The 72,089-nt window shown below is 40.5% G+C and overlaps 1 long non-coding RNA gene across 1 annotated transcript; it reads right to left on the bottom strand.

Moving 5' to 3' along the window:
• Positions 1-13,474: 13,474 nt before the first annotated feature.
• Positions 13,475-52,812, bottom strand: LOC137096614 (uncharacterized). The gene is made up of 3 exons (XR_010909544.1): positions 52,726-52,812; positions 47,479-47,566; positions 13,475-13,605 (listed from the first exon to the last, which is right to left on the bottom strand). It is a non-coding gene; the product is annotated as an uncharacterized lncRNA (long non-coding RNA).
• Between the last annotated feature and the right edge of the window lie 19,277 nt (positions 52,813-72,089).

Here is a 72,089-nt window from a genome sequence, read left to right as displayed (position 1 = left end):
CTCTTGTATGTAAAAATATAAATAATAAAAGATATATCAATATAATATTGTTTTTAAGCAACAAATCCTGCTGTGGTCATTTTCATATGGTTCTTTACATGTTTGAGTTTTTGAGCCATATCACTTTATTGCACAAACCCATTATTCCACTACAGATTCACTATTTATTTATGTATTTATTGCATTTATAACCCGCCCTTCTCATCCGGGGGAGGGGTGTGTGTGTGATAAGGGCATGGTTTACAACATACTAATGTCAAAAATTCAATGCCAACATACATGTGGACAGAAAAAAATCATAATGAAACACTAATATATAACTATACATTAAATAATTAAAACCATTAAACATGAGACATAAACCACATTTAAGCATTTGAAAAGCATTAAAAACATCCTAGTATAGATATTAAAATCACATAATCAAAAAATCATACACTGTGGGCATTCTGATTGCCATTGCACATCTTTCCTAATCATTCACTACATTAATTTACTGGCCAAAGGCTGGGTCCCACAACCATGTCTTTGTTGTGGGACCCAGCCTGGAGGGAGGGTGCTGATCTAATTTCACTGGGGTGAGAACTCCATAGCTGAGGATCCACCACTGAGAAGACCCTGTCTCTCATCCTCACCAACAACACTTTTGACAAAGGCAAGGCCGAGAGCATAGTCTCCCAAAAGATCTTAACCTCCATGATGGTTCATAGAGGGAGACATGTTCAGACAGGTAAGCTGGGCTGGAACCATTTAGGGCTTTATAGGCTAAAGCCAACACTTTGAATTGTTCTTGGTAGTAAACTGGCAGCCCGTGGAGCTGACATATTGTATTTCTGCCTTCCTTGGGTGATCCCTCATTGTCTGAGATCCAACCAGTCCATATTTCAGGAAATAAAGTCCGACTGCTCATTGGAGGGGAGGATATTAGAGGCATTTTTGCCTCATAATGAGAAGACAAGAAAGCTTAGTGAAGACAATTATGCTGGGGAAAACGAAAGGAAAAAGGAAGAGGGGGGCCGATCAAGGGCAAGATAGATGGATGTTATCCTTGAAGTGACTGGCTTGACCTTGAGTGAGCTGGGGGTGGTAACAGCCAACAGGGAGCTCTTGTGTGGGTTGGTCCATGAGGTCACGAAGAGGCGGAAGCGACTGAACAAATGAACAACAATACAAAGGAAATGGGCATCTTAGGAATAGCAGGGGAAGTAGAGGAAAATCCCATCCTCTGGCATCACTTCACTGCTGGTATGCCAGTACAGAAACAAAAGGACCCATCACATCAAGGTAGGTACCAGGAAGGCTATGGTATTGGAGCTATAGATGAGTTTTACCCACCAATTGATAAGAATGAGAGAATCAGGGAGGAGACAGACTGGCAGCAGGAAAGGTGACAGTCCAGCTGCATTTTCAGTTTGCCTCATGTGATGAAGTCCAATGATAGTTGGTGAGCATGAACATGATTCCTGTCTTCTGACAACTTAATTGGTTTGACGTTATTTAAGTGCTGTAGATTTGGGTGTACACACACACACAATCAAATTCATTTAAAAGTACCAAGTCTATCTATAGCAAAAGTAGGTGGGTGCTTATAAATAGACAGACATGCTGTTCATTATTATATACAGTTGATTGTTCCTTGCAAGGGAGCAAACTGTGAACATATTTGCCCTTGGTAATCTCTGCCCTTTGATATCTCAGGCACCATAATCCCTTTCTTCCGACATCTCATGGATTAACTCTACTCCTACAGCGTGACAGACTTTAAATAACCTAATGAGTAGGTGTCTGCAAAATCCTTTTTCTTATATTATAAATATTACGTGACTGTTTTTGAATACTTAGAATGTAAATCAGCTTTGCTCTTGCCTTTTAGAACATCAGGGGAAAAACCACAATTGATTTATAGCCTTATGTTCAACCAGGCACCATGAAATTGGCGGGTAATATCAATATATATAGCCACTCGTCATACCTTTAAAGCATCACAACTAGGAGTGACTGTAAAATGTCTTCCATCTCCCAAACTATCATTTGCATTTGGTTTATAATACTTGTAAATGGCTTCTGAAATAAAAGAAAATCTGTAGCTGGTATCCATTACATAACCACAATCTGTAACACTTGTGTAAGGCATTTTCCTGAATGTTGTGTATAGGCAGCAGGAAAACTATTGCCATTACCAAGGAAAGCTCCCCCGATTCTATGATCAAATATTCATTTTTTGGAATATAATAATAATGAAATATTATTATATTTTATAATATAGTTTGTATTCATGACTTGCTACAGCCACCGATTGATTTAGAATATAAGTAGGCCATCCACTTTAGCAGGGATTGGGGCTTAGGACTCCCACAAAAGTGAATAAACCACAAATAAAAAGTGCTTTATTTAACTTGAGAAAACTCCTCTATCTATCTCTAAGTTCTCCAGCATGATTCTATAGTCAGCTTCTGACAGAAGTTGACCGTAGAGTTGTGCAGGAGGACCTAGAAATTCCCACAGAGAGCATATAAATCAAATCCATGAATAATCAAACCCACAAAGGTTAAATCAACAAATGTGGAGAGCTGGCTGCATGTCTTTACTTTTAACATAAAACTCAATTACTCTTTTACATTTTCATCACAATGCTAAATCTAAGGTTTTAGGGTAGGTAGGTAGGTATAATATAGGAGATTTATCCGGGAACAAAATCCCACAAGCTGCAAACCAAATTTAATGGATGGAGGCTTTATTTGGGTTGTATAAATCCCCAAACATTGAACACCACTTGAATGTGGCTTCTGGCAATTATAAATCAAAAGCAAAAGCTGTGATATTGCTGGAACTTTCTTCTGGCTGAAAAATCTTTTGAAAACTCTCTGGCACCCACCAAACTTAAAAGCAGTTGTAAGATCTTGGCTTACAGAGGCATCTTTAGCTAGAATGTGCTGGACTTGCACTCAGACCTGTGCTCTGAGGTAACACTGGAGAGATTTCTCCTTTAGACTGTACGCAGCCACCATTAAACCTTTACTTCTTCAGTAAATTGCTTTTAAAACTTCCTACACAGAGGCACACATGAGGCAGGTGTTGTGAACAATAAAACAATGATGTTTATTTAATTGGAACAAAATATGCATTAAGCTTAATTGGTTTAAAAGATTGTTTTAAAAGCGTGTGGTTTCTTTAAACAGTTCAGAACTTAGTTACAAATACAACTCCTTTCTCCCTGCAGAGATTACTGACAGGATTTCTTCTCTGAAAGTAACCCCAAACTCCACACAGTCTTTTTCTTTTGGGATCTGAGCCTCCACTCCCCAGCTATCTTCCCTAATCGCTGTAATCTTCCCACTAGCTAACTCTGCTAGCTAACTAACCACTTCAGGCCTCTCTCACTACTCTTCTCCACTCCAAACTCCTAGCTCCTTCCCACATACAATCTCAGCTGACAGGGTTTTAAAATATCCCCTTAAAGTCATTTTTGCCTTTTCTGAGTTAACCTCCACCCACTCTCTCCCAGCCAATCACTAACTCCTCTTATTTCCCTCCAAATTCCTAAGCACTCCCACTTCAGGAAATGAGTTTTAAAATGGATGCCCCCGGCAGCCTTTCCAAAATGGCTTCTGAACTTCCTGGGTCTATATTTCTAGGCTTTTCCTAGACTAACAGGTAGGGAATTCACTACAGTAGGTCATACACCCAGACCTATACTTTTAGAATTTTGCAATTGGGTATAATTGGCTGCAGATCCTGGAATGGGGTGCAGGATTTAAGCACTAGAGCAGTGGTTCTCAATCTTCCTAATGTTGCGACACCTTAACACAGTTTCTTATGTTGTGGTGACTCCCAGCCATCAAATTATTTTCATTGCTACTTCATAATTTTGATACTGTTATGGATTGTAATGTAAATTTCCGATATGCAGGATGTATTTTCATTCACTGGAGCAAATTTGGCACAAATACTTGATACGCCCAAATTTGAATACTGGTGGGTTGGGGGGGGGGGTTAATTTTGTCATTTGAGAGTTGTAATTGCTAGGATTTATAGTTAACCCACAATCAAAGAGCATTCTGAACTCCACCAATGATGAAATTGAACCGATCTTGGCACATAGAACTCCCATGACCAACAGAATATACCTGAAGGGTTTGGAGGGCATTGACCTTGAGTTTTGGAGTTGTAGTTCACCTACATCTAGAGAGCACTGTGGACTCAAACAATGATGGATCTGGACCAAACTTGGCTCGAATACTCAATATGCCCAAATGTACTGGTGGAGTTTGAGGAAAATAGACCTTGACCATTGGGAATTGTCATTGCTAGAATTTATAGTTCACCTACAATCAAAGAGCATTCTGAACCCCTCAAACGATAGAATTGGGCCAAACTTCCCATAGAGAACCCCCATGACCAACAGAAAATATTGTGTTTTCTGATGGTCTTCAGCTATCCCTCTGACACCCCTTCACGACTCCCCCAGGGATCCCAACTCCCAGATTGAGAAACACTGCACTAGAGGATAAAGCTATGTACATTCCCATAAATGAGAATCCTGCTTTCAGGTGCTTTGATATACTGATAATATTAACGTAAAATTTGATTGTCGTGATAGTTAGTTTCTGGACAGAAATTGAGGAAGGGCACCTCCTCTCTCTCTCCTGGCTTCCCTCCCTGCAACCACTGATTTTATTTGGACACACAACATGTCAGGACTGACTGGCAAAGCAATGGACTGTCCTGTTTTGTGATAGATGACTTTTTGATCCTTCCCCTTTTCACTTTGTTTGTTTGTTTTAATTTTGATATTTGACAGTTACGCTCCTTAGTGTTTATGTGAAGGTTTTCTCTCAGACAGGCTGACATTTCTCTTTCCCCTAACAGAAATAAGACTACAGATATTCTGAACATTTTGTTCTGAGAAAAAACTGGAGAGGCAAAACACACTGTGATAATCTGTGCTGGAGGCTTTATTGCCACAAGTGCAACACAATGCTTATGATGCAGCCAATGTATACAATCACTGATTGTTGATTCTGTTAAGATGTGTCTATGGACTTTATTGTATTACGTTGTTATCCCACAGCAGTCATACTATCATGGATAGTGGCAACATACTGGGATGAACATCTTTGCTATCACAGCTTTTGGCATTTATGGAACTGTGCTGATTTGCCAATCTGTGGTCCTCCATCTGTACTTTTGCTTAGCCTCATAATTTCATCCACCCACAATTCCACTGCTCTATAATATTGTTTACATAATTTTAGAAAAGCAATCTTGCAATTATAGCTAAAGTTAGAATTATTTTTAAAAAGCTAATACTTTAAATCAATGAATTACTGGCTTAGGAAAAGTAAGGAGGAGTGGGGATAGTGGGAGTGGAGGAGAATTCCACCCCCTGATATCACTTTGGTACCAACATGGATTGGAATGGGTTCTTCACACCAGATAAGTGACAGGAATGTGACTTGATCTGCAGCTATTGACAGGGTTTCCCATTAATAGTAGGAGATGGATTCATCATGGAGAGGTGGCAGACCTGCAATGGTGTCGACGTGGTGTTCTGCAGTAGAGCCCATCACAAATATGACAGGCGTGCTTCAGTGCAAGTTTGCCAATTTTCTGTGATGAGGTCCTTTATGGTCATATTTCATTTTGATTATAATATGTATGTTATAGTTATGCAATCATCTTTGTATTTGTATTTTCATTTGGTTTCATGTCAACATTTTTATTTTAAAACATGTTTAACAACAGTTCTTAAGTGAGCTTGCACTGGTCCTGAAGTGGTGCCTGTCATCAGTAATGGACTGGATGAGTGCTAACAAGCTGAAACTAAATCCAGACAAGACAGAGGTACTCCTGATCAGTCATAAGGCGGATCAGGGTGTGGGATTTCAACCTGTGTTGGATGGGGTCTCACTCCCCCCAAAGACACAGATTTGCAGTCTGCGGGTGATCCTGGACTCATCGCTGACCCTGGAACCCCAGGTATCGGCAGTGACCAGGAGTATCTTGGTACAGTTGAAACTTGCGTGTCAGCTGCACCTGTACCTTGAGACGCCAGACTTGGCCATGGTAGTCCATGCCTTAGTCACATCCCATTTGGACTACTGCAAAGCTCTCTACGTGGGTCTGCCTTTGAGGATAGTTCGGAAGCTGCAATTAGTGCAGAGATCGGCAGGTAGATTGCTAACTGGAGTGTCGTATCATGAAAAGATGACTCCCATGCTGCTGCAACTCCACTGGCTGCTGGTCTGCTTCCGAGCTAAATACAAAGTGCTGGTTGTTTCCTCTAAAGCCCTAAACAGTTCAGGTCCTGGATATTTGTCGAATCGCATCTCCCTATACAGACCATCCCGTGCACTGCGGTCAATGGAAGAGGCCCTCCTCTTGGTCCCACCTCCCTCATCTCTGTGATAGTTCCTCATCTTTGTAACTCCTTCCCTAAAGAAGTAAAAATGACCCCCATCCTCCTCACCTTTAAGAAACTTCTAAAAATGCACCTATGAACTTTAGCGTACGGAGAGGAGGAAGATTAAGAAAGATACCTTAACTATTTGGAATGCTGGCTATTCTCACTTGTACTATATGACTGCCATGTTACATTTCAAATAAACACCAGCGCCAGCAATTTTTAATATAACTGTATTTTAAATTGCTTTTAGGGTATTTGTTGTAATGTTTACTTACGTTTTAGTTAACAATGTCTTATTGGATTGTTTTGTTTTATTTTTCATCACAATGCTTAATAATTCATCGTAAGCTCACTGTTATTACTGTTGCTTTATTGTGTATCATTTTGATATGTTTGTACTCACTTGAGGCATTGAATGCTTGCCTTTTGTGTGTGTGAACCCCCCTGAGTCCCTTTGGGGAGAGAGGGAGGTCTAGAAATAAAGTATTACTACTACTACTACTACTACTACTGTGGACTCAACACTGTAGCATTCCAATGCATTTGTGTTGCTAGACTTATATGATTAATAACCCCTCTGAATGTTCCAAATTTCTCTCAATATGTAAATTGTTGGCTAGAGTAATCTGAGATCTGCAGTCCAAAGAAGCCACTTTTTCCAGGTTCTTGAAAGATCTCAGAATTTCTTAGATTTTCCTTGCATCTTGAACTTTATAAAGAACATGTAAAGAAGGAGAGATGTCCTCTGTGCCTTTATGAATTCCTCATGGGTGAACTCAAACTTCTCAATCATTAAAATGCTATCTATCATTCATTCAGCATATTTTTCAGTCTGTAGAGTTAGCAGGGGTCCCTTTGTTCCTTTCCTGCTCATCCCCTTTTCTTTCTACAGCCACCCATGGGCCCTTTTTACACTAGCCCCCTCCAAACCAAGAATGGATGTGATAACTGGGAAAGACCTTAAGAAAAAGAATTGTTGTTCTGTCTCCTGTTTGGAGGGATTCTTAGCACCTTTGATCATCACAATTCATGAGTGTTAAATACAATGAAAATTTGATGAGCTATAAAACATTTCCCACCTTAGAATAAAGAGTTAAACTGCTCCCTGTTCACTCATACACCCATGCACCAAGTAAAACCTGGCAACATGCGATAACAGACTGTCATGGTGACTTGTGATTTTGCATAATTAAAACACCCATAACGAAACTGCTAAACATAATGACATATTGCTAGTGGGATCTTCTTCTGTATATTTTCCTACCATACCAGAGAGCATCTCTTGTGCTGCAAAGAAGCATGAGAAAATAATTAGCAACAGATTTGCATCACTGAGTTCATTTCAGCAATGTCCCTTGCCCTCATTTGTATGTGAGCTGTTGAGGCCTCAGGAGGAAGCGAGCCTCTCAGACACGTCTACTGTTGAACCACTCTTACTTTTTTCTTCATTTATCACTGGAAGCTACAGAAATTGCTAGAAGGTTGGTTGTCCAATGTGTGGGAAAAGTTTGCGTTATAAGAGCCTCTGAGAAAGCTGATGGAGAAAAGCAGCTGTGATCAGAGCTGGGACCTAGGACCTCATCATAAGCAGTTAAAATCTGTGGCATATGCCCATCTAGCCCCGGTCACCCATGGAGCTGGCTGGCTCCCATCAGACAATGTCGTGCCGGCTCCATGGGTAAAAGAGGGTGGAACAGGCGTACCACTGCTTCCTGTGTTGCCATTAAGTTTATGGTGGGAAGTCACATGCACCATGTGCACTCGCACTTTCCCCCATGTGATTGCCCTTCCATGGATCTTGGAGATGCAAGGCGTGGGGCACCGGATTTGCCATACCCTACGGCAAAATGGAGCACCATCTCCTCCTGCCACTACCCATCTGATGAGGCAGTTAATCGCATGAGGCAGGCAAATTTGCATTGCAGCTGGACCATCATTATGGTGATGGTCCCTATCACACAATGACATATGTGTCACACTGTCAAACTGCCTCTCCATCTTGGTGATTCTCCCATCTCTAGCTATTAACAGGTAAAACCCATCTATAATTCCCAATCATGCAATGTTCCCATCACCTACCTTGGTGCAATTGGTCCCGTCTGCTTCTGTGCTGGCATGTCAGTGGTAATGTGATATCAGGAGTGGTGGTTATTCCTCTTTTCCCCCCCTCTCTGTCCTCTCCCTTGCTATTCCCAAGCTGGCTGTTTTCCTTTTATTTTATATTTTACATTTATATTTGGAATTGTGCAGCCCATGAACCATCCTAGAGGCTAAGATTGTCAGGGGAGGCCCTGCTCTCAGTCCCACCTACTTTGCAGGTGCGACTGGAGGGGACGAGAGACAGGGCCTTCTCAGTGGTGGCCCCTAGTTTATGGAACACCCTCCCCAACAAAATTAGATCAGTGCCCTCCCTCTTGGCCTTCAGAAAAAAAGCCTAAACAATTTAAAGACGGAAGATAACAGTCTTATATCAGAATTCTTCCTCTTGCATATACCTCTGTGGGAGGTATCTATAATCATACATCCTTCCTCTTTATTTATTTCATTTCTTTAATATTTTATTTTCACTCCTTTCACTCCACCTGCCACTACTTTCCTGTAGCTGATCATGGCATATGTTCTGTATCAGAAACTAGAGCTGATGTGATCTATCCAATGCAATTTTCTGAATCAGCACCCCCAAACCGAATCTAAAGTTGACCAAAAAACTGATTCATAACCCTTTTGGTATTAATGGTGGAGAGTGGTCCCTGGTAAAAGTGGTCCCTGGTCAAATAGTCCCTGGAGAAGTGGTCCCTGATCGAGTGGTCCCTGGTCATAAAAAGGTTGGGAACCACTGACTCAGTAAGCATGGAGGATCTGATTCTGATCACAACCCTTGTATGGGTGGTAGAGGAAGATGTATAGCCTCCACCACACACAGTGCTTTTAATGTGAATTGAGAGCACTGCATCTGCAATTTATGTTAAAAAATAGCAATTGATGGATAAATGTAAACAGCAAGGAGCAAAGTGTTAAAGCTCCTATGTACCTTTCCCAGTCTGGGTTGGGTTCCAGTATTTAATCTAGATAAAATGGGGGGGGGGGGGGGACAGGGACAAGGAAATAGCTGTTAGCTAGCAGTTCAAGCCTAACTAAAAGATATGCTAGCTGTAGTGAGATGGAGATATGCAGAAACTGTTTCTGCCCACTGAACTGGCCTTCTGTTGACCGAACTGACCTGATGCCAGCACAACCCTCTTTGGCTTGCTGAGCTGAAAGATGGGCCAATAGAGCATACTAGTGCCCAGAATATCATAAATGCATTCCCTGTCACAGTTGCCTCCTTACATGTGAATTTTTTTGTATCAGGAGTAACCCCAACAAAACATATTTATATTTAATAGTATTCAGTCATTTTGTGAGAGTGTGTGTTCTGTGTGGATGAGCATATTTCTTTTGGCAAGCTAGTTTGTCCTTTGAAAATAACACAATAACACAAAAGGTTAGTAATTTCAGAGATTTCATACATTTAGGAAAGCTTTAGGTGTATAGCTCTTTACTACAGTGAATTCTTAAAATGAAAGATGGCAGCTGAAACTTTTTATGCAGCTTCTCTCCGCAGTGTGGCTGCATAAAAATTAGGGTAATGAAATTTAGCCTTAAGCATGTATTATACATGAAGGATACTAAGAAGGACTACATCATACTAATTCCCATAACTGCTATATGATTTGTATATAAGCAGATATACCAGTAGGGTAATGAATTCTGGGCAAATGAATTTTAGTGTGTGACAAGTTCAGGTGTAATTATTTTTATTTTGTATTTTCTCATGTATTTTAGACTCAAATGAAAAAGGCTATCTGCAAAATGAAATCCAGCATCATAAACAGGCAATAACCAAGATTTACCAGGGGCAGAATGGTACATTGTCAAACCATAAAATGACTGTTAATGCAACAAAAGAAGGGAGTAATCATACTTTCTGAAAAATAAGAAGGTCAAGAAACAGCTGCTCCCTTTTCAGGATGTCCTTGTAATGAACCACCACGAGTGCTAGAGCATGTCTGTATGAAGAAACCGCTTCCATCAGCAGACCTTTCAGAGACCTAACAACCTCATCAGATGGAGCAGATTCAATGGCAAACACCAATCTAGCCCCTGTCGCCCTTAGAGCTGGCTGGCTCTGTTCACGCAATGTTGTGCCAACTCCGTGGGTGCAGAGGGGCAGAATCGGTGTGTTGCTGCCTAGGCAACACGGGAGGCATCCTATGTTGCTAAATCTAAGGAGGGAAGCCACGTGCACCACACGTGCTCTAGGCTTCCCCCATGTGATTGGCCTCTCGGTGGACGAGGCAAGACAAGGCATGAGTTGCCGGATTCGCCATGCCCCACAGCGAAAAGGCTGCCCCCAGCCACCACTGGACATGTGAAGAGGCTCTTAGACAGTGACTGCTAATAAGCTGTTAATGAGCTAGATGGACAAAGAAATGGTATCTCAAATGAAAGAATGTTTCATTCCAGTCCTCTTTCTTTCTAATATCGAGATGGGTAATTTCTACTCCAAGGATCAAATGTGACCTACAATGTTGGGCTCAATTGCCTGCATAATTTTGTCTCTTCTCTGATCCTGTGCTCCTTTGAAAGAGCTGGGGGAGAGGGGAGTGGTTGTAGCCGTATGGATCAGTTGCCTTGCTCAATGCAAACAAAATGAAGATCTGGCTGCAGAAGTAGCAGACAGTCCAAGGCACCATTGAAAACCTGGTCTTAGAACTAATTTAGTTCCTTAAAACAATATGGAGTTTTCATCGTCCTTTCCTTTTCTCTCCATGGTGGGATGGAGGAGTCAAAGAGGGAGTGAAGCTTCCATGATAAAAGTGTTGACTAGAGGAGTCCCAGAGAGAGCTTCACTCAGGGCCTCAACCATTTCAGAGAGTGAAGCCACATCCTGATGTGTCATCTGGCCATGTGGCCCCAGACTTCCCAAGCTTCCCACTCAGACTAAAATTAAACAGCATACTGAAATATTATGCTATCTCTTTGCAGGTTGTCAATATACTTGGGGCATTCCATCCTACACTATGCCCCTTCAATGATCTTTGCACATTCTATATAGATGTATCATTTGGATTATTTTAGACTTTTCTATTTATTTATTTATTTACGGTATTTTTATCCCGCCTTTCTCAGCCCGAAGGCGACTCAAGGCGGCTTACAAATTGGCAACAATTTGATGCCACGACATATATACATACATACCAATAAAAAAAATTCATATAACATAATAAAATCCATATAAAAACATTAAAATTATAATCATCAGTGTCTTCCAGTTAGCATTGTTTAAGCCATTCCGTGTTCGTTATTTCATCGTACCGTGTATATCTGTTATGCTGCATTTCCAAAAGCTTGTTCGAAGAGCCAGGGTTTTACTCTTTTCGGAAAAGTCAAGAGGGAGGGGGCCAATCTGATATACCTAGGAAGGGAGTTGCACAGCCGAGGGGCCACCTTTGAGAAGGCCCTGTCTCTCGTCCCCACCAAATGTGATATTCTATGCTGATTTCACCCTGTATTTTTCTCATACAGGAAGTATGAGAACACTCTGCATAGAAAGAAGACTTGATGTTCTGGCTTTTTACATTAGGTTCATGACTACTGTGAATCTGAAGCAGTTACTAAAACTCTGAAGGCATCAATCAACACATCTGTGATATGGCCTGCAGCCATGATCCCATTGATCAACACACATTCAGAATATATAATGGGGTGGTCCATCCTTTGGGGTTGTCCCCTGAAACTCACAAGGGTGATACCCTTCTACTGTTGCTATGTCTGCCACCTTAAACAGGGACAGAAAGTTTCTGCTGAAGTGGATACAAAAAGGTAGGGGATCAGGTGCTCCATGGGTTATGGACTGTTCATCCCTGGCATACTCCTTGAACAGTTACAAATGGGGGGTTCATACGTCTGTTGTAAAGTAGCAGTTTTCAAGGGTTCATTTCCTTACAGCAAGGGCATACTGAAGACAAATGAGAAACTGTTTGTATCTGTAAAAGAGCAAGCTAAGCATATTAGAAGTTATCAGATTTATAAGAGCAAATACAAGTATCCCAACCCTGCATCGGATTCTCACAAAAAACCACCCTCCTATTCTTACCACATATCCAGCTAAATCTCCCAGTTCTCTTACTATTTCTCTTCCTAAATTGCTTCTCTTTGTGCCACACATGAACCCATAAATACTCATGACCACTGCATGCACACACAACCAGAGAATATTGCTCACTGAGAAAACATCCTCTGATATTATCTTCTGGTAACAAAAGACCAAACAACAACCCTTGACCACTCCGAAGCAAACAAGGAAACAAAAGATAATCACTCAGTTGTCCTTATAGTTTAGTCACTACTAATGGCCTTAAAATGGAAAGATAAGGAACTAAAACTAATGCAGTCCCAGAGTTATTGTCTGATCTCTATAGCACTGGAATACAACATGTGCTTGTGAACCATTTTCCAAATGAGAATATTCTTCAAGCAGTGCTGGCGACTAGTATTAGTTTGATTTTTCATTATGGATTTCAATGTTGTCAGCATTTTTAAGAAACTCTATCAAACAATGCATGTTTTTCTTTTAATGAGTGAAATTACTTTGATGGCTAGATGAATTCCTAGATCCATTAATTAAGATTCAGTTGTGACTTTGTAATACTTAGATGACAACACAAGGCCAACCCAAGAATTTGGCTAGCACCTTTCCACACTGTAGTGTGTACTATGAAACACCTACTTAAAAGATTTGGCCTGAGCCTACTGGGAAGGACAAGATTTTATCCCTTCCCTCCACATAAACTCATGATATAGATGCATTATTTGGATTCCCTTATATTTTTCTGTGTGGACTGAACACTATATTTTAACCAGACAGGGGAAATATGTCTGTATGGAAAGAAGAACTTATACTCTTGATTGCTCTATGAAGGTTATTTCATCATCTTCATTGTAGTGACATATGTGAGCTTAAGACAGTTACCAAAAAAATGAAGGCATCAAACAATACATCTGTACTGTGGCCTGCAACCATGATCCCATTACCTCTTATGCACATTCAAGGTATACAACATGGATGGATCACTCTTTCAGGTTGTCCCCTGGAACTCACTAGGACCACACCTTTCTACGGATGCTGTGTCTGCCACCTTAACTGGAAACAGCATCTATGATGAAGTGGATACAAAAAAGATAGTGAGTCCAAGTGTCTCATGGCCATTTAGGGACCACAGGGACCGAATGGTTCAGGAATAACAGTTTTATTTTTCATGTCAGGAGAAACTTCAGAAACTTCAAGTTGCTTCTGGTGTGAGAGAATTGGCTGTCTGCAAGGACGTTGCCCAGGGGACACTCGGATGTTTTAGATGTTTTACCATCCTTGTTGCAAGCTTCTCTCATGTCCCCATATGGGGAGCCGGATCTGACAGAAGGAGCTCATCCGTGCTCTCCCTAGATTCAATTTTCTGACCTTTTGGTCTTCAGTACTGCAAGCACAAGGGTTAACCCATTGCACCATAGTAATAATAGTAGTAGTAATAATAAAACTTTATTTATACCCCACCCCATCTCTCAAAAAAGGATTCAAAGTGGCTTATAATCATAACATAAAACACAGTCAATAATATAAACAAGATAGATAACATATCAAATTAAAATAAAACAAAAAATAACATGAAACAATCAAAACATCAGTAAACAATTATACACACACACACACATACAGTTTAAACAACATTAAAAGTCCCAGCCATTGCTCTGGTAAAGATAAAACTCCTCAGTGCACTGTAATGTGTCTTTTTTATGCCCTTAAACATGGAAAGACCAGTTACATTGCAGTTTCTCAAGTCACTCCTAACACACATACACACACACAACCAGCCACAGTAAGATTGGGTGATGGCTCTTGCATGGAACCAAATTCAACTGGACTACATTTATATTAGCAAATCTACCAGCAGTCAGTGTGCCTAGAAGGGTTGGGGTCATCCAAACACTATAGAATGAGGCTATTAACCACTATTGCTCAGAAGATATATAGATTTCTGGCTGATTTCAGAAGTGAAACCTCCTCCTCTTTTAGTATTGTTAAATCATAAGAGAAAAGAATATTCACATCCCTCTATTCTTGCATCCCAAACCCACTCCTTTGTTGCATTTGAGGCTTGGATTGCTTTCATCTGCAGTACTGGCTGCTATTTGTGAGGGCGATTTGTGTGCCTCATATGAAACATTAGGACGAAAAATGATCCACTTTGAAACCCAATTTCTGCTTTTATCTGTTGTGGAATTACCTAACAGTTTTTATAACACTGTGACTGACTCAGTCAGCAAGGCCCAGGTGCCTTTATAGAATCCATAATCATGATAATTATATGTGTGTGTCAGGCACACAGTACTGCAGCTTCAGCAAGGCAGAGCCAGACAGATCTGTGAACAGAAGGCGATTATAGGATACAGGAACCGAGAGAATTTAGAAGACAAAAGTATTGCTTAGCAGAGGTATGAGGGGGGGCTTTGGTGTTGGAGATGTTCAGACCTACCGTTCCCATCATCCTGATTCGACATGGTCAATGGCAACTGGCAGAGAGAGTGATAGGGCAAAGTATTTTGGGATCAGAAGTTTCCCACCACTAGCACCTTCTTTAGATGGCACTAAAATCCCTTGTAGAAAAATAAGAGAAATATGATTGGCTCTTTTCCACCCCAAACTTCCTGGAAAGAAAGTTACCATATATTTCGGCATATAAGACGACTGGGCGTATAAGACGACCCCAACTTTTCCAGTTTGGGATATATTTGCCATATAAGACTACCCTTCTTCCAATGCACACCATTTTTTTAAAAAAAGCATCAAATTTGATTTCAATATAGTAATTTTCCTATTACTGTACCTCCTTCTCTGCCTCTCAGATCTCACACATGTGCACCTGCACCGCTTCACTGCAGTCCTCAGGAGCGAGATCTGAGAGGCAGAGGAGGATGTCAGACAGGTAAAAGAGGTATGTTTGTCTGGGCCCAGAGCCACTCTATCTCTTTTTTCCATGCCCCAGGTGCCCCGAACGCCTGCAGCTTGCTCCGCCCTCCACCTTCCCGGTGAGGTGCCCCTTCACCTCACCATCGGGACCGCATTAAGTCCACGAATCCTGATGAATGGATTTTCTTCTACCATACTTGTACAGCGTCACCCTTAATGCTTTCATACAGTCGCTGCATACGGCAGTGACACGGCCACTGCCATTTTTGAGCTCCCCCCCCCCCCCACCATATGCGGCACCACAGATTCTCCAATCTGATTGGAAGTTTTAGCACCTGCTCTATAAGACTACTCCAGCGTATAAGACTACTCCAGCATATAAGACAACTCCTGTGTATAAGACTACTCCCGTGTATAAGACTATTCCCATGTATAAGACTACTCCAGCGTATAAGACAACTCCCATGTATAAGACTACTCCTGCATATAAGACTACTCCAGCATATAAGACAACTCCCATGTACAAGACTACTCCTGCATATAAGACTACTCCTGCATATAAGACGACCCCTGAATTTTCAGAAGATTTTCTTGGGTTAAAAAGTAGTCTTATACGCCAGAATATACGGTAATTGTTGTTGTAGCATGCCTTCAAGTCAGTTGCTCATTGCCTTCCTTTCAGAATGAGAGAGTGAAACTTGCCCCAGAAGACCCAGTGTGCTTCCATGGTTGATCAGAGATTTAAACCCTGGTCTCTTGGAGTTCCAGCCTAACAAACTACTATGGCTTACTAGCTCTACAAGAACGGCGAATGTATGGACTTTCACCTGTTGTTGGAATGCTTCTCACAACATGCCGGTCAGGTGAGACACACTTTGCCCAATTCCAGCCTAATTAATTCTGCCAGATTCTGTCTACTGCTTTGAAAAGGTCGAAAATCCCACTTCTCTTCTTCACTGCCCGAAGTGTACAGCAATGGTGTCACTGGGGAATTGTGTGGGTATTTGTGGGTTGTGTGTGTGTGGACAAGCTCCACTCCTTTCTCACCTATTTATTTACCATATTTATATCTTGCCCTTCTCACCCCAAAGGTTTGAGTTTTGGACTAGAAGTCTTTGGAGTTTGCATTCTCGCTCAACCATTGAAAACCTACTGAGTGACCTTGGGCAAATCACATGCTCTCAACCTCAGTGGAAGGCAATGGTAAATGTCTTCTAAATAAATCTTGCCAAGAAAACCCTGTGATAGGTATATCTTAGGGCCATGATGTGTTGGAAATAACTTGAAGGCACACTACAAGATTTTTATATATTATATTCAAGATGGCTTATATAAAAGTGACTAATGTGCAATACAAAAAGTCCCAGAAACAATTCATCTGAATATATTGGCCATAGTCTAGTTGGCCACCATAGCTATTCTTTTATGATTGCAAAAGCATAGCTGGCAGAATGTGGGTGTCATAGAATTACTGTGGGCAATGTGATTGTATTAGCATGGCAGTGAAAATCAGCTGTATGTGCGTAGATAGAAAGCTGCCCTGTTGGAGCTAAATGGTAGCTTTCTCTGCTGTTGGAGATGCCTTTTTTGTGCCATCCTCACATTGCCATTATGTGTGTGTCTCAACAAATGTTACACTGGCATAATGTATCATTGCACTGACATACACTATTAAAATGATTCAAGCCACTGTTTAGGTCATAAGAAAATATCAAAATATATCAAAGTAAATTATCAAAATAAGTAAGGAAGTAAACTATCAAAATATTAAATAATTAAAGTCCCTTAAATAATTAATCAAAATATAGCTAAGCATAAGATCAATAAAAACAATCATGTATGTCAATTCCGTTTCTGGGTCATAACATCAAACAAATGGTTGTTTAAGGCTGGTTGTTATCCATTTGCAGTTGACAGTCAATGCTTGTGATACCTTTGATTCAGATGAATTGGCAGGAGTGGGACATTGTGAGCTGGTGCCTCATCTGTTGGTTGGTGATTCATATATTTACTGTAGTAGCATTCAGTGTTTATCAGATTGTAACGCATGCTCACCAAAGCAGAGATGTAAAAATACTTTTAATTTTAGTTTAGCCTGATGTCCAAATTGAGAAGTTTGTTGGTGAGCTTAAAAATCATGCCTTATAACATCCCTCCAACTCAAAGATTGGAAATCTGGGGTGTCTAGAAGAGTTGAAGACCATAAAAACAGCTTTTGGGGGGGGGGGGGGAGGGAGGATGTATAAGCTAAGCATGATGTGAGATTGAGCAAGTCACACTTGGACAAGTCACACTCTGTCTGTCATCCTCAGAGTTAGACAAATCCCCCCTTTCCCCCCAGGACCCCCCTGAAGTGATTTTACTCCACACAACAATAACAATGCCCCCAAGGCCACACTTTGCTCATCCCTGCGTGAAGGAAGGTCTGAATGAAACTGATATCAACAAAGAGTATCTTTGAAAGATTAAAAGAAGGTTAGAAAAGATCAGACTAGATAAAGGACAATCTAGGGAACCTGAGCCTTGTTGCTTCTCCTCATGTTTAATTTGCACCATGGATGTAAGTTTATATTTCCACAATAGAAGAGGCAAAATTAGTTAAAGCTATCAACAGACTCTCTCCCTTCCCTGGCGGAGACCAATGTTTCATTCATTCGAGAATAATAAGTCTGCATATTATTTTAAAATGCAGCAGGAAAAGGGGGTCTATTGCCTTCCTAAAATGATTGTTCTTTATCTTCAGTTTTTAAATAACATTAGAATTGCTTAATGCATAATTTTACATTTCACATCCTTGGGTTGAAAAGAATATCTCTGATAGAGAAGAGCGATTAAAAACATGTTAGCTACGATTAGGTATTCAGCTGTGTACAATAGAGCTGGCAGACAAATATATCAGAGGCACAGAAAATTGTGGGATAAAAACAGAAAAAAATAAATCCACATTATGCATTATCATTATCATTTAAAACGTCCTGGGGCCATATTCAGCCCTGTATAAATTGAAAGCAGTGTTCTCTGTGGGCTGAATTTGGTTAAGCTTCGGTATGCAATTACAAATTGAAAATATAAATTAAATTTGCTACTTAAATTTCAAAGTCAAGGGTTCAAACTTGAGGAAATGACGCTCTGACAGAACATGTATAAATTCAAAAGCAGAAGAGAAGAGACAGAATGGCTGAAGTTCCACATCTTTGAAATATCAGTGTCCATTTCACCCAATCTAAAAAAAAATCTGTCTCAGCAACTCTGGAGATTCTATTGATTGGATTCATCTCTAACCATGTCAACAACCTGAATACTATTTCTACCATCTTTATATGTGTACCTCTTGACTTAGACCAGAGACCACATGCAGCGCTCCAACACATTAGGAATCCCCAAGTCCACCTTTTTGTAGTCAACAAAGGAAAGTAAATTTCTGCTTTTAGAATTTTCCATGTGCAATCGTTACCTTTAAAATAAATTAGGGTTCAGACAAAGCTGCGGGACTCTAGGTCACATCATCCTAATCATATCAATTGGATATAGTTAAATTTAGATAATATATTTCTTACCCCTCTAAGAATTTCAATAACAGATTAGGTAAAAAGCTGAAATAAGAAGAAATCTTGTAATTATGAACTCAAATATTACTTCCCTTGAGTGCCTTATAAGCTGAACCAAAACTCTGATTTATGACTGATGACTACAGTATCATTATGCCCTTTATCTTAAAAGTGACCAGATATATTTCCTAACACAAGGCCTCTCTGCAAGGTCTCCATTTGTCACAGGTGTCTGGAACACTCAACTGGCAACATCCCAGCTGACAGAAACTATAATGATTTTCCAGATTGCTCAAGCACCTCCAGGCTGCCCTAAAAAATATCCACCCTAAGGCTTCATGCCTGTGGAATAGTGTTGTATAAATGCACAGCTGTGCCCTGTCCCTACCTTGGCACAACTTCTCTATTCCACAACCAATGCTCTTCCTGCAACCAAAAACAAATAAGTTAAAAATAAAGTATATGTGGGAGTGGAAAATCCTGGCAAACAAGAAAGCAAAATGGTAAAAAAAAAAAGTTTCTCAAGCAACCTTAACAAGAATAATCTTGGAATGATGAACATTCTCATATTCCAGGTCTTTCTGACCCAAAGTGAACCTATCACAAGATTTTCTTGGCATGGTTAGTTTTGCTTTCCTCAGAGGCTGGGAGAGTATGGCTTGCCCAAGATGTCTGCTTCAAGGAAGAGCAAGGATTTGAGCCCTGGTCTCCAGAGTTATATTTCAGTATTCAAACCACTCTTCTTAGGCAATCCCTCGCTTTCTGAGGATGATTGTCTTCCAATATTCTTGTGGGTCCGTATGTGTCTGTGGAGCCCTATTCTTGCTCTGCATCTTCTTCCGCAGTGAGGGCATTGGTTTCCAGGTGGAAGGCGGTCTCGGCCGGGGTTGGCTTGACACGCCTTCCTCTTGGCACGTTTCTCTTTTTCACCCTCCACTCGTGCCTCCTCAAATTCTGCAGCACTGCTGGTCACAGCTGACCTCCAGCTGGAGCGGTCAAGTGCCAGGGCTTCCCAGTTCTCACTGTCTATGCCAGAGTTTTTAAGGTTGGCTTTGAGCCCATCTTTAAATCTCTTTTCCTGTCCTCCAACATTCCGTTTTCCATTCTTGAGTTCGGAGTAGAGCAGCTGCTTTGGGAGACGGTGGTCGGGCATCCGGACAACATGGCCGGTCCAGCGGAGTTGGTGGCGGAGGACCATCGCTTCAATGCTGGTGGTCTTTGCTTCTTCCAGCACGCTGACGTTTGTCCGCTTGTCTTCCCAAGAGATTTGCAGGATTTTCCGCTGATGGAATCGTTCCAGGAGTTGCATGTGACGTCTGTAGACAGTCCACGTCTCACAGGCATAGAGCAGGGTTGGGAGGAAATAGCTTTATAAACAAGCACCTTGGTATCCCTACGGATGTCCCGGGACATCAAACCACTATACCACACTGGTTCTCAGATTAGTGCTTAATCAGTGAAAAATTAATGCATTGTTAAAATTATTTTTTGCACAAAAACTACATTTTCTGGATAGGAAATTACATTTTCTGCATAGAAATATTGTTTTATATCAGAAGATAGTGTTATCTGCACAAAAGTGCAAACTTTGTATACAGTAAGTCAGCAACTACATTTTTTCACAGGAAGGAGCATTTTGATGGTTTCTGTGCAAAAATACTGTGAGGAAATTTTGCACAGAATACGTCACAAACTGCAAGTGTTTGAATATTTTCCTACAGTGAGAAGAAAATTGCAAACATTATTCACAGTTTCAATAAAATTAGCAACCCTCTCCCCCTCACTACATCCTTAACACACCTCAAATTCACATGACCTATCTTTTCTCATTTGATTCTGGATCAGCCAGGCCTACTATGGAAAGTTGATGCAAAACACTATCCAGACAGCTATATCTGCTAAGAATAATTTTCATAATAAATAAATCCTGCTTTACACCATCTCCTGCAGAGCAAGTGCTAAATCCCCTGCTGATCAGGAGACAAATGCATAGGTTCCCACTTCATTTCACTGGTAGTTACTTACAAGAAGTGGGGAAAATATGGTGTGACCCCCATACCCACAGCAGATTTATTCCTGAATTTACTATAAAAATGTGGATCATTGTGAAACAAAGTGAAATGAACAACTTTAGCTAGAAGTAATCATAGTTATGCTGGAGGATCTAAAAAATTGCTAGAAAGGAAATTCTGGGAATTTTCTAGGGCTTCACAGGCAATTCTATGGTATCTTCCAGCAGAAACATACCATAGAATTGCCTGGAGGACTTCAAAAATTCCTAAAGAGGACATGGTTTGTTGAATGCAAGCAGCTAAAACTACTGGTGCTGATCCCACAGGGTACAGATTTTGTACTGCATATTTAGATCACATTGTGCACTTTTGTTTACAGATTACCAGACAAATATGCGGATGAAATGACATTTTTCCACTTTTAGCAGCCTACAGGGATGTGTTCCAGTGACATCTATTTCCAGATTTAAGGCAGGCATCAGCCTCCTACAATAACTTGTTCACAAGGCAGTAATATGTGAGGCCCCATTCAGATCTTACACTTTTTTTTTGGCTTCCCATTTATGTTTCTTTGGTCATGATATTAAACTCTTTGTTATGGTTCATTACTTCTCCTAAGGGCAACTGTGCTTTTAGGGTGAAAATAGAAAGGCAGTGTCCTTCCTTTCTTTTTCTCTTTCAGAGCGAGAATGAATCGTTCCCCACTGCTATCTTTTTGCATGCAGCTGAAGTCACTGGGCAGGCGTGTTGCCACTGGAGATAACTATTAGCAGAAGTCCAGACAGAATGATATTTTCTTGAGGGAATTGAAAGACATATTATTCTACAAGAGGTCTGATCTGTATCTTGTTACAATTTTTGTCTTTAAGCCTTGAGTTCATGAAAATGTAAATGGGAAAGAAAGAAGAGGTGAGTTAGCAGTAGCTCTATGAAGAAAAAGCTGTATTATCATCACCTCTTGTGAAGAAAGAATAAGGATGAAACTTGTCAAGACTCTTATCAATCTGCCATCATGGAGACAATGCATTATTTTTAGCCAGAACTCAGGAGTGGCACAGAATATTTTGCTGCCTGAGGCAAAGGATGTGGAGTCTCTCCTCCTCTAGTCTACAAATGGAAAGAAATTGGACTTGCAGCTGAATCTTATTTCAACAGAGGCAAAATGTGACAGTGTCATGAATATAACTCTATCCTTCAAAGCAGGGAACTGCCTAAGATACTCAATGATTACGCCTCATAGGTAGTACATAATATTTCCCCTCTGTTTCCTTTTCGGTTCCCAATCTCACCTACCTGGGTGATTCCCATATCAGTGAGAGTTGGTGAATCTGCTCTGAATTCTAGTGTGAATTTTAAAGGAGCTCTCCAAGGTATTGAAGCAATATCAGGTGTGTGGTGCAACCCCTCAAATAATTATTTTAAAGTTCAGATTAAATCTGATATAAAGGCCACTGACATCCACTGGCTGGGGGATTGCTAGTCTTGCCTGAGAGCATGTTTTTCCCGCTCTAGGCCTGCGAACATCTGTGATCACAGCACCACACAAGAGTCCAGAATATAAACAAACAGTTTATTGTAGAAACACTTTAAAAGTATAGGCAAAAATCAGGAATAAAGAAAGCAGAGGAATAATCCAAAAAGGTTTAAGAATAGATGATAATCCAAACAGTAATCCAAATGTCTCATGCAGACTCCAACATAACACAATCCAAAAATAACCAAAATGTCACAAGTACAGCATAAGTCCACAAGCAAAAGCTACATTTAGTAAAACTTGAGCAGGAATATAAAGACCAGAACATAGACAACTTCCAGGAAACTTAAATCCAAAACCAAGGCTTCACTTGAAACAAGAACCAGAGAACTCACTTGAAACACTATGTTGCCCGAACTCATTCTTAGGTAAACAACTTGCTAATTAATAGGCACCCATGAAGTCATGTCCCCCCCCCCCCCCCCATGAAATCTCTCCACTATTTTCCCACTTATGTGCTCGGACCTACGATGCCTATTGTCTGCTCTGATCTGTAAACAAATATCTTTGTTGATCTCCATGCCCTAGGTGTTTTCTCCCGAGAGCCTTCTGTATCACTTGACTCTTCGCCTGACTACTTCTCTGATGTTGCAGTTTCTGGCTCCTCTGACTGACCTTGAAGCCCTGCATTTTCTAAGTCAGATTTCTCACAGAGAGAGGCATCTTTCCCCTGATTTGAATCTTCATCACTACAAGCCCCAGGCAACCCCATCATCCTTTCTAAATCATCAGTGAACCCATCAGCCTAGGGAGTCCCAGGCTGATTTCCAACAATCTTATGTATGAGGCAAATATTTCCTTCTGCCTAATGTTTTGGCTTGTCTTTTTTGAGCCAATGGGCAAGATTCTGACCCATCCCCATATCCCATGCAGAAATTAACAGTTCCTACTTCTTGAAGCTTATTTCAACACCAATAAAGGAGTAACAGCTTTCAGTACACTAGGATGAAAAGTAATGCACGGGAGTCTAAGATAAATGCACAGGCAAGTCTATCCAAAGAATTTGCTACCGTTCTTCTCCATCCCAGCACCAGCCATCTGAAACAGTCATTTCACTTTATCTAATGGTAAAATCTGGGTTTGATTTCCTAAGTACCTCTGGATTGAAACAGTCTGGAATATATGCTTTTCTTGTCATACCTATTAAAGTGATATATTTGATTCAATGAGACATTTCCCAAAATTGCATTTTGTTTTTGGCCACTGGGTGTGGGAGTTCTAGCTTAGCTCTGAGCTAAACCCACCTCAAGTATGTATAAAGTGGCTTGCCAGAAAGATGACCATCCTTGAACTTATTATTATTATTATTATTATTATTATTATTATTATTATGCAATTTTCTCTTTTCTGTTAGGACAAAGCACCCACACACTGTGTTATACTACATGTTAGAAGAAAGAGGAAGAAGCACAAAGCAGCTGCATTTCCATACCTATCATTATATCTATGAATTATGAATTAGGAACTAGGTTGAAGGGTGGACCCCATGCACTTAGATGTATTTTAAGTGATAACTAATCTTCTGAGAATAGGGTGGAACAACTGAAACATACATGAATGAAGTCCTTACTTGAAAATTTTCATTCTCATTACTGTATGTTGAAGTCACATGCCAGCTTCCACCATTTGGCATTTTAGATTAATGTTATTTGCTGGGATTCTTGGCATTATACATGATAGTACTGCTGTGGAGAGTTTATTGAATCTCCCCATGCAATTATTTTGGAAAGTTCTCCAAATGTGGCTCTGCATTACAAAAGCATTTGTGGGAAGGGGCGTGCTGTGTGATAATGCTAGAATTCTACTTAACACAGTACCTGCAGCTGTTTGAAAGTCATACACAAAGGGAATATTTCCTTAGCTATATTTTTTCTCTACCTGTATTCTTGACATCCTCTAATCAATGACTAATTCTTTTAACAGTATTTGCAGCATGAACAAGGGTGGCAAATGCTAGTGAGCATTTGCCAAGGAATTACAGAATTTAATGTCTCTCTGCATAGGGTGTTTATTATACCTAATGCATTGCATCATGTTATGGTTTCAGGTTCAATTAGAGAGATGAAGGAGCAATTTTGAGAATCACCAAGGACAAATAATTGCTGCAGCAGTCATTTTGCCCCTTTTACTGGAGCAATGTCATAGAAACATGTATTAGTGCATTTTATTATGAACATTTACAATTCACAGCAATGAAAATTAAGGGAAAAGGTTAACGTTGGATTACAAATTGCTTAGCAAATATTTACATATTTTGTTTCATGATTTTTATCATTTTAATGAAACATGATTTCCTGGCTGGAATGCATAGACACTTATTTTCATTTAATATGAAAAGCTCTGTAAGCCCCAAAAGCTTGCACCTTGCATGTTAACCCAAAATGACTTTGTGAAATACATAACATGAACTGCCTGTCATCAAAACAAGTCGCTAACATATCTGACAAGACCCTAATTAGGACAATTTTAGAAATGGAAGGCTTTAAATGAATAGTTGTGAAGAACATAATCTCTTCAAAGCTCTGTTAATTATGAGTAGTGTTTATTTATTTATGTATACCATATTGAATCAATCTGAATAAAACAGAGGACTAAATAATGTGTCAGGATGACAACTACGTTGAAATAGATCAAAGAATAATAGAATCTTAGAGTTGAAAAAGACCCAAAGAGCCATTGTGGGCCTCATCACCATGAGGTCCTTGATGCAGGGGAACAGCGGGACAAGTCATGGGGCAGCAGAGCAAATCCAAGAGCAATGGGACAAATCCATTGCCCAGTTCCCCACATTGCCCACATTGCTTGCTTGCCCATCATATGCCAAAAAGCATATATTTCCGGCATGTGCCTGCACTGTCCCCATGATTTTCTATCTGAACACGGGTAGTCTCCTATGTTCAGAATTCCCCCTCTTACCACACTTCATCGATGCAGCCACCACAGAGCCCAGCCGGCTGCATGGGTAAAGTGTTCTAGGACAGGGAATTTTCCCCGTGTGATGAGGTTCTTAGCCTACACAACTGCCTTGCAGGGATACACAACAAATACTTCCTTCACAACTTCTATTCAAAGACTTCCAAAGATGGAGAGTCCATTACCCACCAAGGCAGTCTATTCCAGTGTTTAAAAGCTCTTATAATAAAGGGGTTCTTCCTAATGTTTTGGTGGAATCTCTTGTCTTTGAATCCACTGCATTATGTCCTAGCCTCTGGAGCTGCAGAAGACAAGGTGGCTCCATATTCCACATAGCATCCTTTTAGTTTTTTCAAGATAGCTGCCATATCACCTTTCAGCCTTCTCTTCTCTAAGGTAAACATATCCAATTCCCTGAGGAATTTTCCACAAGGTTTGTAAGACAGGATAGGCAAAACAGAAACATGATCTTCAAAATGGTTTTTGTACATTTAATGGATGCAAACATTGACTGTTCCCTTGAAGTCACAAACGTAACTAGCTGATGAAAGATGTCCAGAGAAGAGTGACCAAAATGATAAAAAGTATCTAGAACTCAAGTCCTTTAAGGAGTGGATTAGGGAGCTGGGTATGTTGATCCTGATGGGTAACAGGGGACTTTTTGAGAGAGTAGACAGTCACATTTTGCTACAGAATTCTCACAGACCTATATATACACCATAGAAATTCTGTGGGGTGCTTAATTGAAGCAATGTAAAAAGAAGGAGGAGCAGAAAATACATACAATAATTTTACATCTTAACCCAGACCTTAGATCTAACTGTAACCCTCAAAAGGCTGGAATTATCACTCACATGGTATAAGTTGTTCTTTTTAAAATCCTTACACCCAAGCATTTAGAGTATAAAGCTAGAAAACCAAGTCTATGGAGCACTTCTGTCAGGCACCTCACCACATCAGAAAATAATAATAAAAAGGAGAAGACATGGGAAGGAACTTTATAAGAGAGTCTTACTGTCAAAGGCTTTCACAGCCAGAATCACTGTGGTGTTGTGATTATCTGAACCTCTGAAGATGCCAGCAACAGGTGCAGGTGAAATGTCAGGAGAAAATGCTGCTGGAACAGTGTCACACAGTCCAGAAATCACACAACACCCAAGAATGGTACTGTTTGTTCTCCAGGTGGGTATTCTCGAGAAAGTCACGAAGTCATATGAGCTCCAACCATGAAACATGGGACATGGGGGGGGGGGGGGGGCAGGGCTTTGAAAAACTTTCAAGTTTTGTGTAAATGTTTTTTTTTTACTTTTTGTGGGCATGTAATGTATCAAAGGGTTACAATTTATTGAAGAGTAATCACTTTTATTCTGTAGTATATTTCCATCCTAAGTATTTGGCCTCTACCTCTCCTGAAGGGTAGATTTTAACCTAACCAATTTCTAACCCTCCCCATGAAGCTAGCATGAAACTAAACTGCACTGGGATTTTTTTTTTTTTTTTGCAAATATCCCACCCCTAAATTTAAGATGCATGAGGAAAAAGCAAATCAATAGTCATGGTTCCTTCACCAATTCTAGTGCTTTAAAAAATAATAGCTATAAACATTTGTTCCCCTCTTCTGTGCTATCTTTATAGCATCATCCTCTTTGTCTTCCTTCTTCTTCCCATTGTGTTGGACTAGTGTGGCAGTAAAGCTCCAAGCAAAAATTTAAGCAAGCGAGAAAATGTGGAGGTGCAATGTGAATAAAATGGGCAAAACAGTTAAACAGTAATGGACTCTATATACAATGTGGGCATACTGATCAATAGTTTTAATTATAAAGCGCTAGCTCTGCTTTCAGCTGGAAGGAGACAAGCAAACCAGCACAAAGCCAGTTTGCGCAGGCAGATCAAAGCCATAAATTTTGTTTTAGGCACAGGCTATTTCCCACATCTCCTGGCAGCCTTTTAATATAAGCAAGTAGTTGCACTGGGGCAAACATTTAGACTGGGAATTGTGATCTTGCTAAGAGTGATCATGCCTCATGTGTGAGAGCGAGCATTCATTCTGCTTTACAGAGGACTGGTTTTTGTTTGACAAGCACCCCTATCATTTCATAATACTCTTTATTTGAAGTATTGTCCAGTTCAAAGATCACAGTGATAGTGATAGAAGAGACCATAAGGACTATCCTGTCCAACTCCCTGCCATGCAGGAACACACAATTAAAGCAACCCCAACAGATAGCCATCTAGCCCTTGCTTAAAACCCCACAGAAAAGGAGACTTCACTATGCGCATCTCACCACATATCACCACGCTAAAACAGTGGATGTGGCTCTTAATGAGACATGCCGCATTATCACGGGGTGTTTGCGCTCTACACTACTGGAGAAATTACACTGTCTGGGCGGTATCGTTCCACCTGACATCCGCCAGGAAGTAGCAGCCAATAGTGAAAGGACCAAGGCAGTGACATCTCCAGCCCATCCCTTGTTTGGGTATCAGCCAGCACGTCAATGACTTAAATCATGAAATAGTTTTCTAAGATCTAGAGACACTCGCTGGAACACCCCAGCAAGCGAGAGTCCAAAAGTGGCAGGCTCAAACCCAGAACCTCAATCAATGGCTGATACCAAATGAGAGACTTCCCCCTGGGCACACAGAAGACTGGGCAACTTGGAAGGTGCTGAACAGACTGCTCTCTGGTACCACGAGATGCAGAGCCAACCTTCGGAAATGGGGCTACAAAGTGGAATCCATGACATGCGAGTGTGGAGGAGAGCAAACTACAGACCACCTGCTGCAATGCAACCTGAGCCCTGCTACATGCACAATGGAGGACCTCCTTGCGGCAACACCAGAGGCACTCCAAGTGGCCAGATACTGGTCAAAGGACATTTAATCAACTACCAAGCTTGCAAATTCTGTGTTTTGTCTGTTTGTTTGTTTTTGTGAAAAATGTAATACAAATGTCTGGTTGCTGATGACATGATAAATAAATACTATGCGCCAAAGAAGCAACATATTTCACTGTCGAGCACCTTTTATTGTCAGGAAGTTTAGGTGGAATCTTTCTCCTGCAATTTTTGATGTGTTAATTGGCCATCCAGTCTGAAAAAACAACATGGTGAGCAGGGCCCAGCAACATTAACATCTGCTCAGCTGTGTGAACAAGCATACAGGTGACACAGGGTTCATTAACAGAATTAATACAGTCTGACACCACTTTAACTACCATGCTATGGAATCATAGAATCATTGAGTTGAAAAGATTTCATGGGCCATCCGGTCCAAACCCTTGTCAAGGAGCAGGAAATCAAGGCAGAAAATCCACAATATCTGCTTTGAACTTGGTAATCTGAGTCCTCACTGCCATATAACCCAGTTCAAAGCAGATAATGTAGGATTTGTATTGTCAAAGGCTTCCATGGCTGGAATCACTGGGTTGTTGTAGGTTTTTCAGGCTATATGGCCATGTTCTAGAAGTATTCTCTCCTGACGTTTCACTTGCATTTATGGGAGACATCTTCAGAAGTTGTAAGGTCAACTTCTGAGGATGCCTGCCATAGACACAGATGAAACATCAGGAGAGAATACTTCTAGAACATGGTCATATAGCCCAAAAAACCTACAACAACCCAATGTGGGATTTTAAACAGCTGTGTGGAAGGGCCTCAAGGGTGATTCCAGACAGCACCAAATTGTGCGCTTTAATTAGGGGGGAGGGGACCCAAGCAGGTCCACACACAGAACTGTTGGTTCTGGGATGTCTGACTCCGATGTCTGTCACCGCAGGACATCCGGCCGGAACCGACCAATCAGGAACAGACATTTGAAACCCAAGAAGAAAGCAAGATGAAAAATTCTGTGCTTTCCAAATGCAGGGACAGACAGGCAGTCGAAGATGTGGATTTCTGGCTCAGAACCAGGATATTCCAGCACCTGCAAATGGTTTTTTTTTACAGAGAGTGCTTCCACATTTTGAGGGAACTGCATTTGGCTACTCTCCTGTTTGCTGCCGGAGCTCCTGGAATAAATATCTGGAAGGGCTCCAAGAGTAGTGCTAGAAAACCCAGAACAGTTTAGCTTGCCTCAGGTTCTCAAACCATTCAGCTTCGGAGCCCTTTTTGAAGCAAAAGTTTCTCGTGAAGCCCCAAGAAATGTTTATATATTATATAATATATTATACAATATATAATGTATATAATCAGAGATGAACTAGGCCAGTGGCAGATGGATGGAGAGTGTTTGTGTGAACTAATTCACACAGTGGAAAAAATAGGAAAGAAAGAATACAATATTTTAAAAAGAAGAACAATTTTAACCAACATAAACTTAACAGTACTTCAGTGGAAAACCCCAGGGGCCATCCAGTTCAACCCCCTTCTGCCATAAAAGAAAAACACAAGCAAAGCACCTCCAACGTATGGTCATCCAGCCTTTGCAATAATACTGCTACTGTTACTACCAACACTACTAATAATAGCAGAAACCCCAGAGGCCATCCAGCTCAACCCCTCCTGTCGTGTAGGAAACAAACACAATCAAAGAAAGGGGGGTGGCAAGGAAAAGAGGTAGAGGGTCTGTGCTTCTGCTGTTGTTTCCAGCAGCTTAAAATTTTAATTTCCCATCTTAGAAATTTTCAAGAGGGATCTGAAAACCTGGTTTTTCCGGTACGCTTTTGGAGAGTAGCCATATTATCATACACAGTTGCTCCCCCTCAATGGTTTTTGTCCCCAGAGTATATTTCCCCACCTGTATGAAGGCCTATATTTATGAACCCGTTCCTTTATGAGTTTCTCCCCACAAACAATCTGCTCCATCCCCATCTCATCCTGATTTAGTATTTTTAGTATCTTAGTTTTTATCTTGCACATGCGGCCTGCTCATTGTTATGTTATTTTATTGTGTATGATTTTGCTTTATCGCTTTTGTATTCATATGTTGTATGTATTTTATTGTGTTGTTATTGTGTTTTGGTTTTACTTTATTGTAAAATATTGTTGGGCTTGGCCTCATGTAAGCCGCCCTGAGTCCTCATTAGGAAGATGGTGGCGGGGTATTAAATAAAGATGATGATGATTATTATTATTTCTCAGGAGGAGGGAAGAGGAGGAGGCAGAAAGCAGCATGGTGCCGCGGAGCCCCTCAGTATCACTCATGGAGCCTTAAGGGATCCTACACCTTAACCCCAGTGAATGTGGAGGACTGACTGTAAATAATTATTAGTTACTATAATATCTACATTAAATTGTGTAAACAAATACAACACAGTTCCACTTAGAGGTGTTTATGGCATGTGATAATACTGGTGAGGCAGGAGAAGAATGGAAAGAAAATAGAACCAATAGTTAAAGAAAATGGAAGCCATCTTCCTACTGAGCGATCATGTTGATTGTGTGACTTGCTTCTTGCAGAAAGTAAGTGAGGGTTATTCCCAGGGCCCAGACCACTTCATGCTTTCCATGTACTCTCCTCAAATGAAGTAATCTGGAGTGCCTAAGTGGGAATAGCTGTGAGAGCAACTGTTGAATCTTAATGGCATCTATTTATCCTCACCTCATCTCTTGGTTTTATTTTGCAGGCGTGAGATTCCTTTTGCTATCTGAATAGTTTCTAGAAGCTGTTGTATTCCCACATGCCCTCCATTCCTCAGGTGTTTCTGGGACTGAAAAAATCTCAGGCTGTCCATGGATCTCTTAAAATATAAGAATACTCACAAACTCTGTTTTTTTCTATTAGTAAAAAACCCAAATCAGCGACATATTAAAAGAAGGAGCCAAGGAGCACAATTTTTTTGTGGCCGTATGGCCATGTTTTCACTTCTCCATCTTTAGCTTATCTGGTTGGAATGGAGGATATGGATGCATATCAGATTGTACATCCTAATTAAAGTAATGGATTGAGATATTTGTATCCAGATGCAGATGTTGCCAATTTGCACTGCCATTTAGATGTGTATTTGAATACTCATCCCCAACCATTTCCTGTAAATAATAATAATAATAATAATAATAATAATAATAATAATAATAGTTTTATTTCTTACCTGCCTATCCTCATGGGTTGAGGCAAGTTACAAAATAATTAAAACACATAAACATTGTAAAAATACCACAAATACACATGCTGAAATGTATATAAGTTAAAACGTATTTCTAGAAAACAACAAGATTTCTGTAACTACATACAACTGAAGCATGAAGCAATTGTGCTGTACAGGATTAGTAGGCAATGAAGCAGTTTCAGAAAGTGCACTGAGGAAAGACAGCCAAGGCAATAAGGGTGTGTACCATGAGAACAATGGGAGAGCATTCTTTGTCTTTAAAAATTACATTAGCTAGTATTTCATATTTATCTCTGTTCTGCCTCATGTAGTACGTTAATAAATCAGCAAGGGAAGTGGATTTGAAATGGTGAATTGTTCCCAACTCTACCTCTGCAATCAATCGGCTTGCCTGTTATCACTGTTATTGTTATTATATTTATTTATAGAAATATTCCACATTTCTCCAAAAAATGGAAGTCAAGAAAGTTTACAATCTAAAAACAAGAAGAAAGTTCTGTGTGGATCTTTGGAACTGTTCTGGACCACCTAAACTGACTGTTTTCCCTCCCATTTGGTGTAAATATATCCCAACACTACCATTGAATTAAGATTTGCTGGAGTTAGCAAATTTAGTGTGCATATACTCAGTAAGTGCTAGTTTATATGTCTTTAAGAGTTTAGGTAGATTTTTTTTAGTGTTAGCCACTTTGGGTCTCTTTTTAGAGAGATAAAGCAGGATATTAAGGAGGAGGAGGAGGAGGAGGAGGAGGAGGTGGAAGAAGAAGAAGAAGAAGAAGAAGAAGAAGAAGAAGAAGAAGAAGAAGAAGAAGAAATAATTGTTCATGTTTGTTGGTCTACTCCAGAGGTTCCCAACATTTTTTTGAGAAGTGACCACTTGACCAGGGACCACTTTGACCAGGGACCACTCTCCAACGTTAGTACCAAAAGGGTTACAAATCAGTTTTTCGTCAACCTTAAATTCGGTTTGGTTATTTGGGGTGCTGATTCAGAAAATTGCATTGGATAGACCACATTAGCTCTAGCTTCTGATACAGAACATATTTCATCCAGTAGATGCCAACTGCTCACCCACAGAAAACCATATTTAATAATATAGAGCTGATGTGGTAGTAGTAATCTTTTGTGGGTTGTCAGCCTCTCCCCTTGTGACATCCTCATAGCTTCGTCACCATAAAACAATTTCACAGAACCAGTCACTCTTTTTGCCACATGGTTTTGAGGCAACGACATACTAATGGTGAGGCCACAGGCCATATTTTCATTCTTGCGGACCACTGGTGGTCCATGGACCACAAGTTGGGAACCACAGGTCTAGTCTTTCATTCATCTTTTGTTATGTAGTCCACAGTTCTCTTTCTCTTCCATTTTTCAAAAAAAGAAAAAGAAAAAAAGAGAGATATTATGAATCCTTCAATTTTTGTATGTAAATCTACTTCATAAATTATTAACAAGAAGACTAAACCTGTTTTATTACTCTAATCCAGGGTTCCTCAAACTAAGGCCCGGGGGCCAGATACGGCTCTCCAAGATCATTTAGCCGGCCCTCACTCAGAGTAAACCGAAGTCTGAAATGACTTGAAAGTACACAACTACAACAATCCTCTCTCATCAGCCAAAAGCAAGCCCACACTTCCGATTGAAATACTAATTGTTTATATTTGTTAAAATTGTTCTTCATTTTAGTTATTGTATTGTTTTAAAGTGTTTTTGCACTACAAATAAGATATGTACTGTGTGCAGAGGAATTCGTTCATGCTGGGGTTTTTTTCAAATTATAATCCGGCCCTCCAACAGTTTGAGGGACTGTAACCTGGCCCTCTGTTTAAAAAGTTTGAGGACCTATGCTCTAATCTATGTGATGTGGCAAGTATTTCTGTTTGCAAATACAAATTAATCTGTTTGTGAGGTACACTACTATCTCTTATATTCCCCAACAATGGTGGTGCTGAATCAGTCTTCTGTAATGGAATGAGGATGGAGTACTATCTTTCCTTCACTTTAGGCTTTAGAAGCTCATGGGCTAGCCAGTTAAGTCGACCAATCATATACTTTGCTTACCCTTGCTGCATTCTTGTACCATGTTTTTGAGAACTTATGTTATTTTCCTGTGGTTTGACAATTCCTGCTGTGAAATAGAGGGACCCAACAATGTATACGGAGTTTTCTAGTAGTGTTGACTCAGGTACAATCACTTTGTTTGACCAATTATAAAAGTGGTTCAAGAATGTCCTGTATAATGGGCAAGCAACAACGACAGGTCAGAACCAGAGAATACTGCTGGGATTACCCAGCCTGTACTTCACATTAATTTTCTCTGACAAGAGTTGCTGAGAGATATCTTGCCTTCTATTTACTGCCAACGATGTGAGCCCCAACAATTTGAGAGGGCAAAGTGATGACTGCCAAGTAACTACAGCATGGCAAATTAGGGACTAATGAGGAAAGAGAAGTTGACTTTGTTAGTGGGACTGGGATAACTGTTTTTGTGTTGTCTGGCAAGCTGCCTCTCTGTCATAGAGAAGGGAACTTTTGATTGTAATTGGGACAAATAAATTACAGAGAGTTGGAAAGTAAATTGTGAAATAAAGAAAGGCATGTTGTTAGCAGCAGCAAGGACCACAGGCAGGGAAACTGTCTGCCATGACCTCCCAACAAGTAGCAAGTGAAGAGAGGTGGGAGTGGGCCAGCAATCATTCGAACAACAAAGAAGGGATTCAGAGCCACATGAAACAAGCACAGTGATTGTTAAAAGAAGCAAAGTTGAACTTCCAAACTGGACAACTGTGAGAATCGCAGATTAGAAAAATATAGTCTTTTGGATTACAGCTCTCAGAATCTCCTAAACAAGCAAGGATCAGAATGCAGAATTTCACAGTCTTCATACTGGAAGCTGACATTACAGAAGACTTGTCATTGTCATTAAAAATCATAGCAATGCAATAGTCTGGTTTTGGTTACAAGTAATTAGTAGCATCATTTAGCTACTAATTGAAGAAGAGTGGCAGCATTTTATTGACTTTTCAAAAAGAGAGAAGAAAATGAAAACATTGGGGTTTACATAATAATAAAATGTAATCACTACTACAAAGATGTAAGATTAGCAAGAAAAGGAAAAAGGGGGTTAGCTCCAAGAATAGCAGACTCCCTAATGATATCCAAGGAATTCTGAAAAGTTAATGTGCCAGAAGTAAGAAGATGGAAGACCAAAAAAAAGACAGATATTTTGAATTTGAAAAAGGTAGCAGAGTTAGGGCAAGAAGTGTTAGACAGAGCTTTCTGTTTTCTATTTCTTAACTTTCCTATCTTCTATGTTTCTAAATAATAATAATAATAATAATAATAATAATAATAATAATAATAATTTATTTATATCCCGCCCTCTCTCCCCAGGGGCGGCCTACAACATAAATAATACAATAAAGTGCAGTATAGTAAAATACATAAAACGAAATAAACAATTAATGACACATTCAATAATTGTAACATATAAAATACAGCATAACCAAATAACAAAATAAGATTATAAGCATTAGATTAAAACACAGTAATTCCTATGAGCTAAAAGAGCATTGCCATTGAGGTAGATACTCTATGCCTACCTTTCTATTCTTTTTGTTTTAGACAAGGTAAGAATTTTTTTCTTTTTTCTTCTTCTCCTTTTTAAAAACATCATAGTTATGTCACCATGAGATGCAGAGCCAATTTTAAGAAATGGGGCCACAAAGTGGAGTCCATGACATGTGAGTGTGGAGAAGAGCAAACCACAGACCACCTATTACAATGCAGTCTGAGACCTGCCACATGCACAAAGGAGGGCCTTTCTTATAGCATTGTGGATAGCTACTGCTCATATGACATTTAATATAATGCCAAGTTTCTAAACTTTGTGTTTTTTAAATACATTACAACTGTACCCTTGGTTCACTCCTGATGCGATAAATAAATATCCTCTTCCTCTCTGATATGCAAAATCCACTGGGTGAATATTTTTTCTGCCCCATAAGTAACAACCAGTGAAGCAGTGAACTGGAGGTGGTACAAACTGGTGTGTGATGTTGTCATTTGTGAGGCACTTTGTGTGCCAAGATGAGATGTGCAGCTTTTATTGTCAATTACATCCATATATCTTGATGTCTAGTTCTGAATCCAGAATTCTAATGACATTTCACTAGATTGGAAACATGCTGAGAGATCAGTCATCCTTTCTAATATCGACAATATTTTGTTCTATTCATAGCTGGCTCATGAGAGATGCTTTAATTTCCAAGGTAAATATTGAAAATAAAGAAGCAGTCATACTTGCTGGTCTTTGATCAATGAAACTATAGTAATCGTTCAAATAATAGATACTGACAGACTCAAGGATGGCCTTTGGAGGGGGGGTGCTGGTGGTGGAGGAGGAAATCATTTACTCAAAACAGTGTTTGTAGCCTTGAAATGGCTGGAAAAGAAAATGAATTGCTGCAGGAATAATAATAATAATATCTGGTCTTTCTTTCGAAAAGGAAGATGAAAAATAAGAAATAAACAGTAAGTTTAACCCCTGTCCTTCTCTGCTGTGCAATGTCTTAAGCCAGGGGTGAGAAGCATGTGATCCCTTACATACTGAGCTGATCCAGACTGATGACTCACCCTGATTTGTGCCACCTGATTAAATGTCACAGCATGCTGTTTTGGAGTGAGCCTTGCTTTTCCAAATATTGTTCTTTTTTTTTTAAAGTACAATCTGTGGATTGCAAAAAAATAAAACCCAAAACAAAACAGTAAATGAGGTGAGGGGACTGAATGTACCCACACTGAATGTCACGGGTCATTTGCTGCCTACAAATAGACTAGAAGGTACTGGCCTTGAAAAAAAATATTCATTCTGTTACTAGGCATAAAAAGAGTGAGAAAAGGAGATGGGGAAAATGGAAAACATCATGTAATTAGCAAAACATCATTTGAATTGAGTGGGGGTGGGGGGAGTAGAAAATAGAGCAGTAAAAACTGCCACTTCCAGACATATTTGACCAGTCTGAATGGTCCCATTGTTGGACTTTAACTCACAGCAGCCGTAGCCAGCAGAGCCAATGGTAAAACAATGCTATGAGGTGTAATCCAGTTCTACATTATTCCCATCTCTGTCTGCACCTGAACTATCCCAGATCTCTAGGGGTTATCAGCACTTCTTGAAAATCCTGGAACCATGGGTTAGGATCACATTGTACAATTACAATGCTATAATTCCACTTTGGTTGACACGGCTGCATCCTATGGAATTCTGAGGTTTTTATTTTGGTGAGACATTGGAGTTCACTCTCTTGGGGCCCTTCCACACAGCCCTATGTCCCAGAATATCAAGGCAGGACATCCTACTTTATCTGAGTGTGGACTCAGACAACCCAGTTCAAAGCAGATAATGAGGGATTTTCTGCCTTGGTATTCTCGGATATAGGGCTGTGTGGAAGGGCCCTGGGATTTTTCTCTCCCAAAATTGCAAATCCCAGGATCTTCAGATGGGAATAAGGGCAGTTAAAATGGAATCATAGTGCTATAGTTGTATAGTATGAATGGGCACCAATGGAAAGAATGTATAAAGAAACCTGAAGTGTCACAGTCTCTCACTGCTCTGTCAGAAATATCAAGTAGCAAAAATATAACAAAATTTTAAAAAATTACAATGATGGAACAGCACTGAGCTTTATATCTTGTATATATCTCACTATGCTGTTCATGTTTGAAAGCATCTCAGTTTTAAGCAGGGTATCATGGAAGATCTCTCTATGTAGAAGAACTACCAAAATTATTTGAAGCATAAAAAACACTATTTGCCTCCAACAGAGTTACTATGTCATATGGGGCTTGTTTTACACAGTATTACTTTCTTGCCTCAGTTGGTCTTGTTCATTGGGCCCTTCATTTGGGAAAATGAGAATCAGTACATTTAAGTCTCAATAGAAAAGCCAGACAGACATATCTATGGCTAATGCCCCTTGTCTAGATATCTCTTATTTTTCACAGAAAAAGATATTTCTGCAAAATATCCTGAACAAGACAAATGATGTGCCTCATATTTTGTGAGGACTATTTTTCATTTGCCAGACACCCATATGACACTTTTAAATAAAGTAACTTTTATGCCTAGGTCTATAACAGAGGGCTAAGACAGGAATGGGCAAATTTTCTAACTTGGGGGCCACATGGTGGGTCAGAGTGGGGTGGGCGGGATGGGAGGGGGATCTCCCCAAGCCTCCTCCCTGCCCTTTCCTCCTCTTTCTCTTCTCTTTCTGTTCTCTTTTGGAGGCAGAAAGTGAAGGAAAAACAGGAAATATTTGGATCCCAAAAGGGTTGGCCTTGGTCAGGATGAGATGGTGGATGAGAGAGAAAACGTTTATTTATGACTATGGGCCCGTCCAGACAGCCCCTTTATTGTGGAAACTTCCACAATAAAAAGGAGGCTGTCCAGACAACGTCCTGGGCAGTCCCACATTAATCCGGTAGAAACCAGGTGTGTAGAAATGATGCACCAGGAGAGCTAGTCCCAAGAGAAAGTCTGAACATCCACCCCAGAAAGTGCACTCTTTCTGGGGTGGGTGTGGACAGGCCCCCGGGAAAATCCACATTTTTCAGATGCAGGTTCTCCTGAGATTAGGGCCTGTCTGGATGCAGCCTCAGTATTGCCTACTCCTGATATATAATCCTAGAATCCTAGAGCTGTATCCCCAAGGGCCATCCAATCCAACCCCCTGTCATGGAAGGCACAATCAAAGCACTCCTAATAGACATCCTCTGCTGAAAAGCCTCCATCACACTCCGAGGCAGCTTATGCCATTCTCCAACAGCTCATACTCTCAGGTTTTCTTCCTAATCTTTTCAGTCAAATCCCTTTCCCTGCCATTTGAAACCATTGCTCCCTTTGCCCTGGTCTCTAGAGCAGCAAAAAGTCAGTCCCCCACCCCCTTCCTCGATGGGACACCTTTTAAATCTTGGAACAGGGAGGAAAGAGGGAAGGAAGGATGAAAGAGTGGAAGGGAAGGAAGGAGAGAGGGAGAAAGAGGGAGCTAAGGGAGGGAGGGAGAGAAGGAGGAGGGAAAGAGAGAAAGAAGAAATAATAGGATGGTGAGAGACAGGAGGGCCTGAGAAAAGAGCCCAAGGAGCTACACCTGGCCCCCAGGCCTGAGTTTGCCCATAACTGGGCTAAGAAATCCAGTTACTGAATTGCAAAGCTGTGTAATGAGACATTAGCAAAGGTTCCTGATGTGCCCATTGAGACTGATACAATACACATCAGGATCATTGCAATGCACAGCAATCTCATTGTACATCAGCCCCATTGGGCATGGGTCACTGAGAACCCAACACACATCAGGAACTTTGTTGGTTCTGTTATGAGGTAATGCCAGAGTATGCTGCTAGAGCTATCTAACCTAACCCGCTGCCACACAAGGATACACAGCTACAACACTCCTGAAATATACCTATCCAGCCTCTGTTTGAAGGCTTTACCCTATCCAAGAGTATTACACTGCTGAACATGGTTGCATTAAGATTCTTTCTAATGTTTAAGTAGATTCTTCTTGATGTTTGAATCTATTGGTTCATGCTTCTAGTCTCTGGAGCAGCAGAAAACAAGCTTGGTCCATCTTTTAAAGAACATTTCTTCAGATATTCAGAAATGGCTATCATGTCTCTTCTCAGTCATCTCTTCTTCAAGCTGAACATATCCAACACTTAAGCAATTCTTTATAAGACTTAATTTCCAGACTTGTTTGCCCTTCTCTTTATACATTCAAGTTTGACTATATCCTTCCTCATCCTCCTCCTCATCATCATCATCATCACTTTATTTCTTAATTAGTCGCTCTCCACCAAGGTGCTCTGCCATGAGGTGCCCAGAATTCTGTCAGATAAGTCACATTAAAAGAAACCTCAAAGGTACTATAACAATATTGCATCCCAATTAAACAGCATAACAACAAGGAATGGTGGAGTTGTATCTATTGGTGGCTTATGCCCCAAGCAGTGCTGGGGTGGTATAAAACCTCTATGGCACTTGGATTGTCCTCCACCTTCACAGCTTTAGCTTTCAAAGGCAAGCACCCACTTTATCATCTCCCTGGAGTGGACACTATTGATACAAGAGCCAAGTAACTGAAATCAAGCTGAAATAATCACATGAGTCAATGAGCTCAATAATAGCACCAGACACTTCCATTTCTTGCATAATGCTATTGGATAAAGCCACCAGGGAAATTATTACTGACAGAACCTCATATTCTTCTTTTGAAGAGCACTGACAAATGCTGATGTGTAATTCAGCAGTCTCACACAGTCTCTCCCACTCAAGGATCTTTCACCTTAAGTTAGATAGCATTCCCCTTGAGGCTGAAATACTTGACCGTTACTTCCTGTGCACTGTCTTTTGTATATGTTTTTGTCTTTATGTAGAACCCTGCCTTGTGATTAGCTAAAGTTTCTGGCATTTTGTATGGGGTTAGAGAGTAAAAATGATGACTCCATTCAGGACTCTGATGCGGCTGATTTTCTTCATGTCACATAGGTGCTAAAGATATACAAAAGAGCTGGCAATACTATAGGCAGTTTGTTTCAAAGAGGGATCTGACTCACAAATACCCAAGGGACTGAGTAATGCCTATACACATTGATTATTCGCTTGGTATTTCATTAACAATGGGTTCATCTTTATGACTACGCCATGTCAATTGTACTTTACTTTACTTACTTAGGCGATCCCTCATTGTCTGAGTAGGATAGTTCTCCAAGATCAGTGTACTGGCGGTGGGGCCGTAGGTGACAGTGGAGCCCTATTCTTGATCTGCATCTTCTCCCGCAGTAAGGGCATTGGTTTCCAGGTGGAAGCCGGTCTCGGTCAAAGTTGGCTTGACATGCCTTCCTCTTGGCACATTTCTCTCTTTCATCCTCCATTCGTGCTTCTTCAAATTCTACAGCATTGCTGGTCACAGCTGACCTCCAGCTGGAGCACTCAAGGGCCAGGGCTTCCCATTTCTCAGTGTCTATGCCAGAGTTTTAAACGTTGGCTTTGAGAACATCTTTAAATCTCTTTTCCTGCCCAGCAACATTCTGTTTTTCATTCTTGATTTCGGAGTAGAGCAACTGCTTTGGGAGACGGTGGTCGGGCATCCGGACAACGTGGCCGGTCCAGTGGAGTTGATGGCGGAGGACCATCACTTCATTGCTGGTGGTCTTTGCTTCTTCCAGCACACTGACATTTGTCCGCTTGTCTTCCCAAGAGATTTGCAGGATTTTCCGGAGGCAGCACTGATGGAATCGTTCCAGGAGTTGCATGTGACATCTGTAGACAGTCCACGTCTTGCAGGCATATAGCAGGATTGGGAGGACGATAGCTTTACAAACAAGCACCTTGGAATCCTTATGGATGTCCCGGTCCTCAAACACTCTTCATTCAGAAAAAGCAGCACTTGCAGAGCTCAGGCAGTGTTGTATTTCAGTGTCAATGTTGACTTTTGTGGAGAGGTTGCTTCCACACAACGCTTTATCCCAGGAGATCCGCATTTAAAAATGTGGATGTTTCTGGGTCCCTATCCACATACACCCCAGAAAGCACACACTTTCTGGGGTGGGTGTCGAGATGTTCTTCTGGGACTGGCCCGGGAGAACTCCTGGAGATTCAACTCACCTTCCCCAAAGCCCTAAAACCCCTTTTAAAAGTAAGGAAAAGTTACCCAGCCTCCAGTAAAGTGTTGCCAGAGCTCGCCCAGCACATAGAAATGATGCATCAGGAGAGCAGAGGGGGGTAGGATTTCCTGGTGTGTCATTTCTATGTGGCGGCAGAACTCTGGCAACACTACTGGAGGCTGGGTAAGTTTTCCTTACTTTTAAAAGGGGCTTTAGGGGGTAGGGATTTCCACAGTTTTCTGGACTAATTTAATCCAGAAAACTGTGGTAATGATATTTGGACTGCAGTCCAGACACCGGAAGTAGTGGGTTTATCCCGTGCCTTCCAAGAAGGCGTGGAATAAACCCACTATCTAATTAATCCTCCATAAACCAGGGTTTTCCTGGTTTGTGGCGAATTAATTGTGGGTTGCCCAGAAGGTCATCTGGACAGCCCCCTTTGTATTGCAGAAGTTTTCGCAATAAAGGGGCGGTCTGGATGTGCCCTAGGACAATGTAGAAAGAGCCTGAGACTGTGTGTCACACCCAAGGGTTTCCATGGCTGAGGAGGAAATCCTGGTCTCCAATACCCAAGCTACTACTATTTCTTAAATTTCCTACCTTTCCTATTCACATATTGTTCCCACTCTTTTTTATGTAACAAGGAAAACCACCATTACTACTTTTTCCTCCCGCTGGTTGCTCCTGTCTTAGGGAGCTCACTTCTATTCTATTCTCAATAAACAACATTTGGGGGGGAAAAGCTACTACACAGTGCTGGCCTTTAATGTGGTCACCTAAAGCAGATCTGTTGTGTCATCACACTAGAGAGAAAAATCCACTTAAAATCCAGTTTCTGCCTCCTATAGAATTCTGGGCTTTGTAGTTTAGTGAGGCTGTTAAAGGCTCCTCCCTAAAATACAAACCCCAGAATTCTACAAGAGGCAGAAACCGTATTTTAAGTGGATTTTTTCTCTAGTGTGATGAAGTAGCTGGAGGCCACCTTTAAGCATTTCTGAGACCAACTATGTTGAACTACTGACTTTCAGGAGAAAATTAGTTAAAAAAAAGAAAAGAAAAGAAAAGAAAAAGAAAAAAAGAAAAACAAGCAAACTTTCAAGAAATTGTTGCTTTTATCAGATATTTTTCCTGCATTAGCGTTGCTTGTCTTAATGACGCTTAGCGGTTTGCCTCCCAGATTTGGTGATGTAATTTGTTGGATTTTGATGGGGAGGGGAAATAAAACAGCCTTGGGGCTGCCTGTGACCAGCTGGCTGAAAACTGTCCCTTTATGTCTTTTCAGTATAAACAACATATAACTGCAATGTTTCCAGAATGCATACAATAACATTAGCATTTGTTGCAGGAACTGGTTTCTCTGTTATTGTCAAATCATCAGTTCCATGGATTAAAGCCATCTTCACTAGATACACCAAGAAGAACCTCAGGAACTATTTTATGTTGTATGCCAAACTGTGCATTTGATTAAGAAGAACATAGTACATGAAAGTCTATGCCATAACAAAATGTACCACAGAACTCTCTATTGTTTTGCTGCAGCACATTTACATATCTGTTTCCCTAGTAAGTGTTCCAAAATCAGTTCTCTGGATATGACACTGCTGCTAGCAGACCTTAGGGAAATTACTTTTGTGGACCACGCTTCCCAGAAATTGCCCACCAACTTGGAGATTCTGGTATCTACCGCTTTGACTAATAGTGAATGGCTATTGCAAGTAGAGGAGATGCTTGCAAACAGAGACTGATCATCCTTGTAAAGGGGAAGAGGAAGTCCATCATTAATTTACTAAATAGTGTATCATGAACAATCAGCATAGACATCATGCATGTTCATGCAAAAATTCAATTGATTCCAACACCACTTAATTCATAGTGAATGAACGTACTTTAGGACTGCAGTCTAAACATAGTAAACCTTTGATAAGCATTATTTGTAAATATTCCATCAGTAAAGTATTCTATTATCATGATGCATTTGCTTATTGTTGGGTTAGCCCCATATCTAAACAAAATGACTTAACACAGCTGCATAGTGCATGCATGTAAAGCAAGCTAATGATCATTGCTACACGTTATAAAAATAACTATGGAAAAAGACTAGTTCCCCGCTAGTACTTTTCCTGGGTCAGCTAACATGTCAGAGTTGCACATGTTCTTGTTAATTAAGGGCTCTTTGAAGAATGCCATCATTTTTCACTTGGTTTTTGTAAGTTTTTTGGGCTGTATGGCCATGTTCCAGTAGTATTCTCTCCTGACATTTCGCCTGCATTTCTGGCAGGCATCCTCAGAGGCTGTGGGGTCAGTTGGAAACTAAGAAAATTGGGTTTATCTCTCACTTGGTTTTTATAAAATCTGTGGTAGCAGTGGGAATGCAGAAGTGTGATACTCTGTCTAACCAACTCATCAAAAGGGGCTCCCCCTCCATCCTGGGACGTCACTGGATCCGAGTCCACCTGAGGGAGCCCTGAGGAGGTGGGTGACTACCCGTCGCCTCATTGAAGAAACCCGCCTCATTGACGTCCCCCTCCATCCTGGGACGTCACTGGATCCGAGTCCACCTGAGGGAGCCCTGAGGAGGTGGGTGACTACCCGTCGCCTCATTGAAGAAACCCGGGACAGCATGCAAGGAAGTCGGAGATAGCTAGGAAATGTCATGTTGGCATCCCATGACTAACCACAGTAAGGGGATGAAGCTGGGCGCTGCCCCATGGTTTCTCACACTGTCCCCTGTTGTCCCCGGGCTTCTGCGTCTCCATGTGAATAGGTGTTTTTTTTAGAAGAAACATGCATTTCTTTGAAAGGAGCCCAATCATTTTCAACTGTATTTTTGGTACTTTTGTTTGTTCATATAATTTGTTTAGTACAACAACAGCTACAACAAAGGACAACTTTTGTGACCTCCAGTTTGTCAGTAGATGAAATATCCAAGAAGAGGAAAGGAAATGATGAGAAAAACAAGAATAATGGCAGTGAAGCAATGGAGTACTACTACATACACAGGGGGATCTTTTTTCTCAGCTAACATGCCTCTTGTAGCATCGTCCTTCATCAGTGAGTTTTGGTAGGCTCACATACCTGCAATAGCATCATCCTGAATGAGAACTGAATATGGGAATTGGGATTTTCATTTCCTATATTGTGTTAGAATAGTACAGCACAGTAAGGATTGTGGAAGTTTTTGTGTGTCAGGAGCGACTTGAGAAACTGCAAGTCGCTTCTGGTGTGAGAGAATTGGTCGTCTGCAAGGACGCTGCACAGGAGAGGCCTGGATGTTTTTATCATTCTGTGGGAGGCTTCTCTCATGTCCCTGCATGGGAAGATGGAGCTGACAGATGGGAGCTCACCCCACTCCATGGATTTGAACCACTGACCTTTCAGTCAGAAATCCTGCCAGCACAATGGTTTTACCCATTGTTCCACCGGGGACCCCTATGAGCACCGTGATAAGAAACCTGAAGCAATAGGAAAAGAATGACAAAGGATGCCTGGTGGTCAGTAGGTCAAAGCATTGGAGCCCAAAGGCACTATATGTTGATGCTGCTGCCCAATATAGGCTTTGTGTTAAAGTCCCAACTTAAGACAATGAAGACTTTCTTCAGTTTGAACCTGCCATTCAACAATGGTACATCCCTTTTCCAACAACTGAACTTTGCCTATCGATTTTTTTAAAAAGAATAAATCAAAGGAATCTTTACACTCACCCTCAAGACACATGGCCACAGTCTGTGGGTCCTTCTAGACTCAGTGTTGATACTTGATGCTCAGGTGTCGGCAGTGGCTGGGAGGGCCTTCGCACAGGTAAAACTCGTGTGCCAGCTGCAACCGTACCATGAGAAGTCTGATTTGATCATGGTAGTCCACACCTTAGTTACCTCAAGTTGGATTACTGTAATACATTTTACATGGGGCTGCCCCTGAAGATGGCCCGGAAACTGCAGTTGGTGCAAAGGTCAGCGGCCAGATTATTAACTGGAGCAAACTTCAGGGAGCAGTCAACCCCCTTGTTTAAACAGCTCCACTGGCTGCTAAGTTTCTGGTCCCAATTCAAGTTGCGGGTCATCACCTAGCTCTAAATGGTTTGGGACCTGCCTATCTGCGTGACTGCATCTTGCCCTACAAACCCACACACGCTTTAAGATCTCCTGGGGAGACTCTTCTCTTGCTTCCATCTCCATCTCAGGCACGGCTGGTGGGGATAAGTGAGAGGGTCTTCTCGATTGTGCCCCCCCCCCTCTGGAACTCTTTCCCCAGGGAGATTAGGCTAGCACCCTCCCTGTCCACCTTCTGTAAGGACTTAAAGGCATGGATGTTCAGCTGTGCTTTTTATTCTGTACATGTGGCCCGCCCATTGTCACTGTGGTTGTGTGCATTGTAATTTTATATTGCTAAAGTATTCATATGTTTTTTATGTAATTATGATGTTGTTGATTGCTGCTTGTGTTTTTGGTTTTATTTGCTGTAATTTTGTTGCTTCAGCTTGGCCTCATGTAAGCCGCCCCGAGTCCCCGTTAAGGGAGATGGTGGCGGGGTATATATAAAGATTATTATTATTATTATTATTATTATTATTATTATTATTATTACTAGGCAATTCCTTGATCAGCAGGCCCGTTAGGACCCAAAAAATCTTGTCCTTAAGCACTTTATTATTGCTATATACAAGTCCTTAATGGTATCTTCTCTTATCTTATCTTAATGGCTCTTATTGTCATTGCTGGTATATGATATCGCACTTTACCCATTAGCTCTATCCTTTAATTTTGTGGCACCAGTCCGCCCACCCTTGATGAGACGTGGAACTTTGCTTCTGGTTGTTTGGTTTTGATGTTATTTTATACACTATTCAATGTTTTTGTTTATTTTGTTATATTGTTTTTGTTATCATCTTGTTGATATGCATTTTAATGTATTACATTTTAACTGTTGGACTTGGCCCCATGTAAGCCACCCCAAGTCGCTTTGGGGAGATAGAGGTGGGGTATAAAAATTAAGATTATTATTATTATTATTATTATTATTATTATTATGATTGCAGTATTTAATCTGTTACACACCTGCTCCAAAGAAATCCAGATACTTTATTCACTTCTTTGCTTAGCAGTTGGCTTTTCCATTGGCAAGGAAATAGATTGAAATTAACTTTTCACAGCGGTCTTTCTTAAGACTGTATGATAAGACAATCCCTACCCTGCTTTGTGATATCTGATTTTCTGTGTGCTGGCAATACAAAAGATCAGAATTCATTCCTGTGAATTTTTGTTCTTACTACGTCATCTGCACTTGGTGAGAACTATGCCTGTACTTTATGAGACTGATCTAGCTGTGTCATGTTTATCAGTACATTGTGTAATTGCCAAGTAAATGTGATTGACTCGAAATGCCATCAAAATCCACCACGTAGTAACAAATCTACGCTGTTCAAAAGGGACAATATCATTGCAATATTGAGTTACCTTCCTTTCAAAGAATTTGTGCTTGGTCAGGAAATACCTACACTTTTGAAATTTAGATGGATATTTACCTAAATACTTGCGGAAAATATTGCATTACTTAGCGAGGGGAGCAGGGAGAAATTTAAAGACCCCCTTGAAGGATGCCAGACAGGGAGGGTGCTAGCCAATTACATGACAGGGGTGGAGCTGCAGGCTATTTAAGGCTGTTCCATGCTCCCCTCCCCCACAATCCTCACTTCTTATAGGAAAATGTATATTATTTTTGCATCTAGTGTGATGAGCTTAAGGCCTCATCACACTAGAGAAAAAAAATCCACTCAAAATCTGGTTCTGCTTCCTACAGAATTCTGGGGTTTGTGGTTTAGGGAGGAGCCTTTAACAGGCTCACTAAACTACAAATCCCAGAATTCTGCAGGAGGCAGAAACCGGATTTTAAGTGGGTTTTTTCTCTGGTGTGATGAAGTGAATAAACAACTAGAATGAGTGCTTTGTGTATAACAAGGTGATGAGACCATCTGGCCTGCTGAAACATGTAAAGACAGGTAATATTTGATTTGTTCTTCACTGTCAGTACTATTAAAATTGTCCCAAAACGAGGCATTTCACCACTTCCCAGACTATGTATTTTCAAACTGGATCAGACTGTGACCTTTTATGACCAGGAAAAAAAAACCTGATAAAAAGTCTTTCCTAGGAAATTAAAAAAAAATCAATGACATTCACATTGTTATCTAGTGTGATAGTACAAGTGAGAGGAAAGTGGTATCAGGGCTTTTCACTTTGACAGTTCTGAGCAGAAGAGGGGAGGTGATAGAAACAGTATGTTATATATAACTCTGTGCAATGATGGATGAGTATAACATCCAGTATGTACAACTAAATAACAGTGGTACCTCAAACAAGAGCAGAGTGGCTCCTGTCTTTTCTTCTATGAAATACTGTCAGCACCATTTGCAGCAAGAGATAGCACAGAATGTTGCCCTGAAGGGAAAAATAGGAAAAAAAACTTGTCTAGAAATTCTTCATGCAGGATCAACACTTTGGTACCAAGAGGATTGCATGCTCACATTTTATTTTGGAACTGCACTGAGAGCAACTAATACTTTACAAGGCTTCTAGGTGCCTTTGATTTACATGTGCAGGCATGTTTACATTTGAGCACAGAATAGAGAAAATAAATTTCTTTTCACATAGAAGCTGGCACACTTTAGTGATGTATACAGACAAAATTCCAGCATAGATTACTGCAATGCGCTCTACGCGGGGTTGCCTTTGAAGACTGTTCGGAAGCTTCAAATGGTCCAACAGGCAGCAGCCAGGTTACCAACAGGTGCGTCGCTTAGGGAACACAATACTCCTCTATTGCATCAGCTCCACTTGCTGCCAATTTGCTACCGAGCACAATTCAAAGTGCTGGCTTTAGCCTATAAAGCCCTAAATCAGTGGTTCTCAACCTGTGAGTCCCCAGATGTTTAGGCCTTCAACTCCCAGAAATCCTAACAGCTGCTAAACTGGCTGGGATTTCTGGGAGTTGTAGGCCAAAACACCTGGGGACCCACAGGTTGAGAACCACTGCCCTAAACGTTTCCAGCCCAGCTTACCTGTCTGAACGTATCTCCTCCTATGAACCATCTAGGAGTTTAAGATCTTCTGGGGAAGCCCTGCTCTCGATCCCACCTGCCTCACAAGTGTGATTGGCAGAGACAAAGGACAGGGCCTTCTCAGTGGTGGCCCCCTGGCTATGGAACTCCCTCCCTAGGGATATTAGATTGGCTCCATCCCTCCTGACTTTCTGGAAAAAAAGTAAAGACCTGGCTCTTTGAGCAAGCTTTCATTGTGTGTGTTGGTCATGCTACATACTCGCTACCACACACACACACACACTTACTGCCGCCACTGCCACAAACCTGCCACTGCTGTTCACACTCACTTGCCCTCATCACACCCCTGCTACTGCTGCTGCCACTCACATGCACTTCAGTAATAAGTGCATTACTGCCACCACCAACACCTCCTGCCACTGCTCACATTCACTCACCACTGCCACACACATACATTTGCTGCCACTGTGAGCATGCACATATGTATGGGCACATGGCAGTAGTGGTGGGGGATGGGGGGAGAGACCTTGGCCCTCACTGCTTTTATTTTCATGAATATGTCTGCCATCCATTATATGGAAAATAATTGTCTAAAATATCTATATTATCACTTAGGCTCCTAAGAGCATCAAGTGGCACCAAATGGGCTGACTGGGGAATTTTGCATCAATGCATTTGGAGAACATAAGACATAATAAATCAACAAGTGACTTGACAGCATAAACACACACACCCTAGATACATGCACTGGTCTACAGTGGGTTAAACTGCTGAACTTACTGACCGAAAGGTCGGCGGTTCAAATCTGGGAAGCAGGGTGAGCTACCACTGTTAGCTCCAGCTTCTGTCAAACTAGCAGTTTGAAAACATACAAATGTGAGCATATCAATGGGTGCTGATTCTGTGGGAAGGTAACGCCGCTCCATGCAGTTATGCTGGCTACATAACATTGGAGGCTTCTATGGACAACGCAGGCTTTTTGGCTTATTTATTTATTTATTTATTTCATTCACTTATACCCCGCCCTTCTCACCCCGAGGGGGACTCAGGGCGGCTTACAGGGAGGGCACAATTAGATGCCCAATCACACAACAAGTAATCCAAAAAATATAACAATTCAGCAGTTAGATTAAAACATCAATACATCATAAAAACATAAAACCTAAAACCATCTCATGTCAGAGTCCATATATCAGAGTCCATACATTCGTTCTACTCAGTTTGTCTTTGTCTATCGCCAGGTCCTTGAGTTAGTTGTCAGAGTGACCAAAAGCTTGGTCCCACATCCAGGTCTTTAGTTTTTTCCTAAATGCTAGGAGGGAGGTGGCCGATTTAATCTCCCCGGGGAGTGAGTTCCACAGGCGGGGGGCCGCCACTGAGAAGGCCCTGCTCCTCGTCCCCGCCAGCCTCACTTGTGAGACTGGCAGGGTCGAGAGCAGGGCCTCCCCAGAAGATCTTAAACTTCGAGGTGGGATGTAGAGGGAGATCCGTTCGGACAAATACACTGGGCCGGAACCGTATAGGGTTTTATAGGTCAAAACCAGCACTTTAAATTCTGCTCGGAATTGGATCGGCAGCCAGTGGAGCTGACGCAACAGGGGGGTGGTGTGCTCCCTGTACGTCGCTCCGGTGAGCAATCTGGCTGCTTCTCGCTGGACTAGTTGTAGTTTCCGAGCAGTCTTTAGAGGCAACCCCACGTAGAGTGCGTTGCAGTAATCCAGCCGGGATGTGACAAGAGCGTGGACCACCGTGGCCAGATCCGACTTCCCAAGGTACGGGCGCAGCTGGCGCACAAGTTTTAATTGTGCGAAAGCTCTCCCGGCCACCGCTGAGACCTGAGGTTCCAGGCTCAGCGATGAGTCCAGGATCACTCCCAAGCTGCGAACCTGCGTCTTCAGGGGGAGTGTAACCCCGTCTAACACAGGCTGTAACCCTATACCCTGTTCGGCCTTCCGACTGACCAGTAAGACCTCTGTCTTGTCTGGATTCAGTTTCAATTAGAAATGGAGCTGAGCCCCACCCCCCAGAGTCGGACTTGACTAAACTTAATGTTGAGGGGGAATCTTAACTTTTACCTTTACAGAAGCTTTACACAATGGCCAACATTATAAACATTGAAGGAAAAGTCCAAACATACTTAATGTGGACTTCATTAAGTTTTATGAATTTATTGATGTCCAAAATGCCTAGAGAGCAGAAATTTGCCCATGGCTAGTTTAAGACATCAAATAATTAAAAAAATTAAGTTATTCTAGCAAAGGTAATAACCTTTTGCTGAGCAAGGAAATCTCAGAAAGAATAATATAGAAAGAATGAACAGGAGGGATTTGCAAAGGAACTAGCTTTCAGTAGGTACTGAAATCTTTTTTTATTCTGCTGCAAAAATGATATTACTTTATAATAAGCTATAAGGGCTGTAGGAAGCTTTTAGCTTAACCGTTAGCTCAAGATTAATGTCATTTTTACATGGTTTTTATTGCACACATAAAAAAGCTACCCAAAACAATGGAAATAGTAATATTACAGCCAGTTTTCCAGCAGTTTCTCTTTCTGAAAGTTTCCCTTCCAAAAGAAATGAAATAGGCTGCAAAAATCTGCTGAAGTTAACTCCTCTTTTTCATTATTGAAAGGCTGAGAGATGGCATTGTTAAAGGGATTAGCACTTGGTTTAGGGCTCACCAACAAGAAAAGAAATGAGTTTTCAGGCATAAGGCTGATAAGAGTCAAAATTCAGGTAGGAAAGTAATGCAGGGCATCTCACCACACAATCCAAAATCAGTTTATCAGCTCTCCTATGATGATAAACTCAGTGTCAGGAAGTATGAGGGGGATCGAAGAGCATGGAGGCTTTAGCCTTAGGACTTGTATGGCTAATCTCCCTCTATTTTCTAAGCATCAGAAACAACTTTGGTAATACAGTGCTGCCATCTTTATGCAGGGTATGGTTTCATATTACGGTGGAAGAAGGTTGCAAAATATAACAAAATAAAAAATCCACAAAACAGTGATACCTTTTAGGCCTGGGTAACAACGGAAACATTTGTTTCTAAAATCGATTCGTTTTTTGGGGGGTTTTGCGTTTCGTTATTTAAAATAATTACAAAATTTTCCTTTAAAAAAGTTTGATATTTACGAAATTTCGTAAATGTGAAAAAAATTACAAAACAATAACGAATCGATTTCTGAAACAATAACGAATCGATTCGTTAATGGCGGACGCGACTGCGCAATACGCTAAAAAACCTCCAAATGGGACAGGGGGAACTTCTGAAGCTGAATTAAACAAAAAACAACTATAAAAACCCTTAGAAAACCAAAAACAACTATAAAACTTGTCCCAGACATGCGGAAATAATAACGAAACGACCTCAAAACGATAACGAAACGAATACAATAACGAAATACAAAACATTTACGAAACGATTTAAAAAATCGTTTTTTTTAAAAATTGCTCCAGACTGGTTCGTTATCGTTTTGTAATTGAAAAATTAACGAATTTTTTAACGAATTACGAATTAACGAAACGAAACCACCCAGCCCTAATACCTTTATTGGGCCACCGTGCAAGCTTTTGATGCTTCGCTGACTTCTTCATCAGGCAAAGAGGAAACAGCACTCTTGGGCAGAGAAGTCTAAAGAGGATTATAATGCTGCAGCTTCTAAGATTCCATAGCATTGAGCTATAACAGTTAAAGTGATGTCAAACTGCATTAATTCTACAGTTTAGATGCACCCTTTGTCTCAGATGGAACTTCTGCTATCAGAAGTTCTGCTATCAGAAAGGTCTGAATGGATTTCAATGCAGGCAGAGGCCACTACTGTGCTTGGCCACATGGGAACTAGGCATAATAAGCAGTAAAACTCAGAGAAAAAATTGTCAAATCCATTAGCAGCAGCAAAGTAACTTTCATTGAAATCCAAGCCTATGCAAGGTTAACTGCCCCTTTCTTTGACAGAGAATACTGGATCTCTCAAGAAGTCTCTTTACTGTTACATCTGTAAAAATTAATTGAAGTGCTGCATAGGTAATTAGGACTGTCACTAACTCATATCAGACATGGATCCCATCATGTGTGGCCCATCATGTGTGGTGGAGGCTCCTTCTATGGAGGCTTTTAAACAGACGCTGGATGGCCATCTATTGGGGCTGCTTTGAATGCAATTATCCTGCTTCTTGGCAGGGGATTGGACTGGATGGCCCACGAGGTCTCTTCCAACTCTATGATTCTATGATTCTATTTTTCAACAGCTGTTACCATCTTATAGTGTCAATATTGGGTATATTTTGGGGATAAGCTGCCTATTCAAACTTGCTTCCCTGCCAGCTCCTTGAATGAAGTTCAAGATCTAAACAGAATTATTTCATATCCTGCCTTCATAACTGTGCTTGATCTTAAGATACTAAATACATGGACGTTTTGTATCTAATACCGTTACTTATCTTTCTGTACAATTTTAGTTCGAAACTCAGGAAGGATTACATAAGTTGAGCGATTTCAGCACTGATTCATAATGAACAGTCACTTTAGGTGTACTTACTTAGCAGAAAATGATGTGAAGTGAATTCTAAGGATCAAGGCTGCAGTCTAGTTGCACGGGGCTTCTACAATATAGCAGTCAGTCATTTCTGAGGATTGCAAATATCTCAGACCAAAGGAAAATCAAACACACAGAGAGGGCAGGCCATACATGCATACAGCCAGATTGTTCTTCATTCTTTTTTAAAAAAAATATACTTGTCCTGGTAGGATCTTGAATCTTGGTTAGGATCATGGAATTGTGCCCAGAAACAGGTTGGCAGCCAGTGGAGCCATTGCAACAGGAGAGTTGTACTAGCAAGATATGTTGAGAGGACTTGTACTTCTTGCACTTCTCTGTGAGTAAAAGCTTCATCACACTAGAGAGAAAAAATCCACTTAAAATCTGGTTTCTGCCTCCTGCAGTATTCTGTGTTTTTTAGTTTAGTGAGGCTGTTCAGAATTTTGCAGGAAGCAGAAACTGGATTTTAAGTGGATTCTTTCTCTCGTGTGATGAAGCCCTAAGATAATATGGCTTGCTCAAGGTCACCCAGTGGATTTCCATGGTCAAGTGAAGATTTGAACCCTGGTCTCCAGAGGCCTAAATGAACACCCAAACCACTATGCCATGCTGGCTGTCCAATATCTAGATTTTACCACAAAGTGCTTGGATTGCAGAATGGTTTCCACCCCTCCCGAGAAACAGTGGATATGATTTTTTACTGCACGACAGCTCCAAGAAAAATGCAAAGAACAAGATCAACCTTTGTATTTGGCATTCATCAACCTTGCAAAGGCCCTTGGCACTGTGAACTGTAATGGTCTCTGGACTGTCCTCTTAAAAATCGGATGTCCTGATAAATTTGTGAACATCCTGCAGCTCCTCCTTAATGACATGATAGCAACAGTCTTGGATAGCAATGGCTCCCAAAATGAACCATTTCAGATGGGATCAGATATCAAACAGGGAAGCATTATTGCCCCAGAAAATATTTTCCACCTACAAACACCAGTCTCAATTTCTGGAAAGATTCCATCAGCATTGCCTCTGAAAAATCCTGCAAGTCTCTTAAGAAGACAGGAAGACAAATGTCAGAGTTCTGGAAGGAGTAAAGACCACCAGGACTGAAGTGATGATCCTCCATCATCAACTTTGCTGAATTGGCCACATTGTCCAAATGCCTGATCACCGACTCCCCTAGCAGTTACTTTACTCTCAGCTGAAGAACAGAAAACACAATTTCAGGGGCCAGAAAAAGAGATTTCAAGATGGACTTAAAACTAAACTTTAAAATGTGGAATAAACACAGAACTGGAAATCTCTGGCCCTTGAGCATTCTACCTGGAGGTCAGCTGTTACCAACCATGCTATGGATTTTGAAGAGGCATGAATAGAGGGTGGGAAACATGCTAAGGGGAGGTGCCTCAAGCAAACCTCTGCTGGGACCACCTTCCATCTGGAAATGTATGTTCTCAATGTATAAGATCACGTGGATCAAGAATAGCTGCTTCATCACATTAAGGCTTTAACGTGGACAGCCCCACTCATCTTGTGTGAGCAGAATTCTGAAATGTAGTTTGGGAATGTGAGAACCCCTGTGGCAGAGACTTCAAAAGGCCCACCCTAAACTACATTTTTCAGAATTCTGCTCAGTTCAGGAGACCGGGGCTGCCTGCGTTAAAGCCCCAATGTGATGAGACTGTAGGTCTCTACAGTCACTTACAAACCCGCCACCAAGACTTTGTTATTGGAAGACAATCATACTCGGCCGATGATGATGATGATGATGATGATGATGATGATGATGATGGTGATGGTGATGATATTATCCTGCAGAAACAACCCAATGTAAAAGAGATTCTCAGGATTTTTTTCCCCAGCCACATCTCTTGGAAGTTGGCTTTTAGTCATTCACAGTCTAATATGCATTCCTTATGGCAAAGCATGCTAGACAATACTGATATTGTTTATTAGTTATTTTTAAAATCTCAGCATAAACAAGATGTGAGTCAGTTGTTATTCCCAGAATTTCTTAAAAGTAGTGACGTGGAACTGGATGAACTACAGGAACCCAGCCAATGACAATTAGTGAGTTTGTGAGAGATGCAGTCAGAAGTCTAAACTGGAAAGCTTTGAGGGAGATGTTTTTAAAGGTAATTGGAAGCCTCTCAATGAGGTTAATAGGTGTACTTCCTTGTCAAGATTAGTGACTCATCCAGACTGGACAACAGAATAAAAAATGAGAAATTAAGTTTAGGAGACAGGATCTCTGAGTAAATTATTTTAAACATGAAACTATTTGATGTAACTCATAAAGAAGATTACGCATGTAGAGCTATTTCAGAGATGGTAATTCATGCTTCAGATGAATAGTGAACTGGGCATTATGTATTCTCAGACATTTAAATGACAGAACGCCCACACTTCACCAGTTAGATGCATTCAAAACTTTTGCTCTTCTTACTCTGCACCCACCCTCTATATTGCAATAGCTCTCTGTAATTTAGAAAAGACTTTTCCTCTCCCCTTTTAAGTAACCTTTCTAGGAACCTCATTCCAAAAAAAGGGGGAGAGTGTTTGGAATCACCTTTTTTAAGGCGTTCCATGACATTCCATCTTTAAAGGAACCAGAAAAACTTTCTCACCTCCAACACATGGGATTTCTAGATCAACTATCAGTTTAACAGATTGAAGATGGAGAAATACAACACATTGCATGTTAAATTACCCACTTTTAGCCATTTCTATGCACATTGAGACCACTGGATTCAATTCCTGCCCATCTTAAAACCTCCCATTTCTATATACATAAAAATGAAGTCACATAAGCAACCCACGGAGTGCTCTTGCATCGTCTAAATGGGCTCTGTGAGGCTCTGATTTTTAAGTGTACAGAATCAGAGGGAACACAGAGTCTGATAAGGTCCTACAATAGATTTCCAAAGACTATCCTTTCCTAGATTCCTACTAAGAATGTTAAGACATAAGGAAGGCAAACTTACATTGAGGCAGAACTATAATTGATTATGGTCCCTATTGCATGATGCCACATGCATCCTATTGCTGATTTGTCTCCTTCTTATGATTGATCCATTCCCCATTACTGACAGACAAACTTGTCAATAGCTGTCAAGCTTACCACATTCTTGTCATTTACTTTGTGTGATTGGACCATTTTACCTCTGTGCCAGCATGCCCGCAGTAAAGGGACATCAAGAGGCATGATTTTTCTCCTCTTCCATACATCCCTTTTCTCCCCTTCCCAATATTAGAGGTTTTTTTTATTTTAAAAAATCAACATTTTTTTAAAAAAAATAACCACTGCTGGAACTTCATGATTGCTTTAAAACAGATGAAAATTACAGAGCAGTGGAAGTGTAGGAAAATGAGATTATAAGGGTGACTGCAACAGAATAGCATCTTTGTGTGATAAAGTCCTTAGTCTCTCTTTTCAATGCTTCCACGCCAGACCAAAGCTCACCACTCATTCTTTTCCTCCATTGATTCTTGACCCTTTATGCTTGTTCAGCCTTCAATTTTAATATTTTTTTGCACTTTTCCTCCACCTTTTATCTTATTCAGCAGGCTTCTGTGTACAATTCCCATGCTATCATATTTGGTGGGAAGAGAGTGCAGCTGTGTTGAACTATCTGATGCACTTTAAATGAATGTACTAACTGAAGACATGCAAAGTTAGATTTTTTATGCATAATCAAAATAGCATCATTTGATATCTCAAGACTGTTACCACAGAGTATTTCTTTTTCTACAAACAGGATCCTTTTAAACAAAGAACACCTAATAGTTGTATTTCAGTCATATCTCCTGGAAACCTATTCAAAGTCATTATACATTCCTTATTGCACAACAAACCATGCAAGACAGCCCTAATATCATTTTTTGTTATTTCTAAAGTTATTCAACTCATTTCTAATTTCAAAGACAGAGGTAGCTTGGATTATGAATGCACATGATTTCATTACATTGATTTACATATATGTCATTAATTTATTGTGGCCCATTTTAGAATCTTCCTCAAAATTATTATAACATGTATTTAACTTACTTTAATTGAATCATTAGCCTCTTTCGGTGGGTGGATAACGTACTACCTTGACACAAACAAATACCCTGTTGCCCTGAAGTGGGGGAGAATGTCATTTATGAGAAAATGCATGTCTTGTATTTGCAACTGTATCCCTAAAATTTATAGTTCGTGGCAATGTGTCCTTGTGTGCATTCAGCTGATCAAAACAGTGGTTGCACAGTGCCCATTCAATGTACATAAGTGGTTCCCAACCTTTTTTTTTTTTTTTGACCAGGGACCACTTTGACCAGGGACGACTCTCCAACATTAGTAGGATCAGTTTTTGGTAACTTTAGATTCACTTTGAGGTGCTGATTCAGAAAATTGCATTGGATAGACCACATCAGCTCTAGTTTCTGATACAGAACCCATGTCATGGTCATCAACAGGGAAGGAGTGGCGGCCAGCACAAAAGGTGTGGAAATAAAATAAATAAAGAAGGAGGCCTATGGACCAGATTTTAGTCCTTGTGGCTCACTGGTGGTCAGCGACCCACAGGTTAAGAAACACTGATGTACATGCTTTGTCCTCCCATAGGTAGGAATGATTGGGATGTGTTTGATTTCAAAACTGAAGATAATTCTTTATGGTTCTGAATTCATGTAAACCATATCTGTCAATCTACTGCCATCAAAGTCAGTAAACACATGGGCTAGCATCATGATGATATAACGCCAGTGGGTGTCTTTTTGAGTGGGAGTCATTGTGAAGGGAAGAATTCATCACATGCCTCATATAACAAGGCTCAACCCAAAGAACTCAATTGTTGTTGGTTGCATCCCCAACACATACCCACCCATTGATGGATGGAGAAGCATCTTGCTGTGTCTCTAAAGCTTGACAAACTGTGATAATGTCATTCTCTTGGACTCCCAGAGGAGTTCCAGGAGGTTCCAGAAGATGCTTTTGTCATTGTGTATCTAGCTCTAGGAACATAATTTACATTTCTCCTCTGCCTCTCACCACTAAATGGCAATGTTTAGGGCCCTCCTGGAACCATCAGGGAAGACCCATGGGAGAGAGAAGTGAAATGAAGCAGTCTTCATTTGAGTAAGATTTTAGATAATGTTCTCCCATGCAGGCTCTCAGCCATAGTTTAATTAAAATTAACATGTTTACTTAGAATACAGAGTTAAAGTAAAGTTAGAATGCCAAAGACTGCACTGGATTTAAGAAAATGCAAGAATACAGAAGGAGTAAATGTGAAAGAACATACAGATCCAGATAGGAAGGAAGACATTTTATGTTTCACTTTCAGTTGAACATTTTACAATCTTCCTCAGATGGAAGACAGATGCAATAGTTTTTAAAAAAGAAATTAACTCCTCCTCCCTCCAAGCCTCTCAATTATATAAACTGGCAAGAATCAATCAAAACTCAAAACTTCATTTGTATCTCACCCCATCTCCCCATGGGGACTTGGGGTGGCTTCTATGATGTTGAGAGCTGGGCTGGCGGTAGTGTAAACTACCAGTAGGTTCAATCAAGCCAGAGTGGTCTCAACTGAGAAGCAGAATTATGTGCACCCAATCCATTTAAATATGGTGAAACAATACTTCAAAATTCAGACTGATAGAGTTTTGGAGCACAATACTCCTGACCTCATGTGTTAAAAAACAAGTTGATGTTGCAATCTCAGATGACAGCAGGATTGAAGAGAAACAGGTGGAAAAGCTGATACGATACAAGGATTTAAAGATTGAACTGCAAAGATCCTGGCACAAGCTAGTAAAGGTGGAACCAGTGGTGATCGGCACACTGGGTGCAGTGCCTAAAGACCTTGGCCTGCACTTAAACACAATCAGCACTGGCAAAATTATCATCTGTCAGCTGCAAAAGGCCCAAGCTATATTTTTTTGTATTGATATTGATTGTTTTTACTTGTTTTATATTAATAATGAATGTTTTAATTGTATTTTTTTGGTCTTGGTGCTTACTGTAAATTGCCCTGAGTCACTTGCGGGCTGAGAGGGGTGGTATAAATATATTAAATAAACAAACAAATAAATAAATAATACTTGGATCTGCACACATTATTCAACAATACATCATACAGTCCTAGACACTTGGGAAGTGTCAGACATGTGATCCAATACAACAGCCAGCAGAGTGATCTTGTTTGCTGTGTACTAATCGTGTTGAGTTTCAAATAATAATCACATTTGCAAATTTTGATTCCCACACATAATACTATTTCAAACCTTCACACCTTTGTGGGTTCACAAATACATTTCTTAAAAAGCAAATAACTTTCTGGTCACTTTCATTTTTTTAGAAAGACAGAAGTATGTGGTTCATAGAAAATGGGACTGAGGCACACACAGAATATCTGGAATTGCTAACCTGATGCCCTTTAACATTACACAGTTACAGTGGTATGACTCCACTTTAACAAAATCCTATATAATCCTAGGATTTGCTGTTTAAGGAGGAATGCTTATAATTCTTAGCCAGGAAACTTTCATTTGCCTCTAAGCCCCAGGATCCCATAACATGGAACTTTAGTAGTTCCAGTGAAACCAGAGCTATAAATTATATAGTGTGAAAAGGCCCAAGTTAAATAATCGATAAAAGGTTAAGATATGGTTGTTTTTAAATAACTGGCCTTAGAGAATTGCTTCTTAACCACTCATGATTGTTTTTATTGTTACCTATTTATATCCTACCCTTACTCAAAAGGACACTGGGTAGTCAACACAATGTAAATTAAAACACTGTTTGAAGTTGCAAATTACAAATCTCTAGAATTACAAACATCTGTTAAAATACAATAAAAATAATACAAACATGAAGTAGTAAAAGTCAAATGAACACACTTCTCCTCTACATGATTGTACACATGAAGAATGGCCATAAGGTGACCTCTGACCAAGACATATCCATGCTGCATTATAGAGTGACCTTGTGTTCACTAAAGTGGTTGGAATCTCCAAAGAAGTGGCATGAGAGGCCACATTTTTGCAAAACACAAAACAATATAAGATGCCCCTCGCAAGGAGAGACATATGAAACACATTGCCTCTTGAGTTTCTTTTACAAAGGAATTAGTGCAGCTTTCTTGGTTCCATTTAACAGTAGAATATAAAGTATTCCGTGATGAATAATTGAAAACAAGCAGCCTCCACATTTATGCAATGAACGATTTGTAAAGAACAAAGGGGCCACTGTGAAAGCGTTAATCATGCCAACATTCCACTTCTGTTGTCATATAAGACTGAAAAGAAATCAAGCAAGTTAAAGTTTCTGGGTATTCCACCCTCTCACCCTTCCTGCATCATTTCTGATGAAATACAACATACTATGGCTGCTGCCCCATTGACTTCAAAAGCTGGTGTCAGCATGCAAACCTATACCTGGGCATGACTCCCTCCCTCTCTCCCTCCTCTCTCTCCCTCTATTTTGAGAAGAGGGGTTATTGCTGAACTTCCAATTCACACAATACACAACCTCCCCTGAAATTCATACAACACATAACATCTCTCCTCCCCCGCATTTGGTGGCCATTTAGTGGGGAACAGGTTATGAATGAGAAGCAACTTTCTATGTGACTATAGCCAGGCACATAATGGCTTCATCTTCAACCTCATGAAAGTCCCCCACAGGTTGGAGGACAACATTGTTGTGCATTTGGCTACTGTTAAATAGCCAGTTATAGGGGCTACGAAAAGGGAGAGTGACTAAGGGTAGCTCTACCCAAACACTATAATCCAATTGCAAAGATACAGAATGGGGGACGCCTGGCTCGAGAGCAGTACATGTGAAAAAGATCTTGGAGTCCTTGTGGATAACAAGTTAAACATGAGCCAACAATGTGATGTGACGGCAAAAAAAGCCAATGGGATTTTGGCATGCATCCACAGGAGCATAGTGTCTAGATCTAGGGAAGTAATGCTACCCCTCTATTCCGCCTTGGTTAGACCACACCTGGAATATTGTGTCCAATTCTGGGCACCACAATTCAAGAGAGATATTGACAAGCTGGAATGTGTCCAGAGGAGAGCGACTAAAATGATCAAGGGTCTGGAGAACAAGCCCTATAAGGAGCGGCTTAGGGAACTGGGCATGTTTAGCCTGAAGAAGAGAAGGCTGAGAGGAGATATGATAGCCATGTATAAATATGTGAGAGGAAGTCACAGAGAGGAGGAAGCAAGCTTGTTTTCTGCTTCCCTGGAGGCTAGGATGCAGAACAATGGCTTCAAACTACAAGAAAGGAGATTCCATCTGAACATGAGGAAGAACTTCCTGACTGTGAGAGCCATTCAGCAGTGGAACTCTCTGCCCTGGAGTGTGGTGGAGGCTCCTTCTTTGAAGGCTTTTAAACAGAGGCTGGATGGCCATCTGTCAGGGGTGCTTTGAATGCAATATTCATGCTTCTTGGCAGGGGGTTGGACTGGATGGCCCATGAGGTCTTTTCCAATTCTATGATTCTATGATTCTATGCTTCTATGCTTCTATGAATGATAAACTGGTTTTGTTGTGTAGCGCTTACACAAACATTCCAGGAACCGGTTTGATGCTGCGACAGTGGTCACGATATCTGCTTATTGCAGATCAGAACCAAACCCAGAAACCACAGTATCTGAGGCTAGACAGTCTCTGGAATTCAGGACCATTTGGAGATGATAACCTTTTGGAAAAGTTTGATCTTTCAGAGAACCAAAAACCCATTTGACCAGAATCTTCTTATATGCTATACAACCAAATGTAATATGCAAGGCAATTAGCTTCAGTTGTTAGACTGAACTTATTGTCTCTGATCTGTTAGGAAAACAGAGAACATGTCAGTGCATAAAATAGCAGAGTTTCAGAAGTGTTTTTCAGTGCCCAAAATATATATCTACTCTGCCATAAACAACTAGTTTTATATCACGCCCTCAAGAGACAAAAATGAAGTCGGCTTTGGTAAAATAACATATTTGGTTTACTCGCAACTTTCTTGTGTTTAGCATAACACAGGTGCATAGCTTATTAGTCCAGTTTCAGATATGTTTGAGATAGCTTCTTTGTGTGCAGATGGCACAGGGCATCGTTCTTATAACATCAGCAAGCATGTGTTGGTCTTAGCAGTCCAACATCTAAGAAGAATCAAAATGAAGTCTGAGGTCTGAGCAGTCTCAAATTAGATCATGTGGTCCTTAGCCCCTCCCACAACCTCTCAGAAAACATAGAGAAAATAAGCTGCATATCAGAACATACATACAAAACAGTGAGCAAACAGAATCATAGATCAACAAATTTCTAGAGGAAGCTTGAAGAAGATTGTAATTTCCAAAAGGAAAATACAGGGCTTTTTTTCTTAACCAAACTGCTGAGATGTGCTAATGCACATTTCCATATCCATTCGTGACCACTTGGTTTCGAGCATTACATGGGGTATACTGTTGGGCTGAAGCACATTATATAGCTTGTCCCAGACTTTGTGGTAAATTTTTTAACGCACTGTTTCTGGCTTGATACGTGCTGCATCATGCATTGGGGATGTACGTTTTGAGATGGCTTCAAACTGCATTATAGTGTCTATGGAGAACCACTCTATGAAGCTCACTTGATGCTGGCCAGATGGCGGATTTGTTGCCAGTACTGAAGTTGCCAGTACTGAAGAAAGAGTCAATGGCCAACTTCCTCAGTTTCCGGAGATGAAATGAGAGTGGGCGATACTCCAACCTTTGCCTCAGGCAGCAAAATGTCACAGGATGGTTCTGTCTTCTGTATGCCAGGATAGCCGTATGTTAAATCAAAAGGATTTTCTATGAACAAAGAGAACTCTTCTATTTCTGAGATGGCAATACTTCATAACTCTATCAACTATGATCTCAATAAAAACCAAGCACCCAAACTGACAGGCCCTGTCCATGGGCTTGTGATCTAAATAATAAATACAATATTTTAAATGCATTAATAAATAATAGAGGTAACCATTGGTCATTATCTTTTCTCGTAAATATATAACTTCAATAACCTTGGTGTGTGCCTTTCTCCACAAAATAGCTCAACTTTTCAAAACAGCAAAAGAACCAAGTGCTTCATCTAGTGCAAGAATATGTTAATATTCTGATCAAAAGCCATGTCATGTGGACTGTGTGATTCACTAATGAAACACCTTTTTCTTTACAACTTTATTATTGTTCTAATAATTCATCTTCTAGCTTCTTGCAGTTGTTTGTTGACATCTTGAGTTCCATTTGTCTTGTCATGGCAATGTGACTTTACTACTGCTTTCATTCACACAGCTTAGTGTTAGACTCTGTAAATATACTCCCTACTTCTTCACTTCCATCTCCCATTATGGGATGAATCCACAAAAAACCCATAAGTCAGCCCAAGACTAGAATCCTGTTGCTTATTTCTGAGTGGAGAAGATCGATTGAATCAGTTGTTGAAAATTGAGTCAACATGTTGGTAAATCTGTCTACAAATGTCACACTCAACTCCTGGAAAGATTCCATCAGCGTTGCCTCTGAAAAATTGTGCAAATCTCTTGGGAAGAAAGGTGGACAAATGCCAGCATGCTGGAAGGAGCAAAGACCACTAGCACTGAAGCATTGCTCCCTATGCCATCAACTCCACTGGACTGGCCACATTGTCCAAATGCCCAGTCACCACCTCCCAAAGTAGTTACTATACTCCGAACTCAAGAACGGGAAACGTAATGTCAGTGGACAGGAAAAAAGTTTTAGAGATGGAAGACACTGACACTGACACTGAGAACTGGGAAGCCCTGGCCCTTGAGCGCTCTAGCTGGAAGTCAGCTGTGACCAGCAGTGACCAGCAGTGTTTCAGAATTCAAAGAGTCACGAATGGAGGGTGAAAGGGGGAAACGTGCCAAGGGGAAGGCGTGTCAAGCATCCCTGACCGGGACCACCTTCCACCTGAAAACCAATGTCCTCACTGCAAGAGAACATGCGGTTCAAGGATAGGGCTCCACAGCCACCACTGGACCCACCGCCAGGACACTACACTTGGGGGACCATCATCCTTGGGCTATGAGGGATTGCCTAAGTCAGTGGTTCTCCGCCTGTGGGTCCTCAAGTGTTTTGCCTTACAACTTCCAGAAATCTCAGCCAGTTTACCAGCTGTTAGGATTTCTGAGAATTGAAGGACAAAACATCTGGGGGCTCACAGGTTGAGAACCACTGGCCTAAGTAAAGTAAAATCCAATTAGGCCAATGTGATGGAAAGATTTGGGCCCAAATCTGCTTAGAAAGTTGGGGGATCTTCTAAAACAATACAGGAATATAGACCTCCACATGTTCTTGGACTCTTGTAATTGTTGCTCAACATTAACTGTGCTTTGATGGGAACTGAAGCTCATACATAAATGGAGAACTGGATAAGCTGCTTCAATAACCACTGGGTTTATGTGTGTAAATGTACTTTGAGACGAGCTATACATTATAAGTTACTGAGCGCTAGTTAAGACACACACAGAAAGGCCAAGAGATTTTTATATTGTTTCACTAAGGAATAACTTTTTGGTTTTCTTTATTTGTCCCAATGAACTTTGCATTATTAAAGTGGTAGCACTTTTCCTCCTCTATGCTTTTTACACAGAAACTCTAAAAAGAAATAAAATCACATTGTTATCAATGTTATCTGCTGTCTGCGTAACAGTATCTCTATGAATTTACTGATTGTCTTGTGATTCCACGGATGTCAGCAAATCATTCATGTTGTGGAGATTACTGTTGAAAGTCTCAAAAGATATAAAGGTCTGTACTTCTCTGCTTGTCTCAACATATTGCCTCAGGCAAAGATTCCCCTCACCTGAAATAAACAAGAACAGACTTCAGTAAATTTCCTACTGTAAAATTGACTTGCTATGAATGTAATTCTTTCCTTGAGAAAAATACAAGCAATCAATGAGTTGAAATTTGTGGATAGTAAAGAAATATTTCATAGGAAAGAAATGGCAAACCACCTCTGAGGAATACCTTAGAAAATACTTATGAACTTCACAGAGTCACCATTGGTGAACAGATGGCTTGAAATTAGACACATCCACACACAGTAGGTTAACTTGCTGAGTTGCTGAACTTGCTGATCCAAAGGTTGCAGGTTCTAATCTGGGAGCGGCATGAGATCCCGCTGTTAGCCATAGCTAACGGTTCAAAAACATGCAAATGAGAGTAGATCAATAGGTACCAATCCGATGGGAAGGTAACAGCGCTCCGTGCAGTCATGCCGATGTTTATAGACAATGCTGGCTCTTCGTCTTAGAAATGGAGATGAGCACCAACCCCCAGAGTCGGACACAACTGGGCTTAATGTCAGGGGAAAACCTTTACCTTTACTTTACACACACTCACAAATAGAAAATTGTGTCCTATAACATCACTATACTCTGGTATAATTTACATTTTCATTACATTGATAGGACTGAACCTATCAAACCACTGACCACCTGCTGCAATGCAACCTGAGCCCTGCCACATGCACAATGGAGGACCTTCTTGCAGCAACACCGGAAGCACTCCAAGTGGCCAGATACTGGTCAAAGGATATTTAACCAGCTACCAAACTCACAGGTTGTGTATTTTTCTGCCTGTTTGCTTTGTTCTTTTAGAAATGTAATATAATGGACTGGCTGCTCTGACACGACAAATAAATAAATAGGACTGAAAAATATCTGAGTTGAAATGTATTAGTTTTGCATCAGTTATTTCACTGACAATTTATTTACACTACAATGTTACACCAATTTGATACCAGTTAAATTATAGTGGCTCCATCTGATGGGATTTGTTTGATGAGATGCTTGGAATTTTCTGTGAGACAGATCTGGTCTAAGCAAGCTTTTTTTCTGCTGCCCTGGAGACTAGGATGTGAAACAATGGCTTTAAACTACAGGAAAACAGATTCCACCTGAACATGAGGAAGAACTTCCTGACTGTGAAAACTGTTCAGCAGTAGAACACTCTGCCCCAGAGTGTGGTGGAGGTTCCTTCTTTGGAGGCTTTTAAACAGCGACTGGATGGCCATCTGTCAGGGTGCTTTGAATGCGATTTTCCTGCTTCTTGGCAGGGGGTTGGACTGGATGGCCCACAAGGTCTCTTCCAACTCTATGATTCTATTCCTCCAAACTACTAAAGCTCACTAGCAAATAATTCTAAGTATCTCCTCAAACTACAAATCCTTGAAAACTTATGCTAGATAATTGTCCATGAAAAGAAACATCAGATGAATTGTGTTTGTCATTAAAATGCAATAAGACACATCTTCTCAATTTCCAGGTTCAGCATCTTCCCAGTTCCCAGGTTAGGAAATCTGTTAAACCCAGAGAAGATCCTTTAACATATATTTTGGGCTCTGGATTTTTACTCCTGTCAAACAATTTTGTTTTGTGGTGTACCCTTGAGCTCTGAGAGTTGGTATGTATACAAAACTGAAGAATGGGGCATCTCTGAATACATGCTCACCCTCCAATGATTTTTCTTTATTGAACAGAAAAATGCCCCAGTATAGAATACTTGTGTGGATTTGCTTCAACCTTCCCTTCCCTTCCTTCCTTCCTCCCACTTCCTTCCTTCCTTCCCTCCCCTTCCACTTCCTTCCTTCCTCTCCCTCCCTCCCTTCCTCCCTTCGTCTTCCCCATCCTTCCTTCCTTCCTTCCTTCCCTTCCTTCCTTCCTTCCTTCCTTCCTTCCTTCCTTCCTTCCTTCCTTCCTTCCTTCCTTCCTCTCCTCTCCTCTCCTCTCCTCTCCCTCCCTCTTCCCCATCCTTTCTCCCCTTCCTTCCTTCCTTCCTTCCTTCCTTCCTTCCTTCCTTCCTTCCTTCCTTCCTTCTCCTCCTTCCCTCCCTTCCTCCCGAGGAATTTGAGAAGTTTTTCCTCATTCAATGAGTATTACAGTAATAAAGTTTTAAAAAATATTGAAATGTTTCTTTTAAGAAAAAGAAACATTTTGGCTTGATTACTTTGGTGTTTTGTGATATATTTTCAGTAAGTCTTCACAATATGTGTTGCCTAAATATAGTGGTTTTCCATAATCTATTGAAAAAAATATTTTAAAAACCCTCACTATATGTGTTTCCTAAATGCAACATTTCTCTGTAATCTATTGCTTACAGAAAAAAATCCACAGTTATAAATTGGATTTTGTTGAGCCTACGAGATTGGATTCTGTTCCATATGTTCACCTGTTGAGTCTTGTTCAAACGCAACACATACATTCTCATTTCATCCCAAGACTGTTGCTGAAATACTTTCATCTCGCACTGTTAGGATTCAGTACATTGCACAAAAATTAGATCCTTTATATGGCTGGCAAGCACATTAACATTATGTAAATACATACTTTTTTAAATGTCAGGCACATTCAAATTGGTTTTTAATAAAGATTATATTTTATTTGATGCCACTCCTTACACTTTAAATATCTATTTTAAAATTCATATTTTACATATGCATTTAAGGGAAGTGACACAATGAGACTGATTAGTGTCCCACAGAAAAACTAGGCTTTAAATTCTCTCTTGCCCATCCTGGCTCAGATTGCAAAAACATGTGTTGATCACCAGAGATCAGAGCAATCTCTGCAGTTTTTAACTTCTGGTGTGATATCTTAAAGAAATATGACTGATAAAGAGATTATTGTGGAACATTCCTAAAGCTCCAAGTAAGAAACATCCATCTATCATGCACTTTCTTCTCTTTCAACATTTTTGACCATGAGATCTTACCTTGCATTTCCTTAAGGTAAAGGTTTCCCCTGACATTAAATCTAGTCTTGTCCAACTCTGGTGGGTGGTGCTTGTTTCTAAGCCAAAGAGCCGGTATTGTCCATAGAAGCCTGCGAGGTCATGAGGCCAGCATGACTGTATGGAGTGCCTTTATCTTCCTGCAGAAGCGGTACCTATAGATCTACTTACATTTGCATGTTTTCAAACTGCTAGGTTGGCAGAAGCTGGGGCTAACACCAGGAGCTCATTCCGCTCTTCGGATTGAACCTCCAACCTTTTCAGCAAGTTCAGCAGCTCAGCTGTTTAACCTGCTGCGTCACCAGGGGGCATTTCCTTAAATATGATTTCTTGAAGTCCAGAGAGTGTGTCTGACTTCCATTGGCTTTACTTCCCCTTTGTGTAACAACATCTACGGTTCTGATGAACCTTGCTTCATGAATATATTGAACATTATTGGAGTTCTCTTACTGCAAGGCTTCATATTCATCTGAACTGATAAACTCCATTACTCCTGACATGATAAAAAAGTGAATATCACCCATCTGCTTCAGCATTCTTTCCACATTTTTAATTCATATGCATTTGTATGTCAAATAGTGGTCTTTTCCATCTGTAATTAAATAAAAGACCTGTTCTTTCAAGTCTGTGCTAATGTTGATCTGGCAGATTGTAATCACAATGAACTGATGATCACCAAAATGAAGTCTCCAACAGTTGGCTACCATTTCATCTGCCATTTACATGCTCTTATGAGTTTTCTCAACATGAAGCAATCCATAGATGGAAAAGCATGTGATTAAATGAAGAGAATTAATTCTCCATGTCTGAATTATTTATCATAAGCCATGCTCATGATGAGTCACTTTACTCCAGGGGGTCCACAGAGAATTATTGTGATGTGTGGAAACTCCTACAGTTGCCGAAAGAAAAATAACATCTATATGGAATTGTGTGTGTATATACTCATGGATTCATTATGTATCACTTCATTGATATGAAAGAAATGAGTACCAGAATTCCAACACTATTCTAAACATCATGTGTTTGTTCATTGCTCATTCGTAAATCATTTGGAGACATTAAAGTTTTTATATTTCCCTTAAAGCTACATTAGGCCAGATGATGGTTGCAAGGAGGGGGCAGGAAGAGGGAGATTAAAATTGCAAACTCTTTGATCTATAACTCAGAGAAATTTTAGAAAGGAGTGTCAAATATTCTGATACATCTCCTTTCTACATATAACCTTTTAATCACAATAAAAAGAGGAGAAACCTGGATGTGTATGTAAAAGGGGATTTAAGGTTCTTCTTATTTCAGGGATTATTTATAAGTTCTTGTGCTAGTTTTTTTGCTCTATCATTTTTAATCCTTTTTCACTCAGTTATCTCTTATGGCATCTGCATTTTCTATGCATTCATCCTGGGTTTCCCAACTTTTAAAATATTTAATTACATTTAATCTGAAGTTTGTAAACTGTTGCTTGAAGTCAGCATTTATTTAATGGTGTGGCTTCTATTGGACATTTGCAGGTCCATGTCCTCACCCGTCTGACAATGAAGAATGGAATAACTAAACTAATAATCTTTAACTATAAAAAAATGAAGAGTGCTAGTGTGGTGTATTAGTTTGTAGGCCTGGGTAACAACGGAAAAATTTGTTTCTAAAATCGATTCGTTTTTTGGGGGTTTTTGCGTTTCGTTATTTAAAATAATTACAAAATTTTCCTTTAAAAAAGTTCGATATTTAAGAAATTTCGTAAATGTGAAAAAATTACAAAACATTAACGAATCGATTTCCGAAACAATAACGAATCGATTCGTTAATGGCGGACGCGACTGCGAAATACGCTAAAAAACCTCCAAAAACTTCTGAAGCTTCCCTCTCCCTCTGTTGTTGACTATTGGTGTGATATTATAATTTTTTTTCACTAATTAAACAAAAAACTTGCCCCAAACATGCGGAAATAATAACAAAACGACTTCAGAACAATAACAAAACGAATACAATAACGAAATACAAAGCATTTACAAAACGTGTTAAAAAATCGTTTTTTTAAAAAAATTGCTCCAGAATGGTTCGTTATCGTTTTGTAATTGAAAAAATTAACGAATTATTAACGAATTACGAATTAACGAAACGAAACCACCCAGCCCTATTAGTTTGGACTAAGACTCTGGAATCCCTGCACAGTCATGGAGGATGCCTCCAGACAGGCATTTATCCTGGGAACATTCACATTTAAAAAATGCATCCACACACACCCCAGAAAGTCTGTGCTTTCTGGAAGGGTTATCCAGATGTTATCCCGGAACTTTCTGGGAGAACACCTGGACACTCTAACTCTCTCCCCAAAAGCCCTGTAAAAAACAGAAGAACTTACCCAGGTTCCATTAGAGGGCTGCGGGAGTGCTCCTGGTGCGTAGAAATGTCATTTCTACATACCAGGAGAACTCCAGCAGCTGTCTAATGAAGGCCAGGTAAGTTCTTCTGTTTTTTACAGGGCTTTTGGGGAGGGGGTTGTTGTTCTCATGGTTTGCTGGGCTAATTTAGCCCGGAAAACCATGGGACTACTGTCTGAACTGCAGTCCAGACACTGGAAGTAGTGGGTTTATATTGCTCCTTCCAAGAAGGCAGAGAATAAACCCACTAACAAATTAATTCACCACAAACCATGTTAATTTGGGTTTGTCCAGGATGTCATCTGGACAGCCCCCCTTTTATTGCACTAACTCCCTCATTAAAGGGGATTTCTGTATGCGCTCGGAGACACACTGGATGATCTTGGGCAAGTCATGTTTTTTCTGCCTCAGAGGAAACCCATGAAAGTTATCTCTGGACAAATATTGCGAAGAACACCCTGTGATAAGTTCACTTTAGAATTCCCATAAGTCAGAAATGATTTGAAGACACTCAACGACACAACTGAATTACCTAAAAAAAGTGGTCCCTGGTCAAGTGGTCTCTGCTCAAAAAGAAAAGATTGGGAACCACTGGTCTAGAAAAAAAGTAATAAGTGAACCGCGAGCTTAACTCCATATTGGTTCTTTTCCTTACTGACTTCCCTTTTTGTCTGGAGGTGTTGTTTGTAAAAGCCATGATGGCCCACAAAAAAGCAATTCATGTCCACAGCCTAACAATGGATGAAGGGGCCAATTTAGCATGCATTGCTGGTACCTAACTAGATCGACTGGACTGGTCAAACCTTTGTCTGTTTATATATGCACGATACTAGACCAGTACTAGTTAGTTGCATAGCAAGTGGCATTCTATGCACATCCATTCGAAAACTGGGATTGTTATTCATGTGAACTGTCCTATTTGTCTTTAAGAGAATGCTTGTGGAACATCTTTTAGACATTATCCATCAAGGCAGCAAGAAAGTGAAGGGGTAGAGACCGCTACTGAAGAACAGGGATTTTTGGCTGGCATGGGGACTCAAATTTGCTTTGGCACAGATTTGGCCCGTGTGGAAGCACCCTCACTGGTTCAACTGTGAGTCCTGGTTCTATTATACTATTAAGTGATGCACACATAATATAGCTGCAATGGTATGATCCCTCACATTTGATAAGACATTTGGACAAGTTTTGTCAGAGTTGGGTTTTGTGCTATATTTCCACATATTTTTCTCCTGCAAGATACTTTATCCACCAATTAATGTAGCTAATTTTTAAATAGAATAATATTTTTTAACATATGTAATGTGCCTGCTACTAACTTTGTGGCTTATAATGACAGAAGTCATAAAGCAGTCATATTTCAATAAATCTTAAACCAGCAGATAAAATCTTTTCGTCTTGGTGTTTGACATAATGGATATTATTATGCACAGCTCCCCATACTCTCTCTGGCCTCCTGTCAACTTTTTTTATTTAAATTTAAATTGCTTGTTGTTTTTCTTCAGAAACATTATCTACATTTATGCATTGATTATCCTGCCCCTTTCCCTGGCTGTGAGAGAAAAAGTAGCCCATGGCCATAACCATAAAAAGACATGTTTTTCATGTAGATTCATGTAGATTCACAGAGAAGGTATTTATTTATTTACTTATTTACTTATTTATTTATTTAATACATTAGTACCCCTGCCTTCTCACCCCGAGGGGGACTCAGGGCAGCTTCACAACCGGTACTCATTCAGTGCCATCCACATTCATAAAAATACATTAAAAACAATTAATTAAACATTACATTAATAAGGCATTTGTTTAAAATCATGCAGGTTTAAAATCCAAGTCTGGTTCAGTTCATTGTCATTCCTAACACTTGAGTCTTATTCTTATTCTCAATTGCTTCCTCTATCGTCCAAACGCTTGGTCCCATAACCAGGTTTTGAGTTTCTTTCTAAAGGACAGGAGGGATCAGGCCAATCTGATGTCACTGGGGAGAGAGTTCCACAGGCGAGGAGGCACCACTGAGAAGGCCCAGGCTCTCAACCCCACCAGTCGCATTTTTGATCGTGGTGGGATTGAGAGCAGGGCCTCTCCAGCTGATCTTAAGCTTCATGATGGTTCGTAATGGGAATACTGATAAAGATAAATAATAATATAGATAAAATATAGATAAAATTAGAATTAAATAGGAATAATTCAGGAGTTGATGTTTTAACATTCAATATAAGT

Source organism: Anolis sagrei, chromosome 3 (assembly GCF_037176765.1).
Source record: "Anolis sagrei isolate rAnoSag1 chromosome 3, rAnoSag1.mat, whole genome shotgun sequence".
Classification (NCBI taxonomy): Eukaryota; Metazoa; Chordata; class Lepidosauria; order Squamata; family Dactyloidae; genus Anolis; species Anolis sagrei.
The sequence above is the reverse complement of the archived record's forward strand: the minus strand, read 5'-3'. Positions and strand labels throughout refer to the sequence as shown.